The 69197-nt window shown below is 41.2% G+C and overlaps 2 protein-coding genes across 3 annotated transcripts in view; one reads left to right on the forward strand and one right to left on the reverse strand.

Moving 5' to 3' along the window:
* Window positions 1-4137: 4137 nt before the first annotated feature.
* Window positions 4138-29314, reverse strand: etsrp (ETS1-related protein). The gene is made up of 8 exons (XM_028823521.2): window positions 29275-29314; window positions 28834-28928; window positions 20940-21053; window positions 14590-14664; window positions 13913-14152; window positions 11202-11441; window positions 9167-9285; window positions 4138-5289 (listed from the first exon to the last, which is right to left on the reverse strand). The coding sequence occupies exons 2-8, from the start codon at window positions 28913-28915 to the stop codon at window positions 5059-5061; spliced, it is 1101 nt and encodes a 366-aa protein (XP_028679354.1). The 5' UTR covers window positions 28916-28928; window positions 29275-29314; the 3' UTR covers window positions 4138-5058.
* A 36516-nt stretch (window positions 29315-65830) lies between these two features.
* Window positions 65831-69197, forward strand: part of fli1rs (Fli-1 proto-oncogene, ETS transcription factor-related sequence) — a 101450-nt gene continuing 98083 nt past the window's right edge. Inside the window, exon 1 of one of the 2 annotated variants that reach the window (XM_028823728.2) lies at window positions 65831-65983. In XM_028823728.2, the coding sequence (XP_028679561.2) occupies window positions 65966-65983 (18 nt within the window). In that variant the 5' untranslated portion in view covers window positions 65831-65965. Of the gene's footprint in view, window positions 65984-66306; window positions 66494-69197 lie in introns of those variants that run through there. The other variant, XM_028823730.2, reaches the window with a different exon arrangement.

The raw sequence follows: 69197 nt of genomic DNA on the forward strand, positions 1-69197 counted from the left end.
CAGGGGTCCCCAACTCCGGTCCCGGAGGGCCCCAGTGGCTGCAGGTTTTCATTCTAACCCTTTTCTTTATTAGTGCATTGTTTTTGCTGCTAATTAACGTCTTTTGAATTCATTTTAATTGACTTGTTTTTTTAAGATTTGTTCTCCTGAATTTCTTCATCGTTCCTCTGATTTGCTTCATTTCTTTCCTTAAATGGCACCCAAACAGAAATGAAATGTGAAGTGAAGGAGCCAACAGAAGACCAACTAACTCAGGGTCTCAAACTCCAACCGGTTGCTTAATTAGGCGCCAAGTCTTGTTGTTAATTAAACTCGTTCTTTAATTCCATGGCTTGTTGCTGCTCTCATTGTGCCATAGCAGAAGTTTATTTTCAGGTATTGTGTGATGGACACCAGTTGTTTGGGCTCATTTTGTATCTCATTATTGTTTGGCTGCTAATTAAGTTAAAAGAAACAATTGAGGGGTCTGAGTCTTCAAGAGCAGGTCAAATAAAATGAATTCAAAAGAACTTAATTAGCAGCAAAAACAGGTCACTAATTAAGAAAAGGGTGAGAATGCAAACCTGCAGCCACTGCGGCCCTCCAGGACCGGAGTTGAGGACCCCTGGTATACACAACAGAGTATAAACAGGACAAAACAAGGGCATTTTTTAATATTATAAAACATTTAAGTTTAGTTTTGATCTTTGAAAGCCGGTTTCCCAATTTGTTTGGCCTGGTTCTGCCACAGCCTCAGGTAGTAGTGTGGAGGCTGGCTGGGTTAGGGTGAGGCTATTTTGGACAGGCCACTGAGGATCCTGGCCTGCTATTGTGACCGGCTGGGAGGCCTTGTATCATTTTTGCTAAAGCCCTGACTCCAAATTTTATGAAAAGGCAGCCAGTCACATGAGGCAATTGTATAGTTTTCCTCCTCCTTGTAAAATTGTGGGGGTGAGGGAGAAATACTAGAATATCTAACAGTAATCCCACTCAGATGATTGCAGAACATTTAAGCTTTACGTAGATGTAATGGGCTAGAATTCAGTATTCTAAAGAAAATGACATTTCAGTGTGTTGCTTAGTGTAATGGGCTATGAACCAGTGTTTTAAAGAAAAGGCAGAATTTCTGGAAAATTCTAGAGAAAAGCCAAGCAAAATGACACCTTTTATTGGCTAACTAAAAAGATTACAATATGCAAGCTTTCGAGGCAACTCAGGCCCCTTCTTCAGGCAAGATGTAATACAGAAACTGGAGTTCCCTATGTTTATATACACACTCTAGGACAAGAAACAACATTGGTAAATATTTAAATGAGAAATTTTAAATGTAAAAAATTAATAGATTCATTCAGGCTAGGGTTAATTTAACAAGAGAGAAAAGAACAATGTATTGTCAAGATCTCTGGATAAGATAACTGTCCAACAAAGTCTTTTGAAGTTTGTAATGAGTTTTTTCAAAACAATGTGGGTCTGTAGACAGGTTGTCTGTCATTCTGAGAGATGTAAACAATCCTCATATCTGGCCATAAAACTCTTGTCTCTATTCAAACCATGTTGTAAAGTATTAAATTTTAGCATGAGTTTAACTTCCCATTCTTTTCTCTCTTGCTGTATTTTGAAGTTGCCCATAAGCACTGTGACTTTAAAGTCCTTCTCACAGTGTCCATGGCTGTTGAAGTGGGCCGCCACAGGAACATCTGTGTTGCCATGTTTAATGTGGCACCTGTGTAAATTCATTCTCTGGCAGAGTGTTTGTCCAGTTTCTCCCACATAGAGTGCAGTGTCAGGACATTTCATGCAGACTACATTAGATGATCTGCAGGAAAATGATCCCTTTATGTGATGTTCAAGTCGGCAGTGTGGTATAACTATACGGTCTGTATCATAGATGTGGGCACATGTTTTGCATCTTTTCTGTAGGCATGGAGATGTGCCATTTTCTGTTGGTTCACTTAGGGAGCCTCGGACAATTAATTGTTGAAGGTTTGGTGATTGTCTGTATGCCAGGAGGGGAGGTTCAGGAAATACATTTTTCAGTGTTTGGTCATTGTTTAGTATTGGCTGAAGTTCTTTTATAATTTTTCGAAGTGTTTCAAGATGTGGGTTGTAGGTGACAACAAGGGGGATGTGATCCTTGTTGTCTTTGTTTTTATATTCCAGAAGGTTGTCTCTGGGTATGGCAGTAGCTCTTCTTATTTGAGTGTCTGTTGTTTTGGGGGTGTAACCTTGTCTGATGAAATCTTGTCTGAGCTCCTGCAGTTGTTGATCCCGGTCTGTAGGGTCTGAGCAAATACGATTGTACCATATTGCTTGGCTGAAAATAATAGAGCGCCTTATATGCTTGGGGTGGAAGCTATCACTTCTCAGGTAGGTCCGTCTGTCTGTCGGTTTGTGAAAAATAGAAGTTACAAGAGTGTTGTCTTTCAGTTGAACGGTGGTATCAAGGAAGCTGACTTCTGTTTTTGAGTAATTCAGCTTCAGCTTTATGTTGGGGGTGAAAACAATTATATTCATTATGAAAATGGAGGAGGTCCTTCTCACTGGCAGTCCAGATTATGAAGATGTCATCTATGTAACGGAGATACAACATTGGTTTTACGATGCACATTGACATGAAATCTTCCTCCAATTTTGCCATAAAAAGATTTGCATAGTGAGGTGCAAACCGAAAATTCTACTACAGGTTATTGCTGATGGGTTGGCACCCTGCCCGGGATTGGTTCCTGCCTTGTGCCCTGTGTTGGCTGGGATTGGCTCCAACAGACCCCCGTGACCCTGTGTTCGGATTCAGCGGGTTGGAAAATGGATGGATGGGTTATTGCTGATGGCTATCTGCAGGACATAAATATTTACCTGTCTAGCTAAAGAGTCACCTGCTTTGAATAGTCAGACTGCTTTGTTTTAGTATCTCAACTACACACAATGTGGAGATACATGAACTGTCTGCTTCCTTGGATAATTAACAAGTTCTGGGGACATTGGTTTCTAATAAAGTACTCAAAGTAAATGTGTTTACACTATTTGTTATGCAGAGGAAATTGGCTTGCACCATTGTTTTCACTGATTGCCATGTTGATCTATGCAGAAATTAAAGCCCATATACAGGTGCTGGTCATAAAATTAGAATATCATGACAAAGTTGATTTATTTCAGTAATTCCATTCAAAAAGTGAAACTTGTATATTAGATTCATTCATTACACACAGACTGATGTATTTCAAATGTTTATTTCTTTTAATGTTGATGATGATTATAACTGACAACTAATGAAAGTCCCAGGGGGGCTGTCCAAAGGCAGGGCCTGTTAAAGCCCATTGAAGAACTTCTTGAGTGATTTTGGGCTATACACAAATAAAGTGTATTGTATTGTACAGAGGAACTAGAGAAGGGCACAGCAGATTCTTTTTTCTTAGGAGACTCTCCTGCACTCCTTTAATGTCGGTTATGACATCTTCACATCTTCTACAACTCTGTGATGGAGAGTGTGGTGTGCTTGGTCGGACATTATCAATTCAAGAGAGGCCCATCGAATTAAAAAGCTGATTAACAAGGCAGGATCAGTTATGGGACGCCCTCTGGACCTGCCGGAGGTAGTAGAGAATCGAGTAAAAACTGATTGCCTTTATAACCAATGCTGCACATCCTCTGTGTGACACACCAGTATGGCGCATTTTCAGATAGCAAATCATTCAGCAGAAGTGTGTCAAGAAACTCTCCTGAGGCTTCTTTACACCAATATGACTTTGTAGTGCAATGCAACTGGGACAGCTCTTTTTTATCTTTAGCCAAGTCAGATTTTTTTTTGATATTATTGTGTGTATTTATTATAATATTTGTGTATTTACTTTATTGAACCTCTGTAAAAAAGCCAAATTTCCTCCTTTGGACAAATAAAGTGCTATCTATCTAGTGCAGGATGTGAATGCTGGATACTGTACCCATAAAGCACCAGCATTAACCTTTGTGCCATTGACACTGTTTAAAATAGAGATTTATGAAAAATATAAGTGCAAATTCATGTGAATAACAGAGAGAGAGAGAGAGAGAGAGAGACAAAAAGAACCAGTCCATCAATTAATAGTCAGTTTCAAGTGGGCAAAAAATGATGGTTAAAATTGGGAATCTCAACCCCAGTCCAAAATATTCTTCTTAATGTTTTTATTATAATATGATAGGAGTAAAAGTACAGGAGATAAATTTAAAATATTATTTACACTATTTATAGTTCAATTTTATGTATTTAGCTACACAGTTTAAAGATGGAACACCTTGATATATCCCAGCATGCACCTGGTATATGCAAATTAACACAATCGAAGCTGGTCACTCCCCTCCTGGGTTCAGCTAAGGACTGCAGTATGCCGCCATATTGAGCCGGTGTTGAAGGTGACAGCAGGAACTTGCAACAATTAGACAGGCTCACTTGGACGTCCGTTCAGACAAGTCATTTGTGATTTATTTCTGCTTAATCCATTTTAATATTATTATTATTATTATTATTATTACTATAGCCAGTATTAGGACAACATAGATTTTACCATCCATTGTGTGTTCCCCTAAAATTGAGGCCACAGCTTCCTGAATTTTCAGATGCTTTCACTAGTCAAGGAGATGTCCCAAATCAGCCTTATGCAAGACTTCAACACAAGGAGTTTTCGAACAAGGTAAATAAAACAGTGGTGCCCACCATGGAGTGAAAAAGAACAGTCCCAAGACATCATGAGATGTGAAAAATCAACCTGGGACATGGAGAAGGGGTGGCCTTTTTGTGATGAACCTGAAGAATGAGAATGCGCTGATCATCTCATCTGGATTTCGACAGCAGAGGAGCCCTTAATGTGAGCCCACCCAGCCAGATTCCTCCATCCTATTAAGATAATTTTATAATATTCTAAATTTCTGAAATCGTTCAGACTGTCATTGTTTTAGTGGAGAAATTGCAACAGCTAAGAGGATCTCAGATGAGATCAGTTGCTTTCTTCATCAAGTTCTTTCAAGTGCCAACAGAAATATGTAGTTGGAAAGGCTGTGCCACGATCAGCTGGCTGCAGGTATCTAGAGGTCCTTCGTCAGCGGCGGTCAGTAGCACTGTGGACTTGGGGTGCCCTTCACCCTCACGTTCAGGCTGGCGTGCAACTCTTCTGCCGTCTTCCCCAGCATGCTCTGCACGTCGCATACAAAGCGGTAGACGTAGCGCTTGCCACCGGTTTTGTGGATGATATTCTTGTGGTAATAATACCTCAGGCCACGGCTCAGCTTCTCATAGTTCATCTTTGGCTTGTTTTTGCACTTTCCCCAGCGTTTGGCCACCTGCAATAAAGCAGACATTAAGTTAATTCTTTTATCTGATTAAACAATCCATCCATCCATTGCCGTCAGCAGCACCTGAGCTAAGAGAGAAGTTAACATCAGAGGGGCTGCCAGTCCGTCACCGGGAATACAGAAGTCTGAAGTGTTTGGGATGTGGGAATGAAACTGAAAAGAAAAGGCACGGAGAAAACAAGCGATGTCCTCCATTGTCAATGGTTGTGCCTGAACGGTAATATTAATAGGCTTTATATCTGCATAAGTTGTTTGGTTTATCTGTTTTAATGTGCTTGATGAGAGTGTTTATCTCTGTGTTTATGTTTCACTACCAGTAATGGTGCACTGCTATAACGATAACATGCAGTGAATACACTTGACTTATAGTTTTCATCCTCTTTCTCTGTACGTTTATGATTCGTTTGCTCAGAGGTTGATGCGCTTGCTCCTTCCTGAGCAGCACTTCTTTACTCCACCCTAGCCGCCCGCTGCTTCTCTTCTTCTGTTGGCATCTTTTTGCGTTAAAACTGATTAAGTGAGTGTTTGTGTTGCAATCACTTAGCACGTTTTCTTTAATTTTTCATTTAAGTCTTCAATCTGCCTCAAGAATGATTTAAGATATGAAGAGGTAGGGGAAGTGACGGTGAAGGTGGTAGGGATGAGAACGGCACCCGTATGCATGCGCCACACGGCTGCCCTGCTACCTGCTGCCGAGAGTTGATTCTACAATAAAATAAAAAGACAAATAACCTTGGAGGTCAATCATCATTAACATTATTAGCATATTATTATTATTATTAACGTTATTCAAAGTTATTGTCTGTTTTTACCTACATTTTTATTACTCTTTAATTTAATTTTTTTTTGTATCAGTATGCTGCTGCTGGAGTATGTGAATTTCCCCTTGGGATTAATAAAGTATCTATCTATCTATCTATCACCCCAAAAGCGGACAGTAGACGTCACGTAGTATATGTGTACCACATTTCAGGTCAATAGGTCAAACGGTTTGCGAGCTACAGGTGATATAAAATCCTGGACAGACAAATGAACACCCATGGTAGTGTATTATATAAGAAGATTGCTCCTCCAAGCTTGTGATGCTGGAACTGGTATCACAAAGGAAACTCGAAACCTCAGATTCCAAGGCCCTGGAAGTGAACCAAACAGGGCCCAGTGAGATCAAGAATGGCCTGACCTCTTCCAGTCACGTGTCACTGTTGCTTCGAATTAAAGAAGAAGCCATGGGGCAAAGCCTGCAGTAAACATAGGAAGCACTTAAAAAGTCAGAAGTGACCGGGCATTGTTAAAGAAGAAGTAAGATCCATAATTAAGAGGGTGGGAATTAGGAAATGGCAGTTCATGTGGGACAAGAGTTCATACGGTGAATGATATTATGCAATTCTGTTCAAGTTAAACACATTATATGTAGACCTAGAAAGGCGGGAATATGGATGACAAGACTCAGGTTTGGACATACGGGCTTACATTCTAATTTAGCAGATCAGAAAGCAGGAGACAGAGATGGAGGTGGCAGAGGTAAAGATGCTAAGATTTGCATTGGGTGTGTCGAGGATGGACAGGATTAGAAATGAGGACATTAGAGGGTCAACTCAAGTTGGACGGTTGGGAGACAAAGTCAGTGAGGCGAGATTGCGTTGGTTTGGACATGTGCAGAGGAGAGATGCTGAGTATAATGAGAGAAGGGTGCTAAGGATAGAGCTGCCAGGGAAGAGGAGAAGAGGAAGGCCTAAGAGGAGGTTTATGGATGTGGTGAGAGAGGACATGCAGGTGATGGGTGTAACAGAACAAGATGTAGAGGACAGAAAGATATGGAAGAAGATGATCCGCTGTGGCGACCCCTAACGGGAGCAGCGGAAAGAAGAAGAAGAACAATGGAGTGTGGAAGAAATGTATGACTCCAGAAACCATGGAGCATGTGTTAATCTCTCTCTCTCTCTCTCTATTATATATATATATATATATATATATATATATATATATATATATATATATATATATATATATATATATATATATATATATATATACAGAGAGAGAGAGAGAGACAGAGAGAGAGAGAGTGAGAGTATATATATATATATATAGAGAGAGAGATTAACACATGGATATCCATCCATCCATTATCCAACTTGCTATATCCTAACTACAGGGTCACAGCCAACACAAGGCGCAAGGCAGGAAACAAACCTTGGGCAGGGCGCCAGCCCACCGCATATATATATGGACCATATATATACAATCCAACATCTGTCTGTCTGTTCATCTTTCACAAGACAACTATTAAATGGATTTAGATCGTGTCTTTTTCTATACTTTGCTTTAACATTCAGTTGCTTTAGTGACTTCTCTCATCACACTAAGTATCATAGTTCGGTTGTGGCACTGATTTATTCGGGTGAATCTGAGAGAGCAGCTGTGGGCCAAGGGGAGGGGGAGGCAGGACCTCAGGAGTTGGGAGCTGGGTGGGACCCTCCTCACTCAGCGCCAGCCTCCATTTGATTCGCTCTACCTCTCACCACATGTTGGAGCGTACCTCGCCTCCACTTAGCTAGCGATACCTGTTTTTTCAGCAGACATTATCATCTAGAGATTGTTAAAGAGTAACATTTGACATTTTTGAGAGAGATCACAGCTACGTGTGTTTTAGAGGATACGTGCTCATTGGCAGAGATATCACAGCCAAGTGATCTTCTCTCCATGTGGCAGACGCTCTCCCATCAGAGCTGAACACGATCAGATACAGTGGTAACGTGTGACATTGGAGCGCACCGACCTTCTGCTTGGCCAGAGATACTTTGCCAACTTTTTGCATTTTTGCCGAAGATATCACAGCTACATTCTCACCCTGATAGCAAAACCAAAAATATTGACGCCCTCGGATACAAAAGCTATCAATCTAAATTCTTTTCAATACAAATTATTACATTGTTTTATTGATTTTTAAAGTTTGTTCTGTTTCACTACTACGCAGGCAGAGCCATAGGGGACAGCTAGTGAAATGTATAAAAAAAATTCCGTCGAATGGGAGAGTGTGTTTCAAAGAATACAAGAAGGGACAGAGGTGGTTAGTGTGTGGGATTTTCTGGAAGGAGAAATCAAAGCCGCTCTTATGTTTGCTTCAAGGAATGAGTAAAGACCATTTAGAGGAGTGTGTGTCCCTGTAGATCAGAGAGTCTGCTGCCATAAGTGACATTTTTAAGGGGACGTGGAAGGCCTTGTATTGCCTAACTTATTGAAGAGCCTGGTGTGGCTTTTAAAGACTATGAACCATTGGATTGGATGAAGCCTCCAACAACCTTGTGGAGGTCTACTACCTCTTTACTCCATGTTGGACAGTGCCACTTTATTGTCATAAATGTTACAGCACACAGCCAGTTCCAGGAAAACGAAGAGTTGAATAAAATAGTGGGGCTGTGCTGGTTCTCCTGGCCTCCGTCCTCCATCCTTTCTTGAAAGCCATTTGAGGGTGGCCTGTCCCCGATAGGCCCTGCTTGTTCAGAAGCCTCACAAAGGTAGCATTGTGGCAGCAGGTGACGTTCTGTAACTCAGCAGAAGCAGGCAGGGCTCTTGAGCAGCTCTTGGCCTTTGCGAAAGTAGTCTGAGATTCAGCCCATGGAGTGGGGAAAACTAAGGGTGACATCTCTTTAGGTATGTCAGAGGTTTAGTGATGAATGTTTAAGAGAAAGTTGCCAGCCCTTAGTACGGGTTCCAGAGGCGAGTATTGTGAGATTTACATATTAAAAGAAGGCTAATAATGAAGGCATTTCCAAGACAAATATGTCTACCATTGCAAGTAAAAAGGACCTTTGGAGTTTAAAGTACCTTTGATGGACTTTAATGATAAAACAAGTGACCTCACCTCATTTGGATCAGACAGCTTAAACTCCCATCCGTCTCCAGTCCAGCTAATGAAGGGCTGGCAGGATTCGTCCAAGAGAAGCTCGAGCAGAAACTGCCAGAGTTGGATGGGACCTGAACCTGAAAAGAAAAAAAAAGGGGGTGATGTGAATTAGGCCAACTGTGGTAGTCAAGTCAGAGTTTTGGGGGGCTGCATATGTGGTGCATTAAATCGTTTACCACATCTTTATCAAGTTCTCTGTGGGATTTGATGTGCCTGATCAACCTTCTCCATATGCTCGGTCCTGCACCTCTTCCCCCAGTCAAAATCTTTTCCTGCAAATCTTCTGTTATTTTATCATCCACCTCACTTTCCCTTCTGCACGTCCATCACTCTTTTGCCCACATCTTCATTGTTTCTCCTCATCACATCTCCATTCCACTTCAGCCTCCTTTCCTGTACTTTCTCTCACTGTTGTTGAACCTCTAATGGGCTCATTTCTTATTCTGTCCTTTTTTGGAACTCCACACTTCTATCTCAACCTTCTCACTTCTACCACAACATAAACTGCTGGTCTAAAAAGCCTCACCTTCAAACCTTGCCTTAATCCTTCAATCACACAAGACTCCTGATAGCTTCTTCCAATCTTTCCATCCACACAGCACTCTGTGGGTTATCTTTGCATCTAATTCTCCATCTTGGGCTACCACTGATCCTCGATATTTAAACCTTTCCACTCTTTACTAAACAAACTGAAAATATGGTTGCTCTGTTAATTCCACAGATATCCATTTTCTGACCTGCTTATTCTAACTATGGATGTTGAAGGGAGCGGACAACCCATCAGCCAACTCCGTCTCCTTCCTCACATCCCCATTGGGCCTGGATAAACTCATCATGTTATTTTCCATCCAGGGTTCCTCGCAAGGCTGGGGTTCAAATGCATCTTTTCTTTATGTTAATATTGTTCATCATTTAGTTTCTATGCATCTGTCTATCATCCTTTGTGTTCATTGTATTTTGAGGGTGGTCCTCCAAGTGGTGGGGTCACCTGCCGATCACCACATGAGTCATATAAAGGCTGATGAGTACACACAGTCCTTTGCGATTCATGTAAATCTGCTCGTAGTTTTGGGGAGTTTCCCTTTTTTGAATATTCTGGGCCTTTTGTGAATTACAGGATTTTGGACCATCCTTGGATGTCGTTTTGGGAGTGTGTCTGCTATTGGGATAGAATACAGCATTTTGAAGGTATTGCCTTCTATGCCTTTTCCCATCTACTGTTTGGAGCTTATTTTGTGCCACAGGGAATTTTTTTAAATGATTCATTTTATTTATAAAGATTTCATATTTTCCTTCATTTTAACTAGCCAGGGTTTGATGATCTTTCCCCCTCTAGTGTGCACTTTGAGTATTTTTGGGACTTGTGCTTGGGAACTCTTTAGTTCATAACACAGCAAACCCTCACAACAAGAAATGGATTAAGGGGGTTTGAGAATGACCGACTGACCGATGTGCATCTTTTGGGATGTCATCATCATCTTCATCACCATCACTGTGTCATTCCTTGTGAGGAAAACCACCATGTTGAGCTGCCCTGGTAAAGCTGCCCATTCCATTGAGTTAAAATGCCGGTGTTTTGTAGGGAGGTGCTGACTTTGAAATGTTGGCTTTTCCTACTTTATATCAGACATTGTGGTTTTAGCCCCAAATCAAGGTTTATTTTATAGTGTGAAGAAAATTATTCTTTCTAATGTAATTTCCACTTCCACTTCCATGTTTTGGCTGTTCACTGAAATAGCAGCTTTTCCCATGTGAAGGCTGAGGTGGCGTGTCCTTGATTATGTTATGTTAAAATTAAATGAAGATATTTTCACACAAGTGTAAAGTCACCTGGTAAACTGTCTGTTTCTTTTGACGATTACACAGCTTAAAAAATGAAAATAAAAGCAATGAACTCGATAGTTTTCTCCAGTGACCTAATGTGGTTAAATGAGATTTTATAGAGATAAACCCTGCTGATCGTTCCATAATCTCAGTAGGATTGTGGTTTTACCTGAATAGGCCACCATTCCAGACGTCGGCTTTTCCGAGCAGTGCCTCGGTGATATAATACTTGTCGTTCTGTGTTTGGCCACACGAGGGCAGCATGGCGACACGGACTGCGCGGGCGCGGAGTAGTCGGGCAGCAGGAGGCTGCTGTCGGGTGAGTAGTTGTAGCCTTGCCAAGAGAATGAGGGGTCCACGTCTTGTTTGTAAATCCGGTTGTTTGAGAAGTCCTGCTCAGCAGCGCAGCCTAGATGAGAAGATAAAACAGGTGGGTTATGAAATATGAATATGAAAAAAAACCCAAAAACAAATAGAAATCTGCACATTCCACATTAGAACCACAGGTTGCTAAAGCCCATCTCTAGAGTTCCAGGACTGGATGCCAGGGCATTGTGAGGCTCATTCACACACGCACACACATACACACACCGATTATAGGCCAGCCTAGACATGCCCACCAAGGCCGTCTTACCAGCATTATGGGCCCCCAGGCAAAGAAGTGTGCTGTGGTCCCCAATTTCAAAACATACATAAGCATCAGAAACATCATGGGCCCCTTTGCTCCTGGGGCCACCGGGCAGTGCCCATTGTGCCCATACATTAAGATGGCCCTGATGCCCACTAACTTGCACTAAAACCAATAAATACACTGGCACAAGGAGGACATACAACCACTGCAAAAAATGGAGATTTGACTCCATTGACACCCACCAGACATGTTGTGTTTGAAATAGCAGAACATTCTCAAGCCTGTTTAATCTGATTCAGGCTGGTTGGTTCCATAGCCTATCCTGGCAGCACTTGGTACGAGGCAGAACGCAGACCTTAACAGGGTGATAGTCCATCACAGGGCCCACTTAAACACACACACACACACACACACAGTGGTCAATCTGGACATTACTTTCTAAAAAAAGTCAGAACCCTAGAATGCCCAAATTCAGGTTCATGCTCAAAACATTGCAGACAGACAGGTGGACATTCCAGCTGAGGACCCCAAAAAGTCACTTAGCTCTCGTAAGCTAGGAAATGGGTGTGGTATGAAAGGCACTCTATAATTAATAGAAGCTAAAGTTATTATATGAGAGACAGAGAGAGAGTGAGTGTGAGGAAGAGGAAGAGAAGAGTGGAAGGCACTATACAGATGGGCATGAAACACACTGTATACAACAGAGTGATAGATGAAGGCACACTTTGATAGGTAAATAGACACTACAGGCGCTACATCAGGGAGAGAGTGATAGACGACGACACAATTTAATAGACAGAAAAGGTACCATAGAATAAATAGATAGAACATTCTAGTTGAGGATCCCAAGAGGTCGTTTAGCTCACATGATGCCCCATGACATCTTTTGCATATCGCATTTGATATTTTTTATCTGTAATTTCCTCCATTTTAATGACTGGATTGTAAAGATTCCCTTTGATCCTCGGTATATTAGTGTGGTTACTAAAGATGGTGTAGTCTGTAAGGTTTTTGGACTTCAAACCCTGTAATTGTGGATTAAAAATCCCACTTCTGACACCATGAGCAAGTCACTTCACCTGCCTGTACTCCACTTTGCAATATTTGAGATACGACTGGTATACATTCCAAGTCGCTTTGGATAAAGGCATCAGCTAAATAAGTAAAAATAACATTTTCATGATAATATGGAGGCAGTGGCACCCTGTGTTCTTCTGTGCACTGCAGTGTGGAGCAGGCTGTTTAATGTGGTGCTCTTTAATTTTAGGTTAAACATACATTCCCAACTAAAGACAGCCCATCCATTTAGCCAGCCTTCTATTTTTCCCCCAAACTCCATTCATTCATTGCAGAGAGCTTGGAAGAACCAACCCTGGGTGGGATGCCAGCCGGTCGCTAGGGCACACTCCCAGGGCTAATGTTAACCTGACAGCTCATCTTAGCAGTATGAGGGGCAGTGTCCCTGCCGGAGTTTGACTGGGGTGGGGGGAGTTGGGGGTCCAAGGACTGCAGTGTGGTGACAGTTCCATATACAATAATCAGCCAAAGCCCCCCATGGAGCACTTCGAGTGACAGGTTTACAGTCTGAGCTCGTCTCCTGTTTCCCCCTCCATGGTTATCAGCCTCTGATGGCGTAACAGTACAGGTGTGAATGGTTTTTGCTCAACGTCGCATGTTATTTGACTGTTCTGGGGTCAGATACGTAGAATCAGATTAAGCAACATGTTGTTTGGCAGTCGTGATGAAGAGATCGGCAGGAACAAATCCATATGGGCATCATTATCTGCCAGGATCAGGCACTCTTAAACCCAGAAAGAATGTATTAATAATTTGAAATGGAGTGGCCTGGTGATTAGTACTGCTGTCTCACAGCTCTTGAGTCCAGGGTTCAAAACCCAGACACCATCTGCGTGGACCTGACATGTTCTCCCTGTGGGTTTTCCTTTCTGTGCTTTAATTCCACACTCCATAGATCTCTGTATTAGGTTACCTTCTGATTCTGAATGTGTGTGTGAACTGGCATGGACTGGCATCCCACTCAGGGCTGGTCCCTACCTTGTTTGTGATTGCTGCTGGTTTAAGCAGCAGCTTCTTGTGTCCCTTAGCAAGTTCTGTGCCATCAAGTCTAATTCAACAGTAACGTTTACATCAGGGCTACTTCAACTTCTGTCAAATCCCCAAACTGAAAAGAATCATTTAGCAACTTCTGTAAACTCGGTCCCATCAATTCCTACAATGCAGATCTCTACCTGCATGATCCGGGGCTCCGCCGTGCTCGGGGTTCAAGTAGGGCTCCTGCTTGACTGGCAGATACTGGTTGGGCAGCGGTGCCATTCCGCCATCCACGGTGGTGCTGCTGATGTACTCCCTGTGCAGGGCGCTGGAGTTGACGGAGTGCAGGGTCTGATAGGCTTGACTTAAGAAATCGGCTTCTTCATAGCAAGAGATGGGGACGCTCTGGTTGGGGTCGGAGGGTCTGCCAGCGGAAACTAAACAAAAAAAAAAATGAAAGAAAACGAAAGAGCAAAATGTTTAGAAGGAATCTGCCATCACGTGACAATCCGGATGTTTCAATGAATTGTTCAATAATGCTGTGAGCCAGGATGTTAATAATAATAATAATAAATTTTATTTATATAGTGCCTTTCTAAAGTATTGGGGGAGACAGGGGGGAGACCTCGAGTGATTGATAAGCAGTGACGGGGTAACCTGCACAGACACAGGAAGGACAAAACCCCCACAGACAGTGAGCAGGCTGCTCTTCTGGATCTGTAAGACAGCTGCAGCCCTAATCACTGTGCCACCTTGCCACCGTAGTGTATGCACATCTGAATTCAAGGCGTGATTAACTGGACTTACATTTGAGCTAATTCAGGCAAATTTAAGGGAGAGACAGATTGCTAAAGAAAAAGACTTTCAAACCAACCATTTGCATATTCTGTCCAGCCCTGCAGATCCAAGGTGGTGTCCGCATCAACGTGGCCGGAGTCGCTCCTGCATCCTGAGAATAAATGAATGAAGGACATGAGGTAAAGATATGAGAACTACATTAAAATACATTCATCGTGGCTGTCTGAGCAAATAACTGAAGTCTCTATCATAACAATAACTTTGTAAAGTATTCATCTTGCAAATGGCACAGTAACAGTTTTAAACACACTGGAAGAAACCAATGGCATCAAGTTTTTGGAATCTGAAATTCACTTTTTATCGTTTTGGAGGGCACCTTTGTCTAAAGCAGCAGTTCTCAAACTGTGTGGCACGCCCCGAAGTATGTTGCCATATGTGGCGTAATTTCGCTACTCGTAGGAAAATTTTAAACGTGTATCTGTGTTTCCATCTGGTTGCTATTTCTCTGTCATTCCAACAGACGGCACATCACAAACATTTTTAGTCATAAAATGCATCGCATTTGACATTCCAACAGATGGCACATCACAAACAATTACACTGCTTTTATGTATCCCATACTAAAATGCATATAACAGATACATTGGCATTGCATCTGTCATCCCAACAGATGGTGCATTACAAACATTTGTAATAATAAAATGCACTGCAGTTATCATTTCAACAACTGGCACATCACAAACATTAACTCTGTTTTAACAAGTCCCATACCAAAGGGCCTATAAAAGAGACATATACGCATTGCATTGGTCAATCCAAAAGATAGTGCATCACAAATATTTGTAATAACAAAATGCATTACAGTTGTCATTCCAACAGGTGACGCATCAAATAAATTATCACTGCTTTTATAAATCCCATACCAAAGGGCCTATAAAAGAGACATATGCATTGCATTTCACATTCCAACAGAAGGTATATTACAAATATTTGTAGTAACACATTTTATTACAAATGTCTGTGATGCACCATCTGTTGGAAAGACAAATGCAGTGCATTTTATTACTATAGGCATTGCAAAATACATTCCAATAGACAGAATGGTGAGTTCTACTTTGATTTAAATTTCAGTTTGTCTTAGATAGCATGGCTAGTATTACATCACACACACACACACATACACACACACACACACAAACACACACAGAGAAAAAGTTCATAACTTTAATAAAAGTGGTTTTTCCTCTGGGTGTTCCAGATTCCCTCCCATATCCCCACAGATATCCAAATTGACCCTGTCTGAGTGTGCATGTGTGGGGATGGGAGGGGGGGGGGGGGTCCTGCAAAGGGGTGCTAGAAGTCCACTGCAACTCGGAATTGGATTAAGCAGGTTAGAAAACCTCATGTTAAGAAAATTAAAAATAGGGGGGTCTATTCAGATTTTGGGGGTCTTTGGGTGGTACGGTGGTGCAGCACCAACCTTTGACAAGGTGCTGCTGCCTCACAGTAACGAGATCAGGGCTCACGTCCCGAGTCCTTCCTGCATGAGGTTTGCAGGTTCCCCCTGTGTCTGTGTGGGTTTCCTCCCAGTGCTTCAGTCCAAAGACATGCAGGTTTACATGAATTGCCGACATTAAACTGACCCTAGTGTGTGTTTGGCGAGTGTGTGTTTGCCCTGTTCGGGGTTTGCTCCTGCCTTTCACCCTATGCCAGCTGGGATAGGCTCCAGCCCCCAAATCCCCCCTCGACGCTGATCTGGATTAAGCAGGTTAGACAAAGGCCTGACAAATAAAGTCTTAGAGCTTAGTCAAGACGAGTGCTGTGGCAGTGAACACATTCACAGCAAATGAATCAACTAGCAGGACTTTGTGGAGGACTCATCCTGACTCATTTCTGAAGAGGATCCACCAGGTGGCGACCTAGAGGCCACACTGGCCAACATTCTAGATTTAGGTATCCGTCAACGGGACATCAAACGTATTGTTCAGGAAGAGGATGTCTGGTCTGCTCAGCTTAGCACGCTACAGACATGACACTCACTCACCCTGGAAGGTGGATCTGTAAGAACAGATGGACAGATTAGCAGTCTAAAAGACCCCCCCCCCCCCCCCCCCCAAGTATAAATAAAAGCACAAAGCACCCTGTTTCATTGGAATGGATGGACTTTGCGTTGTAAATTGAAATATAAACAAGATCTACAGACAGAAGACATTCCATTACTTGTTGAATCTAAACTGACCCAAGCAGATTCCCTCATGGTGGGATGGGCTCTGCTTTGTGTGAATCTGAAGTTTAATATTAAAGTGGACAAATCAGGTACTGATAAGAGATGGATGGAAATTGACCTGACGTGTGTGTGTGATAGACTGGCATCCATTCAGGTTTCTTTTTCGGATCAAATCCTCCTTAATAAAGTGTCTGTGTATCTATGTTTCCATCCGGTTGCTATTTCTCTGTCATTCCAACAGGTGGCGCATCACAAACATTTTTAGTCATAAAATGCATCGCATTTGACATTCCAACAGATGGCACATCACAAAACCATTACACTGCTTTTATGAATCCCATATCACAGCAGTTCTCAAACTGTGGGGCGTGCCCTCCTAGGGGGGCCTGAAGTAACAAAAAAGGGGGCACGACTGTTGCCATATGTGACGTAATTTCGCTATTCGTAGGGAAATTTTAAACTTGTAGCGGTGTATCGGCAGCAAAACATATAGGAATAAGTTTTATTAGGGTTTCAAAAAAACGTTAGGTGGGTGCGATTACAACTGTTATGAAAACTCGGGTGCAAATACTTAAGGATTGAGAAACGCTGCCATATCAAATGGCATATAACAAAGAGATATGCATTGCATGGTGCACTGCAAACGTTTACTTTGTTCAGTGCCAGTCGAAGCCCATTTGGAGCCCTAGGTGATAAGGATGGATGTCACCCCTCGTTGTCTATGGTGGGTAGTTAGTATTAATAGACTTCAACAACCTGGGGGTATATATCTTTGTGTATAAATTGCAGACTTTAAGGAGTGTGCACCCCTTGGTGTATAAAGAGTGCCCAATTTTACTTTTCAGTGGGTAACAGTGCCCACTCAGTATCCTCATAATTCGAGGACCCTCCCCACCCGGTGTCTGAAGCGCTCACCCTCTAACTTTCATAAATGGCACCCCTCAGATGATGGCACCCTATGTCACCTAATGGATTGATGAATTCTGACATTGGTTACTTAGATTTCAACCCATCTTAGATGGGTATCACAGCTGGATTTTATTATACAGAAAAAAGAAAGACATAAACCATCAGTATATTGTAAGAATTAGGATAAACAAATAAAAAATTAAAAATTAGGACCTCTTTTGTCCCCAACTTAACCCCATTCTTAGGTGTCTAATAAAAGGACAAAACAAATCATGAGTCTGCGCCTGCTTCTGTTTCGCTGTCACACATGCACATTAGGGGGTCACCTTCCAAACCCATCAGAAGTAAGCACTGCCACACCAGGACACCCTTGGGGGAGCGATCGCTGACTCTTCTATCTCTTATGTCACCCAAAGCTCTGAGAAGACACCCACAGAGGGTACCGGACTTCACCCCCTCCCGGCCCAGGAGCTATAAAATTAAGGCACTCCTAGAAGTAGGCATCTCATTCAGGAGACGAGCCCACCCACGATACGGAGTTCTGACCCTGAAACCTGACCGCTCTCCAGAGCTTTTAAAACACAGCCAGCTGTCACATTTGGCTTTTATTACTTTACCACGCCACCAAGCACTTGTTACTTTATTAATAATTATTTTGAGTAAATGGGGCGACCTGGTTGGCACTCCAACATTTCCTCTTGACTCCTGTCTTACCCTTGACCGACAACATTGCAGATTTATTAGAAATTTTAAAAAATGAAATATCACATTGACACAAATCCTCAAACCAAGCCCAGATGAAGACATCTACAAGCTCCTGGGTGACTTCATGAATGGAGCTCCTTAAGAGATAGTTGATCAGACTGTTAACAATGCAGCATTTCATTTGATTTGCCACTCGGAGATCTCATCATGCAGACTCTTCATCATTTCATCAAGCAGGGTGGGGGGTCCCCCTTGGTGATTTCAGCACGTGGGCTATCGATCATTTCATCAAGCGTCTGTGGTGAAAAGTCCTATTGCCATCACAGGCCCATGGTCAACTCAGAATAAGTCAGAATGGTAGATCTGCCCCTGACTCTGACTGAACCCTCTGCTATGACTCAAACAAGGTGTGATGGAGTCCACCTGTGGTCAATTCAAATGACTGCAGAGGATTAGGAAAGTCACACACCTGTCTATAGAAAGTCCACAGTTTAGCAAAAGCCAGGCCATTAGGTTGAAGAAATTCCCTGCAGAGCTTAGAAACTCCAACTTTCATCGAGACAGATCTGGGGAAGGCTATGAAAAATATTTCTACAGCATTGCAGGCTCCCAAGAGCACAGTGGTCCACATAATACCTAAATGGAAGAAGTTTGCAACAATCACGTCTCTTCATATAGCAATTGGGGGAGAAAGGTAGGCCTTGGTAGGCAGAGGTGACCAAGAATACGATTGGTCTTTCTGGCTGAACTTCAGAGAGCCCGCGTGGAGATGGGAGAAACTTCTAGAAGGACAACCACCACTACACCACTCTGTTAATCCAGGCTTGGTGGCAGAATGGCCAAACATTAGCCTCTCCTCAGTAAAAGAGACATGGAGTTTACAAAAATGTACCGAAAGGACTCTGGGAATGTGAGAAGCAGGATGGTCAGGTCTGACGAAATCAAAGTATCTCTAATTATTATAATCATGTCTTGAGGCACCGCTCGTCACCTTCATAATGCAACTCCAATAATGAAGGATGGTGATGGCAGCATCTGGGACTAGGAAACTAGACAGGGTCATGGAGAAAGTTTTAACGGATACCCTTAATGAAGAGCTGCTCAGAGAGCTCTGGACATCAGGTGGGGCCAAAGCTTCTCCTTCTAACAGGACAAAGCAAAAGATAACACATTAGTGTCTCAGGGACGTGTCCTTGAGTGGCCCAGTCAGAGCCCAATCGACCATCTCCAGAGAGACCCTTAAATAGCTGTCCACCGATGGCCTCCATCCAACTAAATTGCTGCAACATTCCACCATTTTGAGCTTAAAGACAGATTAAAGTTATTCAGTAGCATGGACTGGGAGTCTAGTCAGGGCAGAGGGAAAGGTGAACCGAGTGAAGTTCAGAGATATCCTTCATGAAAACCTCAGAATGCTCCAGACGTCAGACTGCGCCGAAGGTTCACAAAGCAAAGAGAACACAAGAGTGGCTCAGCGACACCTGTGGGGATGTCATGGAAAGGCCCAGTCAGTGCCCGGACTTGAACCCAATCAAAAATCTCTGGAGAGACCTGATGGTTTCTATCCCACCAGACAGAACATGAGAGGATCTGCAAAGAAAAATGGTGGACAAAACCAAATCCAGGTGTGTAAAGCCTGTCACATCAGTTACTTATAAAATGCATTGTAGCTGTCATTCCAACAGATGGCACATCACAAACATTAACACTGCTTTTTCGAATCCCATACCAAAGGGCATATAATAGATACAGCTGCATTCCATCTGTCATTCCAACAGATGGTGCACCACAAACATTTATAGTAAAAAAATGCATTGCAGTTGTCATTCCAACAGATGGCACATCACAAACATTAACACTGCTTTTATGAATCCCATACCAAAGGGCATATAGCAGATACATATGTATTGCATCTGTCATTTCAACAGATGGTGCACCACAAATATTTATAGTAATAAAATGCATTGCAGTTGTCATTCCAACAGATGGCACATCACAAACATTAACACTGCTTTTACGAATCCTATACCAAAGGGCATATAACAGATACATATGCATTGCATCTGTCATTCCAACAGATGGTGCATGACAAACATTTGTAGTTATAAAATGAAAGAAATTTTCAGAAGTTTCTAAAATCCTGTTTTCTCTTTGTCATTCTAGGGTATTGAGTGTTGTGGATGAGGGAATTTATATGAATGTTGCAAAAGGCTGCAACATAACAAAATATGAACAAGGTGAGGATTTCTGAAGACTTTCTGAAGGCCCTGGACCTCCTGAAGAAGGGTATATAAAGCAAAAAAAGGAGACATGGAGGAAGAGAAAGATCTCCAGTAGAGAAGAGACGCCAGAGGAACCCAGGATGTCCTAAGCTGAGGATAGAATTAAATAAATAATAGGAGGAAGGAGGTAAGTCCTGGAATAGCACAAGGCCAGAGGATTGAAAGAAGCCCTCAGGTGAACCCGTTCAGGTTTGTACCCCATGCTGTCTGGATACCCGTAGATTGGGTTAATTAAGCAGATTCAGTGAACAGATGGATTTTCCAAATATTTTGTCGATTTGATTTCATTGGTTAAGGTCCTACCTTTAGGATCAAAAAGTGGAATCTCCTTGGCGAATCCGTTGTAAACGTCGGCACACAGCTGAGATCCGAAGCAAAGGGCGTCGAATGAAAAAGAGGATTCTTCTCCATTGGGGACTGTGGAGATCAAAAAACAGAAAACACTAAGTCCTCCTCTAGAAGATTCTCATTGAATTCTATTTTGATGTTTAAATTGAGACTATTTACTTTTTCATCAGACAGTTTTGGATTTTACCCCCCCCTTTATTAGATAAGATGGAACCAAGAGATAAGGAACATGAAAAAAAGCGAGAAAGGGTTTGAACGTCAAAGCAAGGAAGCCGATTCTTTCTGAGTCAGCAGACAAACAAATGAAAACAGCCCGGTCTTGAAAAGTGCTTTGGAGCCCGGAGTTTCAACAAGGAAGCAACGCAACTCAACACACAAACATGAGTAGGAAAAGCTTCAAAGGATCGGAGCGAAAGGAAACACCTTGTACACTTTACACTCAGGGGTTAACGTGTCAGCTGGCCTTTCTTCACTTTTCTATTTTTGGCGTCCCTGCTGCCAGGCCATGATTACAAAAGTAATTGTTCAGTTTAAAGAAGACGACAACAAAAGAGTCTCGGTGTCTTTACGAGATGGCCGAAGTTTGAGAAAGGAATTGGCATGTAGAAGATGACGCACAAGTGCAGAAAACAAAGATATGGAATGTGGATCCATATAGAGAGAGAAGGGGCGGCCTGGCGGCACAAAGGTTAGCGCTGCTGCCTCCAGGACAGTGGGCTGACATCGCACAAAGTTTCAAAGTAATCCCGATTTGTCGTAAAAAGAACTGAGGGCAGTCAGGTGGCACAATGGTTAGGGTTTCAAGCCCTGCCCAACCACAGTCTTCATTGACTTCTCTCCAGGCACTCCAATTTCTCTCCACATCCTAAAAGATGCAGGCCTGGCTAAGTGGCAACTCTCAACTTAGGGGTGTGAGGGATGGCCCCCCTTCCAGTGTTGATTCCTAACTTGTTAACACCTTAATGCAAACATGAAGGTCTAAGAGTAAACACTCTTAAAACTCCTGGAAATGTGACAGCACTTTACTGGGTTGAGTGGTTACTTCAGGAACCATTGCTGGACAAAGAGCTGTTGCATTCTGGGAAGGGGTCTCCGCATATGAGGCTTTGAAAGGGGTCCTAACATGTGGACAAAACAGAATCTTTAATATTTGGAAGGTGAAGTAGCAGAATACAACAACCTGAACTGAACTTGCATGATTGTTTGTGGCAAGAGTCTCCTTAAAATCGGGAACCTGTTGGGATTTTTATAAACCTGTTATCTGTTCATGGCTGTTTACGCAACTTGTTACGGATTTCAATAAACATTCTTTCTGGAACCTTCATATGGATGGTTCTTCTGGGAACCTAAAATGGTTCATCTGTGGTATATCATACTGAAAACCACGATGGCTCCTTTATACCCACTTATTTAAAACGGACTTAATGGTACAATGGTAAGTCAGTTTGTTTTGACCACGCCGTGCACTTAAAAACCTCAGCTCACTGGATATGCCAGCCCTTACATCCCTCTTACTTTGTGCTTCTACTTTCCTCTGCTCAGTGGACAGTGCCACCTTTATGTGGATGCCAGACAACATTACACCTGGACAATGTTAAGTTTAATAAAAGGTTAAGTGTCTCTGTAATTTCAAATGATGTTGCATCACAAACATTTATAGTAATAAAATGCATTGCAGTTGTCATTCCAACAGATGGCACATCACAAACATTAATACTGCTTTTACAAATCCCCTACCAAAGGGCATATAACAGATACATATGCATTGCATCTGTCACTCCAACAGATGGTGCATCACAGACATTTAAAGTAATAAAATGCATTGCAGTTGTCATTCCAACAGATGGCACATCACAAACATTAACACTGCTTTTACAAATCCCCTACCAAAGGGCATAAAACAGATACATATGCACTGCATCTGTAATTCCAACAGATGGTGCATCACAAACATTTATTGTAATAAAATGCATTGCAGTTGTCATTCCAACAGATGGCACATCACAAACATTAACACTACTTTTACAAATCCCCTACCAAAGGGCATATAACAGATACATATGCACTGCATCTGTCATTCCAACAGATGATGCATCACAAACATTTATAATAATAAAATGCATCGCAGTTGTCATTCTAACAGATGGCATATCACAAACATTAACACTCCTTTTACAAATACCCTACCAAACGGCATATAACAGATACATATGCACTGCATCTGTCATCCCAAAAGATGGTGCATCACAAACATTTGTAATTATAAAATGCGCTGCAATTATCATTTCAACAACTGGCACATCACAAACATTAACGCTGTTTTAACAAGCCCCATACCAAAGGGCCTATAAAAGAGACATATGCATTGCATTTGTCAATCCAAAAGATAGTGCATCACAAATATTTGTAATAACAAAATGTATTAAAGTTGTCATTCCAACAGGTGACACATCAAAAAAATTATCACTGCTTTTATAAATCCCATACCAAAGGGAATATAAAAGAGACATATGTATTGCATTTCACATTCCAACAGAAGGCATATTACAAATATTTGTAGTAACACATTTTATTACAAATGTCTGTGATACACCATCTGTTAGAAAGACAAATGCAGTGCATTTCATTACTATAGGCATTGCAAAATACATTCCAATAGATAGAGCACTGCAAACACGAATGGTGAGTTCTACTTTGATTTAGATTTCAGTTTGTCTTAGATAGCATGGCTAGTATTATACACACACACTCACACACACACAGAAAAAGGTCATAATTTTAATAAAATTTTTTAAAAATGTCAAATAGACAATGATCTATCTCTGAACCTACATATGAAATTTACGAAATAGCTGCCAAAAATGGCTACCCTGTGGTATCATACTGATTAATTTTTAGGAGTGTACCTTACCATTGAAAAATTACACGCATGAATCCTGAGCCCCATTATTAACCGTGTCAAGTGTGCACGAACATCTGTAGAACTTCTGTGGAAATCATGAAGGACCACGTCATTCAGTCAAAAGGATTCTTTACATGTGAAATTCTTTCCACGGGCTTTGAAATGGTTTCTAATATGTGGATGAAACAGAAATGTTTCGTCTTTAAAATTCATCAGTAGGCTACCTAACAGGATAAGAACAGGTCAAGAAAACCTGAGCTTGGCCTGTGACGTTGTATGCAGGAAGAGTCCTTTTGAAACCAGGATCCCACTGGTGTTTCACAAATCTGTGATCTTAACAAATAAAAGGATCTTTCTGGAAGGTTCATGATGGGGAACCAAAAATGGTTCCTCTATGGCATCGTCCTGAAGAGCCACTTGTTAAAATTAACAAAGCCTGTTATGCCACCAGCAGTCACCCCATCTGTGAAATCGTCAGGACTTTGTGAACAGCTAGATTTAGAGGTGCTCTCCGTGTTTTTTTTTTTTTTTTTTATTTGCCAAAAACACGTCCTGTATACAAATAAGAGCCGCGCTAAAAATATAACTGAACACAAAGGAGCAAACTGAAGCCCAAGGACGAAGATTAAAAACGTGCCCTTTAGGCATTAAATCATTAAATTAACTGAATGCTGTTTTTTAATAGAGTAAACCCCCTCCACCACCATCCCACCCCCCCCCAAATAAAAACAACTAAACTGTTGATTTGAAGGAGATGAGGGCCTCAAAAATAGGAAAGGATCTGACATTATCACAAGTCCCAGAAACCAATTGACAAGATTAAGGGAGCACGAGAGAGGGGAGGACATTCCAAAATCTCCATGGAGAGGAAGTCTGGAAATGAGGATTAGGAAGTGAACACATCTTCCACTTGGGCCCCCGCAATTGACAGGGGGGATGAGTGTGGGGGGGGGGGGCGGCTTGAAAAAGCAGTTAATATTTCTTGCACCGCTTAAGTAAATCAGCTACAGTTTTGCAGTTCTGAACCAAAAAACTGTTCACAGCTCCTCAACGTTTTCAAAATTATAACCCGCACAGATTTCTTTTTTTTTTTTTGTCAAATCGGCCAAATGTAAATCTGTCCCATTTTCTTTTTAGCTCTTCTCAAACTTTCTGTCCCACTATGACTAAAAAAAAAAAATCACAGAAAGTGTTAAATAAAATCAATGCAGCCTTCAGAAAGTTAATGGCCCGGGTCACACTCTTCAAAATTAAGGTGCCAGAGCGATGCCATAGGGGAGCCATTTTGGGTTCCCGAAAGAACCATCCACACGGAATTTCCAGAGAGAGCCTTAGTTTATTGGGACAGTAACAAGTTCTACAGATTGCCATAAATTTGTCAAACGCTGGCGGCTTCCTGCTTTTAAAACGACTCTCACTGCATAAAATCGCTCAGATTCGGCTCAGGCTTTCTTGATCGGTTGTGTCCTGTTGGGTCGCCTGCCGTACGTTGAAGATTCCTGCTTCTCAAAGTCAAAAACACGCGATTTCATATGCAAAGAGCCCTTCACAGAATGAAATGGTTCTTTGTCACGTAATGTTTCCCAGCCCAGTAAACTGCCATTTTAGAAACACTTTTTTCAGATCTGCCTTCCTATCCGTCTTACCGTCTTATTGTCTTCTGCATTGTATTCTCATTAAAAATGGTCTACAAGATAAACTAACAGTAGATATTTTAAGGGGACTGAACTCACCTTTGCAGTGACGTCTCAGGTGACTCTTCCTATGAAGTCAGTAGAAGGATTGGGAGAACATGGGGATGGGGATCAGGAGGTCACCGGAAAGGGGTGTGTGGCGCCCCCGATCAGGGCTGTCTTAACAGCATTATAGGCCCCCAGGTAAAGCAGTGCACTGCGGCCCCTCACCTACACAACCACTCAGCAAGTCACAACATACATACATTACCATGGGGCCCAGCGTGCCCATGCGTTAAGATGGCCCTGCTCCCGATATCACTGCAAAAGAACTAAAGTCCGAGTCTTTAGAGCCCTGGTGCTCCCTGTCTGTGAGACATGGACGCCATCCAGTGACCTGAGACTGAGACTGGGTACCGCCGTCTTGACTTTGTGTTGCTCATGGATTCCCGAATGAGGCACGTGACCTGCACTTACGGCACAACGGCCATGTGGCGCCATTACCCGAGGGGGATCCGGCTCATTGTTGAGGACCAGGCCAAGGGGATGCCCACGTAAAACACCTGGCAGCAGATTCAGTAGATAGATGGTCATTTTTCGAAGGGTGGGACTGGACCACATGTCTGTCTTTGGGGCAAGTTGCCAATCAGAATCCCAAGCTGATTCATCGTGTGGTGGGTGTGGCAATGGGCTGTACCAGTGCCTCCTCCCCAACCTGACCTGATGATTTATCAGTGTGGCTTAGGGGTTAAAGCTTTGGACTTCAACACCTTGGGTTATGACTTCAAATCCCACTGCTGACACCACTGTCTGATCATGAGCACATTTCTTCACCTGGTTGTGACCCAATTTGAAAAACAAAACAACTGGAACCAATTGTATCTCAAATGCCGTACAATGCATTGGATAAAGATGTTAATCAAATCAGTAAATTTAAATGTGTAACTTCTAGGTTGTCTAGCTGCTATGAGATGCTGCTATTTTAAGGGTGTAGTACATACTGTACATCCGGGTGAATGGCAGGTGCATAAATCAGTTTACTTCTCTTGCTCATTGCCAGCAATGTTATAACACTTTTAATATTTTTGGTCCCTGAAAGAACCAGCCACATGGAACTTTTACTAATGTAGTCCATAAAATGTTCCATAAATTGCCACAAACAGAGGATAAAAGATTTGTCCAATACTAATGGTTTTAAAAGGACTCATAATAATATCCATCCATCCATTATCCAACCCGCTATATCCTAACTACAGGGTCACGGGGGTCTGCTGGAGCCAATCCCAGCCAACACAGGGCGCAAGGCAGGAAACAAACCCTGGACAGGGCGCCAGCCCACCACAGTCATAATAATATACTCAATATAATAATTTAGGGCAGAGTGGTGGCTTTGAGGTTAAGGATCTGTGCTGGTATCCGGTCTTTGCATCTTTGCAGTGCTCTGTCTATTGGAATGTATTTTGTATTTGCCTGTATTAAAAATGGCACTGCAGTTGTCATTCCAACAGATGGTGCTTCACAGACAATTGTAATAAAATGCATTACTACAATGTGTGTTCGCACTGTGCCCAGATTTTCTTCCTGCCTTATGCCCTGAGCTTGCTGGGATTTGGCCCCTGCAGCCCTGGGCTGGATTAAGTGGATTAGAAAATGGCACCTAACTTTAGGATCAAGCAGATGGACTGAACCAGTAACCGTTTGGTTTAAAGCTCAGGGACTAAACCAGTACACCATTCAGCCTCCTTTACTTAGTGTAGGAACAAGTAAAGAGGCAGATAACCAGGTTCAGAAGTTAGAGAGAACCCCTAAAGAGGCAATTCAAGGAGAATACGGAAGTCTAACACCAACTGTTATAATTAACCAAGCCATTACAGTAAAACCATTGTGAATATGAGGGGGAAAAAAATCCTCCATCCCCTAACTGCAATCCTGGTGGGCCGCAGCGACTACAGGTTTTCATTCTCATCCTTTTCTTAATTAGTGGCCCACTTCTGTTGTCTTCATTTGCTTTTTAAGCAAATTAATTGTTTCATTTTTTTTCCTTAATTAGCAATCAAACAAAAATGAGATAGTAAACGATCCGACTCATGACCAGCTAACCGTCATACAACATCTGAAAATAAAGAAAGTGTGAAGGCCGTGGAGATATTGATCATCTCAGGTCCTCAAAATATGTTGAGGGTACTCTTCGAAAAACGAAAGTCAACCGTTTTAGAAATGTCTGCTGTGGCCGAATAAAAGCAGCAACGGGTCCATGGAATTAAATAATGGGTTTAATTAATCAGCTTCTAATTAAGGAACTGGTTGGAATGAAATTGTTTGGAGTTTTAGGCCCTGACTTTGCTGGTCATCTCTTGGCTCATTTCACATCTCATCTTTATTTGTTTGCCATTTAAGGGGAAAAAAAGAAGCAATTAGGAAGACTGGGGGTTACAAAAACACAACCATTAAAATGAGGGGGAAACAAAGTCACTTAACAGCAGAAACTGGACACGGAAGAAGAAAGTAACAGAAAGGGAAACTAGCAGCCACCACCACCCTGTGGTCATCAGAGATGGACACCTCTGCCCTAAAACATGCAGGTGGGATTAGCCAATCCAGAGAGGCGAGTGTTGGGATGGGTGTGAGTGGGCTGGCATACCGCTGTGGACCCCCGCGGCCTTGAATTGGATTAAGAGTGTTTCATAATGTTAGCATAAGTTCTTGTTCCTCTCTTAGCTATTACTTAACATATTCATTGAATGTTGTCTTTACTTAGTGATAAACAAATCTTAATGTTTGGAAAAAAAATAATAATCTCCATCTCTCTCCACTGGGAGGGTTATGGGAAATAAACTCACATCCAATTGTATGCAAATGTGTTACGACAGCACGTTGCGCAAAACACAACCAGATGAACAAGCCACTTGCTGAGGACCGACATGGACGTCACGACGTGTGACACATTTGTGAGACATGAATCCTCAACCTGTAATTGTTTAGTGCTGGGAAACTCCTGTATGTGCTGTCCCTTAATGAATGAATTAGTAGGCAGGCCATCAAAGAACTTGGCCTTCATTGTGCCCTTGTTTACATGCGTGTGCCAAACCACTCCAATTTTTCCAGTGTTGTGAAAGTGTCTTTGTTCTTTAGCTTGTTCTGTTGGATTTCTTTGAAAAGTGAAATCATTTCTTAAAGATTCAATCGAAAGACTTGTAAAAAGATACATATAGACTATTGAATACTCAAAATCTCAATACAGTCAGATTCAAGAATTATTCAAATACTCGCTTACCCTGTGATGCCAGGTCCAGGCCAGATGGGACCTCCTGAGTCCTGAAGTCCTCGCAGTAGTAACTTGAGTGATAGATTTCCATTGCTGACTGGACCCTTGATGTAAAATGATAAGGATGGTAACTTTTAATTGCAAGACACTAGATATTCAAATGCATCAATTCTCTTTTGAAGTAAGCAATCAATGCAAGTTCAACAATTGGCCATTCAAGTTCTTATTTTTTATTGGTAAAAAAAAGTGGTAGAAAAAGATATACTTTTCAGTTAACTTTCTCGTATTCTTTTGCTTTGCTGAACTAAAAGAAAGAAAGAAAGAAAGAAAGAAAGAAAGAAAGAAAGAAAGAAAGAAAGAAAGAGCGCTGATCAGGTTAAATTGAGCCCCCCAGTTTTCCAAGACCACCATCATATATTACATTTCAAACTTCTGAGTATGAAGACTCACCGGGCTTATTATCTCTGACTCTCTGACTCTCTGACGCGCTCGCTCGCTCGCTCGCTCGCACTCCCCTCAGTTCCTCAATGCTGCTGCTCTTCTGCTCCCCGGTCAGTTATAACAGGCGGGCTTCTCTCATTGGCTGTCGCGCACTTTGGCTTCGTGACCTTTTTTTTTTTTTTTTTTTTCCCCTCCGGCGCGCCGACTTCTCGACGTCACAGCCCGCGAGTCACGAGCGCAGATTGAAAAGTCAAATTTGGGCTGAGATTGCGGGCGTGACTGCGTGAATCTTCCAGCCATTTATTTATTTGTATTTATGGATGTGAAAAACAAATAAATAAATCGAAGGAAAAATCGTATTTGTACCTATGCACGCAAAAGGTGAAATATCAAATAAATTGTATTATTCGTTTACTTTTTGTTTACTGGTTGTTGTTTGTTTTTCGATAAACAATCCAAAACAAGGCATTTCTGTTCATATACTTTCCTGCTGTGGTGGGATTTATCTTCATCTGTCTGCTATCGCCGCATCGGCTTCATGCCAGGCAACACTCATTGCCAGCCATTAATTTATTATACTAAGTTGTCAAGATTCGTTTTAGTTTAGGGGCTGCATAAAAAATGGATTGGTTTATTTGTGTTTTCAAAGGTGTTAGGGGTGTTGTAACGTACGGGGGGGGGGGGGGTAATTCTATTTTAAATTTTAACCCCCTCCGTCTGAACGTCCGAAATGTTTCCTCTAACATCATCGACTAAAATGGGGCCATGTCTGACGGTATAGTTTTATGCATTAGACTTATTTTGGATAGCTTTTATTGCTACCCCTATTACATATATACAATTAAAATTCAAACATATTTATTTTTTATCATTTGTGTACAGTAGGGAGAAAATAAACACATCGTAAATTTCAAAAAGTGTTATATTTAGTTCAAAATAAACACCTAGCACCTGATTAAAAAAAAAAAGATTTATAAAAGGAATTGTTAATAATGAAAGAAGCACATGCGTCCAAACTGTTTTAGGGTTCGCAGTTCACACAAACAGCACCTTCTTAATAATCCCCTTGGGATTAATAAAGTATCTATCTATCTATCTATCTATCTATCTATCTATCTATCTATCTATCTATCTATCTATCTATCTATCTATCTATCTATCTATCTATCTATCTATCTATCTATCTATCTATCTATCTATCCCGGTTCTTTACTGTTGGCTCGATATCATTCTGGCTAGAGTTCCTTGATTGTGAAATTTGATTGTTTGGGGTGTGAAAAGGCTCCTAATATGTGGAGAAAATAGAAAAAAGAATATAAGCGGCCGATATGCAACGAAATGAAGAAAATGTGATTTCAGCCTGTTTCTGCACATAGCAGGAGTCCAGCTTTAAAGATAAACGCGACCCCACTAACCTGGTATAATTTATTCGCGTTTTTATGGAAACTGTTACAGATTTAATTTAATAAAGGGTCTTTCTGGAAACCTCATGTGGGTCAGAATCAAAATAGTTCCCCAATATGGCATCGCGGTGAAGAATCTTTTATCATTAAGAGTTGCGGACCAATGAAGAAAGTACAAGCAGGGCATCTCTTAATATTTTTATTTATAAACCAAGATTAGTGGAGTGTCCTACTAGAAGTTTCTCCATCTCCAGACAGGTTCTCAGGAGGTCCGTCAGACTGACCACTGGGTTCTTGGTGGCCTTTCTTACACGGTTCTGTCGTGTCACTTTACTGGGTTGTGTGGCTCCATTGCTTGACAAAGAGCCACTTCATTTTGTGAAGAATTCTTTGCGTATAAAGTTGGTCCTTAGAGTATTTAATATGTGAACAAAACAGAAATCTTTAATGTAGGGTTGGCTGGCCAGCTTGATACGAATAAAGCAAAAAAAAAAAAACAGAACTGAGCCTCTGCGATTCTATGCGCAAGAGTCGCCTTAAAATCAAAAACCCCTTGGTGTTTCACACATCTGTTTTCATCTGTTCCTGGTTATTTATGAAACTTTTTACAGATCAAACTAAAAGGCTCTTTCTGAAACATTCATAATTCATGTGGGAATCAAAAAATGGTTCCACTGTGTAAGACCACCATTATAGCACCTTGATTTTTTAAGATGAGTTCTGGACAGATGAAGAAAGCGCATCTTATATTCTTCTAACATGGCAACACATTCAGAATCGTCAATTTTTCTTTTCTCATTATTCAAGTCTGAAAAGGCAAAAAAAGAAAATAAATTGACAGGATTATAAATCCCTTTTTTGCCTAAAATGGGTCAAATTTGACTCCATGAACTTATTTATTCGATAAACTATTTCGGAAATATTTCGGTAAGCCGTTTTATAATGAACTATTGAAAGGCGGATATTAAAACTTTCACTTAAATTGGAAAATGGATGGATGGATTTATTTTCAAAAATTCGGCAAAACAGCATTTTATGTATTTGGGGTCTAATTTGATCTAATTTTTAAAATTTAATAACAAATAATGTTCCCTCTAAAAATAAGGGGTGGGGTTTGATTTGTCTTCAATTTTGTTGGGTTATAAATTGATCTATTTGTATGGAATGATTACAATGAAAATTAATAAAATAAAAATAAAAATAACATTTATGATTTGCACCACACGTATACATCCATTAACATTTTTCTTCTTTTTTAAATATTTTTATTTTATTATAGTAAATCGGAACCACAGCAACGACGTACTAGTCAATCAAACAAATAATAATAACAGATAACAACAATTTACTTTAAATCCAGAAAAATCAAGGAAAAAATAAATACACGAACATTCTTCATTTATATTAAACTGAGAGAAAGCAAATCATAGTGCACAGTAACTCGACAAATTAAACAAAGTAATAAAACGCCATCGCCATATACACTCATTAATTTTTCAGGACCATTTATTTAGTCATAGCAACAGGTTTTTACAATTTTTGAGAAAACGTTCAAACAATACCAAAAGGCACGTGTTGTGAAAAATCGAAAATAATGAATAAACGATATAAAGCAATAAGGCATTTCTGCCTTGAGAAAGGCGCTATATAAATAAAATCTGCTATTGCTTTTTTTATTTGTCTGTTGTTGTTTGTTTTTCTATAAACTTTTGATCCTAAAAACAAAGCATTTCTGTACATTTACTTTCCTAGTTGGGTGGCTGTGGTGGGATTTCTCTTCCTCTGCCTGCAATCGCCGCAGCGGCTTCATGCCCGGCGCGCGCAATTTGATTGGTCGCTTACGACAGTGAAGTGGGCGTGGCTTTGCGGTCATTTTGAGCAGAAGGTTGCGCTCTGTTTTCCAAGCCAAATCAAAAAACTTGACGTGGTCTTTAAAGTTCTGCAACTCTTCAGCCTCCTTCGTGCTGAACTCCGCTTGCCGATTCAGACAGGGCTGTGGAAGTCCACACTCTCCACTTTAAAAAAAAAAAAGTTCCAAAATAATGTGGTTATTCAGAGCGATGCCAAAGTGAAAACGTTTTGGTTCCCTAAATAATTATCCTTAATACATTTTTATAAAGCAGGTTCTAATAATAACCATGAATAAATGATAAACTGATCTGTAAAACGCCACTGCTTTCTTAATTGTAAAAGGCCTTTTGCTGCATGCACCAAGCACACTGCCTCAGTTCAGGTTCTTGATTTGCTGTATCCTTCTAGGTGGCCTACTAGACATTAAAGATTTCTGTACTAAATGGTTCTTTTGACAAGAAATGGCTTGACGAGGAGCCAGTAAAGTGCCATTAAAGATTAAGAGTGTGGAACTGGATATAGCGGGGATTCCTGTACGGGACCGTAAGAAGCGGATGTTGGTAATGCTGCACCCCGGCACTCTGCCATTGCCGGCATGCTGTCTCATTTGGAAATTTATTATTTATTTATTTATTTATTTATTTATTCTTTCAGCACAAACGACGTTTTTCAGTTTTTCAATAACATTTTGGTTTGATTTAATTGAGGAATATATGCCACTACACCTCGCAGGCCGACACTTAAGAAGCTGCTGAGACACTTAACTGTTTTGTGTTCTTTCGTGTTAACCTTAATAATTAACGCGCAAAAACTAATACATAAAAAGATAAGCTGCCGGACTCTAAAGCACGTTTACTCATCTTAACACAAATTCTTAAAAAATTTAATATTATTATAATATTGCTAGTAATTAGTAAGTGAAGATAACTGATTTATTCGCCTGAAGTTATTGGGGTTAAATATGTATATTCTAACACTCTTAAAACACCAGCGCTTCACATGTTGTTACGCTAGAAAACATGGAAGTTGCTGATTCACATTTACTTATTTGATTGATGCTTTTATCCAAGGCGACTTACAACATTTCAGACACAGTTGGGTCCATTTCATTCGTCTTTTCCAACCAGGTGAAGGGACTTACTCAGGGTCACACACACGCGGTGTCATGTATGGGATCTTCAATTAGATTAACAAGAATGGTATAGGATAGATAGATAGATAGATAGATAGATAGATAGATAGATAGATAGATAGATAGATAGATAGATAGATACTTTATTAATCCCAAGGTGAAATTCACTGATTGACAGATAGATATGAAAGGCACCATATAATAAACAGACAGATATGAAAGGCAATATTTAACATAAAAAGCTAGACAGATAGGCTTGATAAAGATTCTAAATCCACTGGACTACTATGTTCTGTTTGTTTGACCGGACCTTGATTCCCAAAGCGGGTCCTATAATTAAGTCATAGAGATATAAGTAGATAGACTGATGTGAAAGGCACTATACAATATAAGGGAATATACTTGAAAGAATTTAGATAGAACGATAGATAAATAGGAGGGACGTTAAAGAAGTTTCGGCACTTTTTAAACTCTATTTATTAAGAATTTCAAAAACCAATGACATCACTTTTCTACACAGTCACCTTCGTTTGCGATGCAATTTTCCCAGCGTCGTACCAACTTTGTAATTCCCAAGTACTAATCCTCCCGCCTTTACCGTTTCGAACGAAAATATAAAAGTGCGGAAACGTTTTAAACGACCCTCGTATGTGAAAGGCACTATATAATAAATAGATTTAATCTTGGACTCCTGTGTTCCTCGTGTTTTGTGATCGGACCTTGATTGCCATGGGGCTAATTACGTCCATGGAATGGCCATTGCTTTTTTCTCGCTGTCTTATTTATTTATTTATTTATTTATCACTCTTTTCTGCTATACCATAAATTAATTTGTTTACGTGTAAACATTAACACAGCTTTGTTTGTTATGTTTCCCTATCGCTTGTGTTTTAAATGTTATTAAAAAGTGTATTTTAAAATATCCCCATAACTCAGCTATTTCAGAAGTGTGTCCGTTTTTTGACATCTCAAGAGCTGGAAAGCGCTTTTAAAGTGTAGATCCTGAACATCCCCGACTTTTATTTAGCTAAAAAATAAAACGCCAACGCTGTTCCACTGTCATAAACTCCAGACAGAGGACCGGCAAATAGCGAACCAGATGAGAAAAAGTTGAATGACAAGCGAATAGGACGAAGCGGCAAACCGAGGATGGGGACTTTTAAAGTGAAATCCGCCGTGGAGTTCGAGCGTTGGAGGTGAAGTTCGATTCCGCGTTCAAAAGACCCAACAGCCCCCTGGCACCCACTGTGACGTCAAGGCGTGAGAGTTCCAAACCAATCGGGGACTGCAGACCGAAACATGAAGGAGACAAGAAAACAAAAAACAAATAAATAAGCGGGACTCCACTGCTGCAAAATCGACACATTACAGGTAAGACTAACCGACGCCGACCACTTCGCTTTGTTTTCGCCAGAGAACTCCACTAAGCCGTCTTCACCAACCAACCACCCAGTGACCGAAGTTAACGGGGCCTGGGCTCGATTCTCGACTGGCGCGATATTTCTCGGTTTGCATCCGATGGCTGTCATTTAGAATTTTCAAAGAGGGAGTTCGCTTAGTGCGCGAGAAAGCCCGGCCACATCTTCCAACACGCGTTATGGGTTAAAGCAGAAATGACGTAACCATTGAAGAAGTACGCCGTCGACATCGAGGAGCGGAGCAACGGGTTGTGTTTGAAGTGGGCTTATAGACGGTGGTACAGCCAAAAGGGCAGGGCGATGCTCTGAAGGACTTAAACTGGATGATGATGTTGGGGGGGTCACTGTGTTAGTAAGAAGATGTTTAGACGGGGTCTGTCACCGACGAGGAAGTGTCCAAGGCCAGACTGTGTTCAGATGGAGACCATCAGGCACGTGTTCTGATAGATAGATAGATAGATAGATAGATAGATAGATAGATAGATAGATAGATAGATAGATAGATAGATAGATAGATAGATAGATAGATAGATAGATAGATAGATAGATAGATAGATAGATAGATAGATAGATAGATAGATAGATAGATAGATAGATAGATAGATAGATAGATAGATAGATAGATAGATACTTTATTAATCCCAATGGGAAATTCACATTAATTAATTAATTTCTGGGAGGGCAGCGGGACACCACGAGTGTGTGCTGATTTGCTGGGGATTATTGGAAAGGGTAGAAAATTCAGGTGGTTTGTCTTTTGATTTAATTTTGAGAGGTGAGGGTCTAGCAGGGAATGATAGGAGCTCAAAGTAAGCCTTTTTGATTTGGATGATCATTAGTCCTGCGGTGGGCTGGTGCCCTGCCCAGGGTTTATTTCCTGCCTTGCGCCCTGTGATGGCTGGGATTAGCTCCAGCAGACCCCCATGACCCTGTAGTTAGGATATAGCGGGTTGGATAATGGATGAATGGATGATCATTAGTCTGGCAAAGAAGAGGGTATGGGAGGCCAGACGCGAAATGTCACCAGAGATGTGCAGTGGGCACAAAACGAGGGGCTAAAAGGGAAAGTGAAGAGGGACATTGAGAAGTGTGGAGAGATGGGAAATGGGAGATGAGGCATTTACTGGGAGTTGTTTTTTGTATGTAAAATAAATGATGGTCCAATATTTTGGAACAATGATAATCTGAGTTATGAAAAGAGAATATGGGAATTTGGATGTTTTTCTAAAAAATGTTGTTATACATTGTAATGGATTAGGACATACTATAACAGCAATTGAAATTCATTTGAGGTTGGTGATGATGTGCCGGAGATTTGAGCAAGAAAACTGTGTCCTGTTTTGTGCTGTGTATATATTTTATATATATATATATATATATATATATATATATATATATATATATATATATATATATATATATATATAGTGACCTGTAGGGGGCACCACTGAGCCCCAAACCCCAAGCCACAATTGCACCACAACAGTCCCAGTTCAACTAAAGTGCTTTTAATTTAAACATTACCTCCACACGGACCTCTTTTGTTTACAGTACAGCACAACTCTTTCGCTTCTTTTTCTTCCTTTCCCTTTTTTATTCTCCACCTCCATTTTCTCCTTCACACCCAACTCCAACTCTCTCTGAGTCGAGTGGAGCCAGGAGTACTTCCGCTTCTTAATCTATTGCCCATCGGAAAGCAGTTACGGGTCAGGCAAGACCACCACAGTCCTTGTAACATCACCATCCAAGAGGTCCCCCTGGCAGTCCCCACAGAACCTGACAGGGCAGGCCCATAGGACCACAACTCCCATTGTGCCCTTCAAGCATCCATAATGGGGCTTCCCAGATGGGATGCTACAACTCAGTGTATGGGGTGGGGTTGGGGGGAGAGGGAAGCTTTGGTAATGCTCTGCAGTCAGCTGTGATCCTAACCTTCCAGGTTCCCAAATCCATTCTGGATGACGGTCAGTGGTTGTTAGGGCATCACTTATGTAGCTGCTGTAACATCCTTCTACCACCACATCCTGGCATGGAAAGGAGATATCGCTCCGTCACTGGCCTTCCATTTTCAAGGCCTCCTGACCAGGTAAGGCAGCTGTGTCCACACTGGCTGGGACACTGATTCATCTGCCACTAATATATATATATATATATATATATATATATAATGTATGTATGTATATATATCTGCATTGGCAATCGGAAGGTTGCCGGTTCGAATCCCGTAAATGCCAATAGGGACTCTGCTCTGTTAGGCCCTTGAGCAGAGCCCTTAACCTACAATTGCTGAGCGCTTTGAGTAGTGAGAAAAGCGTTATATAAATACAAAGAATTATTATTATTATCTATGTATGTATGTGGGGGCGGCACAGTGGCGCAGTGGCTTCCTGGGTCCTCCCTGCATGGAGTTTGCATGTTCTCCCCATGTCTGCGTGGGTTTCCTCCCACAGTCCAAAGACATGCAGGTTAGGTGCACTGGTGATCATAAATTGTCCCTAGTGCAGTGGTTCTCAAACTGTGGGGCGGGCCCCCTAGGGGGGCACGAAATAACATAAAGGGGGGTGCAAAGATGTGAAAAAAAGAAAACAAGAATCGAAAATATGAAAAATCAATCTATTGAAACCAAAACAAATTAACTTAAACTACATTCTGATACTAGAAAAATAAATTTAGAGTTAGATAAATGTCAATAAAAGTTTAGTAGGTATAATAAAATATGCATCTATGATATATCATTAATTAAAAAAGAACAAATTGGTATTAGTGGGCTCCTTTCAAAAAAACCTTAGGTGGGCGCAATTAAAACTGTTATGAAAACTCGGGTTGCAAATACTTAAAGGTTGAGAAACGCTGACGTAGTGTGTGCTTGGTGTGTGTGTGTGTGCCCTGTGGTGGGTTGGCGCCCTGCCCGGGGTTTGTTCCTGCCTTGCGCCCTGTGCTAGCTTGGATTGGCTCCAGCAGACCCCCTTGACCCTGTGTTAGGATATAGCGGGTTGGACAATGACTGACTGACTGTATGTATGTATATATATATATATATATATATATATATGTATAATATATGACTAATGTTTTAATTTCAATGTTTGTATTTTATTCCTGTTCTGAATGGGTTCTGCATACATGCATGCAATTTTTGACAGTCTTAAACCAAACTATTTTCCTTTATTTTGCAAAAATTGGGTTTATAGGTTTGCCATTTAAACCACATGTCAATCCATCCATTTCCTAGTTTGTTAACCAATTTTGGGCAGAAAAACCATAAACAGCCCTGGACGGGGCTGCTGATCCACCACAGCTCAAACTCGTAATACACAACAGAACGTGACATTTTAAAAAGACATCCTGGTGACTAGAAGTTTGAACAACTTTCAAGATATTTTGAATTCTGTTATTGTTCTGTTTATTAGAGATGGGAGGTTTCACATTCAAGATCCTCTGTGTGGAGTTTGCATGTTCTCCCCACGGTCGCTTGGGTTTGCTTCGGTTTTCTCCCCCCAGTCCATAGACATGTAGGTTAGGTGAGTTGGTGATTTTACTTTGGCCCTAGTGTGCGTGTGTGTGCGTGTGTGTGTGTGTGAGTGTGTGTGCGTGTGTGTGTGTGTGCGCTTGCCCTACGATCGACTGGTGTCCCATTTCCAGGGATTGTTCTTACATTGCACCTGATGCTTGCCTAGGATTGTCTGCAGATTCCCAGTGACCCTGCTCAGGATATGTGGGTTTGTAAAATGGATGGATGGATGGATTGATACACAGTGGTTTTAAAAAATCCCCACACCCCTGCCAAAAACAAACCCGGACCTTTACATGGCACAGGCCCATCCATAAACACGCCTAACATTCATACCAATTTGAAATCGCCAAGTGATGTCTTTGGGAAGCAACACTGATGCATACACAGGGAAAACATGCAACCTCCACACCAATAATGACAAGGTGAGGTGCTGAATAAAGGATCTGTGAGGCATCAGTGCTAAACATTACGCCATTGTGTAAAATATAAATGCGTTCTTCAAATACAGTAGTTGATACTTTGATAGGCATACAGGGATGTTAATAAGCAATTCAACAGAAAAGATGTATATATATGTTACATTTCACTTTGGCTATTCAATCAATAGTCTCAAGGTGCATCTATACAAAAATTCTTCTGTGTGTGTGTGTGTACATATATATATACAGTATATATTGAGATATCCATAGCGTATACAGCCACCCTAACCCTGACACAAACAGGCAGGGCACCAATTGCCACACAGCACAAGGTTAACAGGTGGAGTGGTGGCTCTGAGGCTTAGGGATCTGCACTGGCCATCGGAAGGTTGCCGGTTCAAATCCCGTAAATGCCAATAGGGACTCTGCTCTGTTGGGCTCTTGAGCAAGGCCCTTAACCTGCAATTGCTGAATGCTTTGAGTAGTGAGAAGAGTGCTATATAAATGCAAAGAATTATTATTATTATTTACATACAGTAGAGCATAACACAGTCCCTTCTTGCTGCCAGTCCTTCCACCTCCACTCCTCCTCAGGCTTTGTCCTCTTCCTCCTGACTCTGCAGCCCCTTTTGGCACCTGGAAGGACACCAAGTACCCAATGAGCTTCTTCCGGCAGCACTTCTAGGTGTGGCAAAAGTGCTGCCAAATAGGGCGCTGTGTAAGTCCAGATGCCCCCTAGTGGTGGCCACAAGCCCCAGCAAGTTTGTGCTACCACGCTCACAACCCATGGCCCCGCTTCAAGCCAAGGGGGCTGCCCTCTGTGAGTCCGGGGGAGAAACAGTCTTGTAAAAATACTCTCTCACCCCCGGTCCTTCCATGCTCAGGGCGTCCCAGCTGGGTAAGGGCTCCGGCTGTGCGTCACAATATAAATATATAATACACTGTATATAAGTGAAAGTCTGTGATATGGTTTGAATACTTGTAGCTAGCAATCCACAAAGGGAGAAAAAATAATAATAATAAAAATAACTATTTAAAAAACTATTAAAACCGATTTTAAGATATGTGATTCATTTTCTCCCTTTCTCACTTACTACAAAAATATATATACTGTATATAAATAAACTGTACCATACCGTTTCCTAAGTCCATTTAATTCTGGAAAGGGTCACAGGGCAGGTGGAGCCTAACCCAGCAAGAATTGGATGCAAGGCAGGAACAGACTTCAGACAGGACACCAGCTTGTCACATATATATATGTGTGTGTCTGTATTTCCTCTGATGATGATACCTGGTCGGTTGTCGAAAGCTTAGAGATAAAAAATCTGTTTTAATACACATGGTTCATTTTCTCCCTTTGTGGTTTACTAAATGGGTGGTAAAGTGGCACAATGGTAGCGATGCTGCCTTGCATGAAGAAGACCAGGGTTCATGGGGGTCGCTGCCTGTGTGAAGTTTGCATGTTCTCCCCGTGTCCAGTGGGTTGTTAACTTGGCCTATTTGTGTGCCTGTGTGTTCACCCTGTGATGGACTGGCATCCTGTCCAGGGATTATTGTTTTCCTTGTGTCCAATATTTGCTAAAGGCTTCAGCTGCCCTGCAACCCTGCTCAGTATAAGTGGGTTTGAAAATAGTTATATATATATATATATATATATATATATATATATATATATATATATATATATATATATATATATATATATATATATATATATATATATATATAGCTGGAGATCCACAAAGGGAGAAAAAATGAATCCCGTATCATAAAGTAATTTTTATTCCTGAGCTTTCAGCCCCTACCAGGAGCCTTCATCAGAGAATAATGCTTAGACTTACAAGAATCAAAGGCAATATATAGCAAAATTAGGTGGGGGGTATTGATTGTAACGTTTTATTTATTATGAATATGTTCTTCTTAAGTTTGTGTATGCTGGTTTTATGTCCAAATGTCTGTTAATGGCGTTTTTTTCTGATAGCCAAGATTCAGCCAGTTCTCTGGCACTTTTAGTACTGGCCGTAAATCTTACTTGTACATTGTCCCAGTTAAATGTACAGTATGTCCGGTTGATTTTGTATGCGTCTAGATCTGTGATCGTGAGTCCTTCCTTCTAACGGTGTTGCGATTTGCGATCCAGCTAAACCCCACTAACCCCCCCCCCCCAACCCCCCACACTATATATTGCCTTTGATTCTTGTATGTCTAAGCATTATCCTCTGATGAAGGCTCCTGGTAGGGGCTGAAAGCTCAGAAATAAAAAACTACTTTATGATACGCGATTCATTTTTCTCCCTTTGTGGATCTCCAGCTGCTAATATGCAAACCGTATCACAGACCTTCGCTCCCATATTATATAATATAATATATTATTTATATAGTGCCTTTCCCATGCTCAAGGCGCTTCACAGAGTCTCATAATGAACCGCAGGTATATGTAACTTTGGATACAGATTTTTCATATTTGGGTGATCCCTGCATGTTCTCCTTGTGTCTCACGGGTTCCCTCCCGATGCTCCGTTTAGTTCAAAGACATTCAGGTTTGGTGGATTGGCATTACTAAATTGGCCCCTGGTATGTAGATGTTCACTTTGTTATTCTAAATGTGTGGAAAAGTCAAAAGGTTTTTCACATATTAAAAAAATCAAATCTGTTTTCCCCTGCGGTGGGCCGGCGTCCTGCCCGGGGTTTGTTTCCTGCCTTGCGCCCTATGTTGGCTGGGATTGGCTCCAGCAGACCCCCGTGACCCTGTAGTTAGGATATAGCGGGTTGGATAATGGATGGATGGATGGAAGTCTGCTTTCCCATGTATTAAATAGTCCTGAAAATATAGATTTATTAAATAAATAGTTTACACTTATCAGTGCACGTAATTATCACCGCCGATGGAGTATTTCTCAGAATTTTATTATCAAGCAGCAAACCCCGGCACGTGCCTGTGGTGGTCCAGGTTTGTATACAATGGCTCTCAGTAGAAGTGGGTTATCACATTAAGCTAAGCTTTATTTAACTGAATAGGCGGCGCTGTTTTTGGATCAAAGGCTTTTCGAGTCCGCCTGTGTCTTCATCTCTGTTATCTTCTTCAGCCATCCGCCGCAGTACACAATCAACTGAGCCACAACCCCCAAAAAAAAAAAATCTGCGCGGGTTCTCTCCATTTTTCCTGCTTGTTGCCCTTTACTCTTTATTTCAATAGTACTAGGGTGTTGTACCGTGTTAGCCATTATGAATGTAGAGAAAAGCCAAGCAAAATGACACCTTTTATTGGCTAACTAGAAAGATTACAATATGCAAGTTTTCGAGGCAACTCAGGCCCCTTCTTCAGGCAAGAATTACATCTTGCCTGAAGAAGGGGCCTGAGTTGCCTCGAAAGCTTGCATATTGTAATCTTTCTAGTTAGCCAATAAAAGGTGTCATTTTGCTTGGCTTTACTCTTTATTTCAATATAATTTTGTTACGATCTGTGACGGAGTACACACTTAAAATAAAGGATTCCCTGATGCCAGGTACCGTTTTTGGTTCCCAATAGAACCATCCATGTCAAGATTCCAAAAACAGACATTATTAATTTAGATTCTTAAATTAGCATTGACAGAAGGTTTGTCAAATCCCAATGAGTTCCTGATTTTCGAAGGACACTCACTGCATACGATCCACACGGGCTACGCTCGGGTTTTCTTGACCCGTCAGTGTCCTGCCTGAAGAGTTCTGGTTGATCCACATATTATGAACTTTTTCAAAGCCCCAAAGGTCAAATTTTCAATGCAAAAAAGCCTTTGTCCTTTGTTAAGCAAATTAACCAGACTAGCCAGTGAAGAGCCATTAAGAACCAGCACTGTTAAGAGTTCGGTTCTACGTCGTAGCAAGCCATGAAAGGTGACAACCAAATGGCGACAGTCCGACCCTGTTGCGCACTCTTCACGAGCGAATTTAAACCCACTTCTTGCAATTTTAGCTTTGCGATGTGGAAATTCCAACCAGTTTAAGGATCGCCATTGCCGAGATCCGAACCCGGAGCGCAAAAGCTTCGTTTATACTTGAATGTGAATAAATTACATACACAGCCAGCTGTGATTAACCAACACAATAATGCAAAGTAATAAAACAAGTGATTTTAAAAATTACAGAGGATTTGTACCAATCATAGTGTTTGTTTCTGTGACAGGACATCGTTTTTACCGCACATTAAAATTGCACATGCGCAGTGACCACTCTCAAATTATTAATAAATATATACATGTTATGTTACAAGGGAAAAATATATAACATAATTTATTGATCATTTCATTATCGATAAAATGTGTTTCCGTTGGTTTTGATTCATATTTTTATTTTTTTCCCGGTTAAATTCAACGCGTTAATTTTTGATTTTTCAGTGCTTCCGTTAACGGCCAATTAATGTTCACTAACGCGTTAAATTCTGCAGTTATAACCCACCTTATAACCTGTGGCAAGAGCTCTATTAGTCCGCCACGGGCAATTCTGTAATCGATTAGCACGATCGACATTTTAATTTACCATTTACAGCATTCGCATCGAGTTGGTCTCATGTAGCGCTTTGCGCTCTCAAAAACGGTCTTTGACATTGTAAATACGTAAATAACATTTTAAAATTACATTTATTTAAAAATACCGAATTTTTACAGAGTATGAAAATAGCTCTGATAAAAGTGTGTCGTGCTTTCACCTTTACAACCTCAGATCATTTTAAACTTGCGAAATCAGTTCGCGTCTTTTTATACATTTGTATTTTTAATTAAGGGTCCTTCAATTTGTTTTTTCTTTTTAACAATACACACGGCATTTCTACTAAACAGTGCCCGAGACTGTAAATGAATTTGTCGAGAAATTGCATTAGTAGAAACTACACGCATGTTTTTCTAATAGGCTGCCATAGTTGTGACGAGTCATCTTGAAACTGTTTTAGATTAATGATAACAGATCATATTAAATAAAATCCGCCATTTAATAAACGAACGGGGATGCTCACTTTATGTATCAAATTTAAGTTACTATAACTTAAAATAATCATATTTGCTGATGTAGCTTTTTCTAGTTATACTGACAATCCTTTAAATGTCACATTGATACAATTAGATCATATTGAAACAAAACCGTTAAATTATTTTCTTTTAAGAGAAGAGTATGCCTCAGGGATTGTTGTCTGTACTAATTTAATTTAATCTGACTGAAAATTAACACCGTTTTTAATACTGAAAATATGGTACTCCCATTTTTATTATGCACCGTTGAATTAACTTAAAATGGGCGGGCTTTATCCGTGCGATTATCTTATATTTGCAAAAACCCCACCCCTTTTTGTTTCATTGAGGTCCGAGGAGTCGCCACACCTTTGTACGGTTCGGAACCTTTGATCTTTTTTAATACTTCTTTTAATATACTGTGACAAATTTGTTTGCCCACCCCTACTTTGCCAAGTTTGCCATGTCAAGGTCACACAGAAAGTACAACCATCCAAAAGAAAAGGAAAAATGAAGTGGCCTTCCATGTTTGTAACTGTCAGAACTGATGCAGTATAACGAACCATTTGGGTATTTTTGATTGGATGGAAATGCATGGCATGATTGAGATAACTTCATTCAATGATAAATAATAATACACTAATAAAATGTAAGTATCTAAACAATTTGTACAAATCAGAAAAAGAAATGTGTTTTAAAATTACACGCACTTTCATGGATATTTGTCATTCAATTGAAATGTTTCTATCTCTTACAAAATGGACTCAAATATTTCTTTAAATGCATTAAACAGTAATTAAATTGACATATTTAAACCTTTTAAAGAAGATTCAAACAAATCATTCATACAGCCGCCAGCACTGTCATCCTGGAGATGGGCGGGGCTTGGCAGGTGATTGACAGCCGGATGTTCACAGGTGTGCTGAGCTCGACGTTCTTTTCGCTGCACCTTAAAAGTCTGGCAAAGCTCGAGAAGGCAGGTGGAGACCCCCAAGGTGTTACAAATACAGCCCCGCAAATAATAACGGGGAGGACGGAAAGGGATAGGGCACGCGATGTAGGACCGATAGGGGACACTGCGAGAATGGAATAGCCTGTAATTGAAGGGACTGTATTTTTACGGGGCATTTGTCACGGCTTTAATAGCGAAAGGTGACTCTGCTAGGATTGCGACTGTGAATCGTCTGTCGTGAAATAAACGCGCCCCTTAGCGGACTTAACTCCCAATCGGTGTGCGTGTCGGTCTTTCTTTCCATCTTGGTGCTCGTTACGCTTTATGTGACTACTTTTTTTTTATTTCCCTATCTAAATAATTTCAGTTGTATAAATCATAGGGAAAAAACTTGGTTTAAGATTACTTCATTCCGTTTGATGGAAAATTGTCATACAATTGAAATGTGAAAAGTCTTAATTTCATTTTATACAGGAACGATCAAATAAAATGTCCACGTTCAAAGACGACGAGTGACATTACATTCACAAAGACGTATCAGCTTTCCTAATTGATAAGGGAAAGAGCAGCCGCTTGTTTCACTTCTGGACGGTTTTATTGCTCTTGTATATACTAAGGGTCCCCTTTAAAAGAGTGAACATGTTGCCTTTATTTTCAGATGCGGTTTGATATTCAGCAGTTTCTTACAGTACCCCGAACTAAAATAATTTTGCCATAAAAACCATAAACCTGGAAAGCAAAAGCGCATTATTATTTTTCTTTTGTTCGCGTTACTTCGAGATCATTATTCAATAATTTTACATTGTACTTAGTGTAATTGTTGGTAATAATGTGTTAGTTAAAATAATGATGATATATGCTAGATCATAAGTTTTAGAAGATTCCTGAATATTTGACCCATTAATAAGCATTTCATCTTTTTTTGATGTGCTATGATGTGAGCTCCGGCTAATAAAGTCCCTGTAACTAGAGGGGAATTATTTTCTTTTCTTTTTGGCCTTGGGAAAATATTAAGAAAATGAAGCAGATGTGCACTAGACAATAATCGATAAAACAAACTCTTTTTTTGCCAAGTTTGTAAATGCCGCGCCGAAGTTACACCCACATTTAGTGTCACAAAAATAAAAAATGGGCACTACATTGTGTTCAGGGGTCAAACGTAACAAATCTTGTCTTGTAGGGTGCCCCATTTTCTCCCTTTGAGTGAGTGCCCACCAAAAGGTCGGTGATCGTGCCTGCTGAGCCTCAATATAATAAAAACAATATTCTATAATTTGGAAAATTGTTTTCCATCCATCCACCCATTTCAGTCCCGCTTATCCTGAGCAGGGCCGCGGGGAAGCTGGAGTCTATGCCAACAATCATCAATTACAAGTCAGAAGTAAATTTAATCATTATTATTATTATTATGATTATTATTCCGAAAGCCGGCGCAACAGCAGTACAATGCTAGGGATTGGTGAGGACCGACCCTGATTTTCGCGTGTTACTCTGCTCGCTCTTTCTCTGGTCTCTCCGAACTGCAATCTCTCCCTGGAGGTCATTAAAGTAGAAGAAAACAATGGAGCGCTAATTCCTCCAATCTCGGCGTGAGTGGCGGCCTGAGATAAGGAGCGCAGCAGAGCGCAGTGTAAACAATCAGCGCACAGGGCGCATCTGGTAAACTCCTTCGGGGGTCAGCGCGGGGGCTACCGGTATGCGTCGTGATACCCATCTCTCTCAGGAGCGTGTCCAGTTACTTACAGGCGGACATCGCACTCAAGAGATCGATGCAGCGGCTTGTTTTCTTTTAGGATGTCCACTGCGCCTGGTGTGTTCCTTTTTCTTCGCAATCTGCTCGGTTTTCCTGAACGCGCAAGCTAGCAATGGCATCTCATGTTATGGATTTTACACTGAAGTTTAATGTGTGTGATGCACGAGTACAGCTGCTTATAAGAGAACATCTTTACTGCAATAAGGGCACCTAGAATTCCGTTTCAGTACATAGCATGTCAGACGCCACATGTAGTAAATGCCGAGTTTGTAGGCAGCGTTTGGTCTTTGATGGTCTCCTTGTATTTTTTTGGCAGCGTCTATATGATATTCTGGTAAAGGAAATGCGTTTTAAAGGCGTTCCGCCGTTCTGAATGATTTTAAAGTATTCGTCAATGGAAGTTTACAGCTCACTGGAGCTGTATTGAGCAAAATGACTCAGCTGAATGAGGAAGGACTAACACTGCGGCTGAGGGGTCTACACTACTCCAAACTGTTCCTTAGTCAGAGGCAAATATTCCTGATTTTAGATACGGATTACACCCTGAAATTGGCCCCTTTGTATATTTAACGTCCATAGGTAATCATACTGAAAGAAAGAAAGAAAGAAAGAAAGAAAGAAAGAAAGAAAGAAAGAAAGAAAGAAAGAAAGAAAGAGGACTACATAGAATCAAGACACATAGTCAGATAGCTATGAAACCTGCTTTATAATTAATAGATAGGAAAGGCACTATATAAAATCATGACACAAAGATACATAGATAGATAGGCACTATATAAAATGAAGACACATAGATAGATAGGAAAGGCACTATATAAAATCAAGATACAAAGCCAGATAGATAGGAAATGCTTTATGAGGGACAGATGGACCTATTTTTGTCCCCAGGGGAAATTTGCCTTTTTACAGAAGTTCATTAAAAATAAATATACAAATACATAAATAAATAAATACGCACTCACAAAGTCTGAATATACACCAGAATATCTAAAAAGAAAGAAAGAAAACTTCCGACTTTGCAGTTACACTTATCTAATATTTAGTCCCCTTTTCATCTGTCCTTCATATTGTGTGTTTCACATCTATACGTTCCTATTGTAAAAAGATCCTTAACACGAAAATTGCTCCGGGGCACTGAATAATTGCTGACCCTGCACTTTGACCCTCAAAGGTTAAGCAAAAAGGTCATTTCCCCACTAGGGTTAACAAAGTATATCAAATTAAATCAAATCAAAACATAATCAAACTCTCAAATTCACTCAATCCAGTAAAGGGATGCAGGGAGCCAAAGCCAACGCTGGTAGCACTGGACACATGGCAGGAAGCAGCCCTGGACAGGGTGGGTGCCAGTCTATCACAGTGACTCACACACTCAGACTGGGACTATTTAGAGCCACCAATCACCGTGTCACAGACGTCTTTGAAGATGGGGGGGTTGGGGGGGGGGGGTTTAGACTGCACACCAACACAGGGCTCATGTACAAAGAGGACAACGGCCACACTCGGGTGCAGACAAGAGTTGGCGGGTTTGTGTTCTTATTAGGAGGTTCAGTTCCCTCAGTTACGGGACGATAAATGAGTGGTCACTTCCTGTTGCAAGTCAGTTTATACTGAGCACCGCTGGTGTTCCAAATAACTGCGGAGGAAAGTCAAGAAAGCATTCGCAAGAGCGCCCCCTATCTGCATAGAGTGAAGGAACCCTCCAGGTGTACCCTAAGCAATCATTTAGGACCGGGAAGAAAAACAAGAGCACCTGCAGAAAACAGACTCACTCAGACAAATGGAGAATGGCCAGACTTTGCCAGTATAGTGCAAGCTGTGAATGGGCAGTGACTGTAACCACAGGGCCAGAGCAGGCTCTTCTATCTTAGGAGAGTGCGCTCTTTAAAAGTGGGCAGTAACATGTTTTTAATGTTCTAGAATTCAGAGATAGCCAGTATGGCGGGGGAGACTGTAACATCATCTCAAGAGAGGCCCACGAAATCAACAAGCTGATTAAGGAGGCAGATTCAGTTATGGACCAGCCTCTGGGCACCCCTGGAGGTCACAGTGGAGCGGAGAGTCAAGTGATCACTGACGTCTTCTCTGAGCCGCACCTACACTGAGGACTTTCAGACATCAAAGTATTCAATACAAGTGTGTCAAGAAAAGCTACTGGGGGGGCCGGGGGGGCTTCATATCTACAGCAATATGCCGTTATAGTGCCTCACTGTGACTGCCCTCTTACCATTAGCCAAATGAGAATTTTTTTTTCCTTTTTTGTACTTCTTGTGTACGTTGGAGGGGTTTGTTGTTATAATATTTATCTATTAATTATTTAGTGCCTTTCCTATCTATCTATTTGTCTATCATATAGTGCCTTTCACATCTATCTATCTATCTCTTATATAGTGCCTTTCACATCTATCTAACTATCTATCTATCTTACATATAGTGCCTTTCCTATCTATCTATCTCTTATATTGTGCCTTTCATATTATCTATCTATCTTACAGTGCCTTTCACATCTATCTCTCTCTTATATAGTGCCTTTCATATTATCTATCTATCTTACATATATTGCTTTTCCTATCTATATATCTATCTATCTATTATACAGTGCCTTTCACATCTATCTATTTATCTATCTTACATATAGTGCCTTTCCTATCTATATATCTATCTTACAGTGCCTTTCACATCTATCTATCTCTTATATAGTGCCTTTCATATTATCTATCTATCTATCTTACATATAGTGCATTTCCTATCTATCTATCTATGTTGGGGCGGAGTGGTGGCTCTGAGGCTAAGGATCTGCACTGGCATCCCGAAGGTTGCCAGTTTGAATCCCCGTCACTGCCAAAAGAGATGCCACTCTGCTGGGCCCTTGAGCAATGTCCTTAACCTTCAATTGCTCCAGGGGCGCTGTACAATGGCTGACCCTGCGCTCTGACCCCAAGGAGTATGCGAAAAGATGCATTTCACTGCGTGTTGTCCTGTATAACTATGTATGTGACAAATAAATAAAGAATTAAGAATAATTAATTATCTATCTATCAATCATATAGTGCCTTTCCTAACTTATTGAATGTTGTTTTTTTTAATAGTTTGATTTATTGTCTCACATCAGCTGTAGGTATTATTATTTATTCACATCGTTCCTATGAATTTGACCTGTAGAGGGCAGTGTATACTGCGTTATTATAGTTAAAGTGCTAAAGTTGAGCTGTTAAAAAGAAGACAAAGCACGTGTCTGTTCAAACTTCAATTTCTAACATAATTAAGTTTTAAACAGTATATAGCTGAACTGAACTTTTATATCGTTATATTTTGCTCTTCACATTGTTCTAGCTCCTTTCATATTAGAGCATATTAGAGCAACAGAACATCCTTATCGTACCATCTTTCTATGTATTGTTGAGTGCCTTTTATATTGGTCTCTCTGTAATATAGCGCCTTTCTATCCATCAGTCCTACAGTTGCATCCCACCTGTCTACCTGAGTTGTCCATCTCATAGCCCCCCTTTTTTGGTGCCCACGTGTTATTGTAAACCACAAGGCTGCCAGTTCATTTCCTGCCTCTGCTTCGCTGTGTGACCCTGAGTGAGTCACTTCACCTGCTTGTGCTCCAGTGTTTAAAAATACCCCTCGTAAACGCACCCTGGTCGTTTCATTTGCCTCATATAGAGGTGTCGGCTAAATAGGTTTGGTTTGGGTCTTTATTTTTTGTCATCTTTCACCTCCAAACTGCCATCAGATTTGAAGCCCAAGCTGTTTTAAGCTTTTGGTGGTTTGTCGGTTTAGCTGGGATTTTGTGAACACCCACATGTGAATAAACGAGAAGCACCAGCACAACTCGGTATTTTCACTATTTATGCTTGAACGATTCTTTCACTTTAATTAAAGAAGTGAAAATAGTTCCTGAGAAGTGTCATACATTACAATGAACTTTGATAGCTGAAGAGCTTTGCAACGGTTGGCAGGATCTCTCGGGTGGCATTGCTGTTCTTGTAATGTTTAACACACAAGTGAAACTCTTAAATGTTTTGCTCTCTTTTCTCCTAACCTGTAACTGTAAATGTTTAAAACTTTAACATTCCTTAATAAAATCCCATTGAATCTGCCCTTTTTATTTACTATCTGTTGGAAGTGCCTCAAGTCTCCTTTTTCCATATGCTCATTGATGGACATCATGGATGGACTGATATCCTGGCCGGGGTGGACAGTGCTCCCTGGCCCAGCTGGGAGGCACTAATGGGTGGGCGCTGTGTCTGGGTGGATATCCTTCACGAGTCCTGGCAGAACTCTTTCAGCTTAAGGGTGAATTGCATAGTCGAGGACATTGGTGGACATGAAGTGGAAGTGCATTTAGGACTGAGGCTGGGAAACACTTCTTCATGCAAAGGGTTGTGGGAATCTGAAACAAACCACCGATCCACGGAGTTGAAGCAGAAACCTTCGCCTTGAAACTTGAAGGAGATTTTAGGATGGCTGAGCTATTAGCAAAACAAATGAGTGACAAATGGAAGGATTGGGCTCCTCTCGTTTCTCAGGTTCCTTATGTTCTTATGCACCTTCTTGGGGTCCCCTATGCAAAGTGAAGCATGCTCGACGTACCCCCTATTTGTGCCCCTGGGTGAAAGCGGCTTCTTTTAGGCTTGACTAGGAAGCCACAGCATTGACCCCAGGAGGCAGGCCGAGCTTCCATAAAACAACTAAGTCTTCCCCTGGCAGTGCCCCCTGGTGGTACCCAGGGACACCATGCAGCCCTGTCCATACCAGAGGAGCACTGGCACTGAGCACACAGGGGGGGGGGGGCGGGGGGGGAGACACCTGTTCCACCATCTCCCAAATGAGACCGGGAACAGCACCCATCCCAGCTGGGGTGCCCATCCATCCATGGTGGCTTGTTGTTCAGTGTGCAGTGGGGACACCACATCCACCCTTGTTGTTTCCATCCATTATGATGGCCTCCTGCCCAGGTGAGGGAAAGGCATGCCAGTCCATCCGTGTCTTTCATCACGACAGTAATAAAAGAAACCGGTTAAAGAAGTGCTGACTTAATATGGAGGGCAATCTCGCGACTTGGTGGCAGACCACAACCTCTGCCCTGATGCACTTCAAGCTAAAATGAAGATAAGTCAAGCCCTGAACATGAAGCCATTATAAAGGCAGAGGCTTTCAAGCATCTTCATGTGGCCCCCTTAGTGGTTGCGGACTCCCTATGCAACACACACTTTACATAACACCGTATTTGCACCCCTGGGTGGATTTTGGACTGAGAAGATCTCCTCAGTTAGATTCAGCATGTAAACCGAATATTTTTAAAAGTGCAGTTGACACCATTGGCTTTGAAACGCCTCATTTACAGCGTCCTAAAAATACGAAGTAAGCTCCGTCTAAGCTCTAAGCAGGGACATTTTTCTGATAAGTGACACCATCTTTGTGACAGAGCTCATTTTGCTTTTTTTATGTTTGCATAAATAAATTTGAAGCAAGAAAAAAAAAACAACATTTAGCTTAGCATGTTTAGCTTTAAACAACAGGATGTGGCTAGCAGATCAAACAGATCAGGACGACTTGACATTTGTTTTATGTGTCCTTGGCTTTCACCTCGGGGCAGAAATGCGGTCCTGCCAGCCATCAAGGGCTAAATATCAGCTCAGGATTTGTGAACTTAATAAAACTTGTGCTGATAAATATCATTAAATTAGATAGATAGATAGATAGATAGATAGATAGATAGATAGATAGATAGATAGATAGATAGATAGATAGATAGATACTTTATTAATCCCAGGGGGAAATTCACATACTCCAGCAGCAAAAATATTAAATTAAAGAGTAATTAAAAAATGCAGGTGAAAAACAGACATATAGTGCCTTTCAATCTATCTATCATATAGTGCCTTTCATATCTATCTATCTATCTATCTGATAGATAGATATGAAAGGCACTATATGATAGATAGATATGAAAGGCACTATATCATAAATAGATATAGTGGTACATGTGGCTCTTTATGGAAGCTCTTTAAATAGTTAAATACAGATAAAGAAGTAAATAAATAAATATACACATACACTTTTGTCTGAACACACACCAGAATGACTATAAAGCATGAAAATTAACAGCAGTCCCAGTCTCGCTCAGGTGCTATTCAGGTATATTGCTGTTGGTATAAAGGAGCCCCCCCCCCCATCATGTTTCTTGACACACTTCTACTGGATAAGTCATCGTCTGAAGATCCTCAGTGTTGGTGTGTCAAAAGCTGGATGTGCAGCGTTGTTCATAATGGCACTCAGCTTTGTTTTAACTCTCTCCTTCACTACTACATTGATGGGGTCCAGAGCGCATCTCATAACTGAGCCTGCCTTCTTAATCAGCTTGTTGATTCGGTGGTCCTCTCTAGAATTGATGTAACCAGCCCAGCACACCACACTGACCATCACAGAGTTGTAGAAGATGTTAAGGACGTCACTACGCATACAGTGGTGTGAAAAACTATTTGCCCCCTTCCTGATTTCTTATTCTTTTGCATGTTTGTCACACAAAATGTTTCTGATCATCAAACACATTTAACCATTAGTCAAATATAACACAAGTAAACACAAAATGCAGTTTGTAAATGGTGGTTTTTATTATTTAGGGAGAAAAAAAAAATCCAAACCTACATGGCCCTGTGTGAAAAAGTAATTGCCCCCTGAACCTAATAACTGGTTGGGCCACCCTTAGCAGCAATAACTGCAATCAAGCGTTTGCGATAACTTGCAATGAGTCTTTTACAGTGCTCTGGAGGAATTTTGGCCCACTCATCTTTGCAAAATTGTTGTAATTCAGCTTTATTTGAGGGTTTTCTAGCATGAACCGCCTTTTTAAGGTCATGCCATAGCATCTCAATTGGATTCAGGTCAGGACTTTGACTAGGCCACTCCAAAGTCTTCATTTTGTTTTTCTTCAGCCATTCAGAGGTGGATTTACTGGTGTGTTTTGGGTCATTGTCCTTTTGCAGCACCCAAGATCGCTTCAGCTTGAGTTGACGAACAGATGGCCGGACATTCTCCTTCAGGATTTTTTGGTAGACAGTAGAATTCATGGTTCCATCTATCACAGCAAGCCTTCCAGGCCCTGAAGCAGCAAAACAACCCCAGACCATCACACTACCACCACCATATTTTACTGTTGGTATGATGTTCTTTTTCTGAAATGCTGTGTTCCTTTTACGCCAGATGTAACGGGACATTTGCCTTCCAAAAAGTTCAACTTTTGACTCATCAGTCCACAAGGTATTTTCCCAAAAGTCTTGGCAATCATTGAGATGTTTCTTAGCAAAATTGAGACGAGCCCTAATGTTCTTTTTGCTTAACAGTGGTTTGCGTCTTGGAAATCTGCCATGCAGGCCGTTTTTGCCCAGTCTCTTTCTTATGGTGGAGTCATGAACACTGACCTTAATTGAGGCAAGTGAGGCCTGCAGTTCTTTAGACGTTGTCCTGGGGTCTTTTGTGACCTCTCGGATGAGTCGTCTCTGCGCTCTTGGGGTAATTTTGGTCGGCCGGCCACTCCTGGGAAGGTTCACCACTGTTCCATGTTTTTGCCATTTGTGGATAATGGCTCTCACTGTGGTTCGCTGGAGTCCCAAAGCTTTAGAAATGGCTTTATAACCTTTACCAGACTGATAGATCTCAATTACTTCTGTTCTCATTTGTTCCTGAATTTCTTTGGATCTTGGCATGATGTCTAGCTTTTGAGGTGCTTTTGGTCTACTTCTCTGTGTCAGGCAGCTCCTATTTAAGTGATTTCTTGATTGAAACAGGTGTGTGGCAGTAATCAGGCCTGGGGGTGGCTACGGAAATTGAACTCAGGTGTGATACACCACAGTTAGGTTATTTTTTAACAAGGGGGCAATTACTTTTTCACACAGGGCCATGTAGGTTTGGATTTTTTTTCTCCCTAAATAATAAAAACCATCATTTAAAAACTGCATTTTGTGTTTACTTGTGTTATATTTGACTAATGGTTAAATGTGTTTGATGATCAGAAACATTTTGTGTGACAAACATGCAAAAGAATAAGAAATCAGGAAGGGGGGCAAATAGTTTTTCACACCACTGTATTAAAGCATTGCAGTCTCCCAAGAAAAAAAGACTCTGCCATTCTTTTCTTCTGTACTTCCTTTGTGTTCCGAGACCAGTCCAACCTGTCATTAATGTGGACCCCCAAGTAACTGTAGCAGTACACCCCCTCCACATCCACTCTCTTATTAGTTGAAAGTCAAAGAGGCTCTTTGGTACAGTGAATGATAATGACCACTTCCTTGGTTTTGCTGATGTTAATATTCAGACCAAGAACCCAAGTTCTCCCCCTGACTCACCTCCTCTGTCTCACCCTCCTGATCAGTTCACCCCATAAGTGCAGAATTGGAATCAAAGCTGTGAGGTGTCACAAGGTGAAGAAGAAGAAGAAACTAGGTTCAGATAGAAAAGACAAAATGTCTAACAGCACACAAATTCTGCAAAATGTTGTGAACAGCACAAAATAAAATCAGGTTGGTTGAATCCTGAATGGCTTTATTTTAGTATTAGAATAAACTGATACAAAAACGTGAATAATAATAATAATAATGTGCATGTTCACCTTGTGTCCTGCGGTGGGTTGGCACCCTGCCCAGGATTGTTTCCTGCCTTGTGCTCTGTGTTGGCTCCAGCAGACCCCCGTGACCCTGTGTTCGGATTCAGCGGGTTGGAAAATGGACGGATGGATGTTCACCTTGTGGTGGGCTGGGCTCTGTCCAGGTGTTGTTCCCACCTTGCGCCCACATGATTGCTGGTAGTCCAGCTGGCCTATGACCCAATCTTGAATAAAGCAGGTTAGAAAGTGGGTTGGATTGGCTATTAACAGTATTATTATTATTATATTATTATTATTATTATTGATAATAATAATAAATCAAAATACACATCTAAATAATTTTCAAATTAGATTCATAATAAGACCAATGTTAAACATCCATCCATCCATCCATTTTCCAACCCGCTGAATCCGAACACAGGGTCACGGGGGTCAGCCGGAGCCAAACCCAGCCAACACAGGGCACAAGGCAGGGAACCAATCCTGGGCAGGGTGCCAACCCACCACAGAATGTTAAACATCTTAACACTAAAGGTGTGGCGCCCCGTCCAGGGATTGTCCCTGCCTTGCGTCCGATGGCTACCGAGACAAGACTCCAACCTCCCTGCAGCCCTGCTCTGGATAAGCAGGTTTGGATGGAATGAAATATTCACGTGAAACACCAGTTACCAGTTGGTAACAAGAAAGCACAATTCGACTTTCTGAACGCGCAGAGTCGCAGCTCATCCCGGCCACATCAGTCCCGAAGCAGACGCTAACCGTCGCGGCACTCATTCACACTCGAGCAGTTCTCGCTCGACAGTTAACCGAATGTGCGTTTCTGTGAGAGCGCGACCTGCCCAGATAGATGGAAAACTCGCACCTTTGGCATCTCAAAGATTTGCTGCGCTAACCGCTGCGCCACCGCCCACCATATTACTTTCGGTCATTAGTTGAACTCTCAGGGAGAGCCGACAGCGATAAGAATTGCAGTTGTTTAAACTGTTTGACTCAGCGAATTCTAAGGACCAAAGGAAGTTCAAAAAATGAAGAGATTTCATTATTAAACAAACACCAAACTCACTAACAATGATAGAAGAGAGCTACTGTACATCTATGAATTCATAAGGATCAACTGGCGCACGTATGACACTTCATTGCGAGTAATACAAGTTAGTAAAGTGTACAAATAGTAAAAAGAAAACACAACTAATATCTGTGTTTTCGACACGGCTGAGGTAAGAGTTTCATTTTGGTTAGTATTGGTCAATGTCCTCTCTGATTAACCTTTTGATTGTGAAATGCCATTTTTGGGAAAGGGCAGCACTACATTTGTTTTAGTTATCCACTCGCCGTGAATGCAGAATAAGAATAAAAAGAGACGGATGAATAGTTCACTGTGCTCTGTACAAGTGCAAGTAAACTGAATTTTGAGGTTTTATGTTTGGTCTTAATTTTAAATGCAATGACGTTTTAGCTGTTAATGCTTAGCTTTATTTATTTATTTATGTGGTGAGAAGTCAGTCGAAATGACACCTTTTCATTGGCTTACTAAAAAGATTACAATATGCGAGCTTTCGAAGCAACTCATGCCCCTTCTTTTGGCAAGATGTAATCATTTTATATGTTTATTTATTTTCGAAAACCCGAATATTACAGTAACATTCTACAAACACCAATAACATAACAGATACAATCATTTACTTCAAAGTTAAGTGTCTTGAGCATGGGAAAGGCGCTATATAAATAAAATGTATAATTATTCTTATTATCAAAATCAGCTTCAATCCCTGCCCAAAGCATGGTTACTTTTTATACATAATACCAAACTGTTGAGTGGCATGGTCGTCACCTCAAGGGTCTAGCATCCAAAGTAATTTGCTTGCAGCTCCTGCTCATTTTTGTGCTGGGTTTACATGTTCTCCCCGTGTTTTTGTGCTGTTCCTTCAAACTTTTAATTGGGTTACTTGCGAATTAGAAAGGGACCCCTCACACTCTTAAAAATAAAAGAAGGTTCTTCAGAGCCATATCATGGAGGAACATTTTTTGGTTATGAAGATTCTAGAAAGAACTTGTATTTGTTTAACAGGCTCCATAAATAAGATGATAAGAGATTTGTGTAATACAAGTTCTTGATTTTTAAATGGCCTCGTACAGTCGCGCAGGTTTACTTCAGGATTTTTTGATCTGTTGTCTCTTGCCAGGTGCCTATAGACACTAAAGATTCCCGTTTTGTCCAAATAGTTGGAGTCTTTTTTAAATCCCAACAACTTTTGATGCAAAAAGCCCTTCACAGAATGAGACGCTTCTTTGTCAAGCAATGAAACCACCCAACCCAGTAAAGTATCAGAGAATTCTTATTTTTAAGAGTGGAGGGCCCCTGTGATCCTTAATCAAATAAAACATTGTTATTAATTATTATTATTATGTATATTGTAAAACAAAGGAAACTTTCTCGTATGCTGAGAGAGAGGAAAACGTCACCAGGACCACTTCTAGTTGCGCGATATTTCTCAGATATCCTCTCTCTTTGTTTATCATCATAACTAATTGATAATATTGATACACAATCATTTCTCTATTTTTAATCAAAACTGTATACAGTATTAAAATTATATTTTTGCAATTAGGGAGGTCGAAAACGGTGGTGGAATTTTTTCACGATTACATTTGCATTACCATGATTACGTGCAAAGTAAAAAGAGTTATATAGTCACCTAAAAAATAGAGAAAAAGTATATTATTATTAGTATGCTAGGGATCTGCACTGGCAATCGGAAGGTTGCCGGTTCGACTCCCATAAATGCCAATAGGGACTCTGCTCTGTTGTGCCCTTGAACCAAGGCCCTTAACTTGCAATTGCTGAGCGCTTTGAGTAGTGAGAAAAGCGCTATATAAATGCAAATAATAATAATTATTATTATTATCATGTAATATTTGTTGCAATAAATTGCTGTAGGCAAAACTGCATTTCGCTACATTATCATAATCCATCCATCCATCCATTTTCCAACCCGCTGAATCTGAACACAGGGTCACGGGGGTCTGCTGGAGCCAATCCCAGCCAACACAGGGCACAAGGTAGGAACCAATCACGGGCAGGGTGCCAACCCACCGCAGGACACACACAAACACACTCACACACCAAGCACACACTAGGGCCAATTTAGAATCACCAATCCACCTAACCTGCATGTCTTTGGACTGTGGGAGGAAACCCACGCAGACACGGGGAGAACATGCAAACTCCACGCAGGGAGGACCCGGGAATCGAACCCAGGTCCCCAGATCTCCCAACTGCGAGGCAGCAGCGCTACCCACTGCGCCACCGTGCCGCCATTATCATAATGATGGCGGAAATAGATAGATAGATAGATAGATAGATAGATACTTTATTAATCCCAAGGGGAAATTCACATAAAGACAAAATGTATCATAAAATTAAATGTATTACCAGGAACATGACGCGGACGTAGCAGCTTATTGTTCCCATTACATCTTTATATTTACATGTCATGTTCAATGTTGCCTTGCGCCCTGTGTTGGCTGGGATTGGCTCCAGCAGACCCCCGTGACCCTGTAGTTAGGATATAGCGGGTTGGATAATGGATGGATGGATGGATGGATGTTCAATGTTTACACGTTATTGTTAAACTGATGAAGTATAAATTAAAATAAAACTAATAATAGTTATTGAAGGAATATGCATTACATTGAATGCAGTTTTTTTTTTAATATCGGGTACACATTTATATTTCTACCAGTAACGGCGCACTGCTATAACGATAACGTGCAGTGAATCCACTTGACATTCCTAGTTTTCCTCTTTCTCTGTACGTTTAGCATGTAGTGTTTTCTAGATTGAAGTAGCGACACACTCAGAATAACGTTTCGAATGCTGTTTATTGTTAACCTTGTTTAACCAACTCTCCATACAGCGTACCTCTAATCCACACCCCTCCTTCCGGCCGTCATACGTCTCAAAAGACGCAGACCATAGCAATCAACACCCAAACATAAAGCAATGGACAAAAGCATCATTAAGCAATCATATGCAACATAGCATTCGTTAGCTCAGAGGTTGCTGCGCTTGCTGCTTCCTGAGCAACTCTTCTTCTTTTCTCCACCCTAGCGGCCCGCTTCTTCTCTTCATCAGTTTTAATGGGAAAAGATGCCGACGGAAGAATTCAGCGCTTGTTGCAATTACTTAGTACGCATGCGCAACATAGCCGCCTTGTTGGCCGCTGCCGAGAGTGGATTCTACAATAAAATAAAAAGAGTAATAACTTTGGAGGTCAATCATCACCTGGAAAGCGAATAGTAGACGTCACGTAGTATATGTATATCAAATTTCAGGTCTATAGGTCAAACTGTTTGCGAGCTACAGATGATTTAAAATCCTGGACAGACAAACGGACAGCCACGGTAGCGTATTATACTATACCAGTAACGGCGTACACTTGACTTGAGCATTCATAATATTCATCCTCTTTATTAGTACGTTTATCATTCGTTTGCTCAGAGGTTGATGTGCTTGCTGTTTCCGGAGCTGCTCTTCTTTTCTCCGCCCTAGCGGCCCGCTGCTTCTCTTCTTTCGTCGGCATCTTTTCGCGTTAAAACTGATTAAGTTAGTTTTTGTGTTGCAATTACTTAGTACGTTTTCTTTAATTTTTCACTTAATCTGGCACTTCATTCTTGAGGCAGATTGAAAGGCTTATTAGCGAAAGTGGTAGGGAATGAGAACGGCCCCCGTACGCATGCGCTGCCGAGAGTTGATTCTACAATACAATAAAATAAACATAAAAATAGTAATAAAATCATCACCCCGCAAGCGGATAGTAGACGTCATGTAGTATATGTGTACCAAATTTCAAGTCAATAGGTGAAACGGTTTGCGAGCTACAGGTGATTTAAAATCCTGGACAGACAAACGAACAGCCACTGTAGCGTATTAGATAAGAAGACCAGTAACGGCGTAGCGTGCAGTGAATACACTTGACTTGATCATTCCTAGTTTTCCTCCTCTTTCTCTGGACGTTTATCATTTGTTTGCTTAGAGGTTGATGCACTTGCTGTTTCCTGAGCTGCTCTTCTGTTCTCCACCCTAGCGGCCTGCTGCTTCTCTTCTTTCGTCGGCATCTTTTCGCGTTAAAACTGATTAAGTTAGTTTTTGTGTTGCAATTACTTAGTACGTTTTCTTTAATTATTCACTTAAGCTGGCACTTAAGTATTCAATCTGCCTTAAGAATGATTAGCGAAGGTGGTAGGAAATGAGAACGGCGCCCATACGCATGCGCCGCACATCCGCCCTGCTGCGCGGTGCCAAGAGTTGATTCAACAATAAAATAAAATAAAAGTAAAAAGAGGAATACAAATCATCACCGGATGATCAGAGGATAGTAGATGTCACGTAGTATATGTGTACCAAATTTCAAGTCAATAGGTGAAACGGTTTGCGAGCTACAGGTGATTTAAAATCCTGGACAGACAAAACGAACAGCCACGGTAGCGGATTATAGAAGAAGATGATACAAAACATTCAGATGGTTGCTTAAATAAAGTAGAACTTCTGGTTGAGTAATCTTTCTCAAATTTCATATCTGTTTGTTTTTTTATCATTATAAATATCTATACAACATTTGAATCTTCTCTCTGTAATTATAACCATAATTTACTTGAAAATTCACGAAAGTATTCAGTTCAAATTCCGGTTGCAGTAAAGTGGCCCAAAAGTTGATAGGATTCCTGATTTTTGGTATAAAGCAGGTGTGCAAAATCTCACTGACCGAGGAGGTCAAAGCTTTTTCGAGTTATGGTGTTTACAGACAGACATCATTTCAAAAAGGATATTTCTGGACTCAGAAAGGTCTAAATTATCAAGATTGATGAAACTCTCAAGGTTCAATTTTTTGACGATTCCAATACTTTCTCTGTACTTGTATATGAGAAAGTAATAAAAAGGACAAACATCAAGTGGCACATTTTATATTAATTTTCCGCTGTGGGTTGGCGCCCTGCCCGAGATTTGTTTCCTGCCTTGTGCCCTGTGTTGGCTGGGATTGACTCCAGCAGACCCCCGTGACCCTGTTTTCGGATTCAGTGGGTTGGAAAATGGATGGATGGATGGATTTTATATTAATTTTAAGGAAAAGTTGTAGATTAAGATAAAAAAAACATCCATCCATTTTTCTAACCCACTTATCCAAACTTTAATTCATAAACCTGCTCAATTGAAGAGTCCATCACAGCAGCACTGGGTTCAAGGAAGCAGATAGATCTGGACTGGGGGTCACTCCAATTCAGGGTTCATTCCCAAATTTCAAACAGTCAGTCAACCTCACGTGCAGGTATTTACATCGGGTGGGCGTGAAATGCAGTAGAGGGCCAACTTAGAACCGTTCATGTTACAGATAACAGATAACAGTAACAGGTTTGCAGTTATGATGGAGTTATATGAGGACTCATCAGGTAAGCCCACATCTCCTAACTCTAGTTATGGATGTTAATGCTAGGGGAACAGTAGACCAGGCCTCTCACGCTCCATGCTACTTACAGATAACGTTATGCAATGTCCCACCACTGAGAATACAGTGGAAAGGAAACTGGAGGAGTGCAGAAGAGCTATGGAGGATAGAGGTCTTCAGATTACTAGCGAAAAGTCTGAATATCTAAGATTTAATGGACAAGAACAAGATGGAGAAATTAACTGATGGAGAGAAAGGCTTAAAAGGGTGGAAGAGTTCAGATGTCTTGGATCAATGATAACAGAGGAATGGAGAGTTAGATCTAGAAACAAACTGCGGAATGCAATCAGGATGGAAAAAAAACCTAAAGATGTCAGGAGTGCCGTGTGACCGAAAAATTATCTGCGGGAGGGAAGGGCGAAGTGTATAAAACGGTGAGTGGTCAGACCACCATTGTAGTGTGGACCAGAAACCTGGGCAGTTAGAAAGGTGCATGAACGGAAACTGGATGGGTGTAGAAATGAGGATATTGAGATGGATGAGTGGAAGAACAAAGCTTGATAAGATCAGGAATGAGAGAATCAGAGGTACAGTTCAAGTTGAGGAATCTCAAAGAAAGAACATTCAAGACATACGGACACCTTGTGAGAAGAGAGGTGGACAATGTGGAGAGAAGAATCACAGATATGGAGGTGGAAGACGGTGATGACAAGAGAACGTGGGTGGAATTTGTGTGAAGGGGGAATCAGAAAGAACAAAAAAGGCAAGGAAGTGGACAACAGGTGAGAGGGAGGAAGGCTGATCCTGCATAATGACGCCACAAGAAGAACAATGCTGGGTGACTCTGTAGTGGCACCTTACAGGGCTGTGCAGTTCCTCGTAGACCCAGGGCTTGATTGAGAACCAGCAAAGGGAACTCTTCATATGCTGTTGGTTCTTTGGGCTTTAAAAATGTTCAGAATAGGTAGAGAAACGAGAAATTTGACATGTATCGTAGACTAGCGGGACATTAACACATCGAGATAAACTGGACTGATCTTGGCCTGTGTTGTTGTAGGCGGCAAGATACCCATAAACCCATTGATACTAGTCAAGTTTTATTTATTTATTTATTGTTATTATATTACTGTGGTGGGTTGGCGCCCTGCCCAGGATTGGTTCCTGCCTTGTGCCCTGTGTTGGCTGGGATTGGCTCCAGCAGACCCCCGTGACCCTGTGTTCAGATTCAGCGGGTTGGAAAATGGATGGAATGGATGGATGGATGTTATTATATTATTATTACTATTATTATTGCAGTGTTACAGTTCTAAACACGAAAGCATTATAAATGACATATAAAAGAAAATCAAAAAATATGCAATTTTAGCAAATACTGTATAAAAGGATACTTTTGAAATTGATCAAGTCAAGTCAAGTCAATTTGGGGAGCATGTACTGGTACAGTGCGTTGCCGCACCCACTACTCGACGAAACAACTCGGGATCCCGTTTGGCAACCCCCCAGGCAGACACGTGGTCCAGTCCCACCCTCCGGAAATGACCATCTATCTGCTGCAGCCAGGTGTTACGTGAGAGAACCCTTGGCCTGGTCCATGAGCAACCACTCATTCAACACAAAGTCAAACCAGCGGTACCCAAGGATTCTCCAGAGACACAGTACTGAAAGATTCCAGTCTTCGTCTCAGGCCATTGGATAGCATCCATGTCTGTCTCGCAACCATATAGCAAGACAGGAAGCATCAGGACTCTAAAGACTTGGAAATTACCTTCTATCTGCCGAAGCCAGGTGTTATGTGGGCGACCCCTTGGTCTGGTCCAGTCACTCAGGTCCCCAACAATGAGGATCTTACAAGGCAGATCACCCTCGGGGAAACGTGACACATGGATGTAGTGCAGTAACTGATGCTCCCTCACAATGCAGGTCATGTGCCTCATTCGTAACACCATGAGCACCACAAAGTCAAACCAACGGTACCCAAGGATTTTCTGGAGAGACACACATGAAGGAGTCCAGTCTTCATCTCAGGTCACTGGATAGCGTCCATGTCTGACAAACAGTGAGCACCAGGACTCTAAGGACTTGAACCTTCATCCTTTTGCAGAGATATCGGGGAGCACCACACACCCCTTTATGACTTCATGACCCCCCCATGCTCTCCCAATCTGTCTACTGACTTCATAGGAAGAGTCACCAGAGTCACATGAATGTCACTGCCGTGGTCGACATTCTCTCCGCAGACATACACACTGCTGATGGCCGTGCCCAAGAGGTCATTAAAGGCCTGGATGTTGGTTTTTATCGGGACCCTCACAAGCTCAGACATTCAGACCTCTCGTTTCTCGTGACCCCCGATCAAAGCCTCCATTGACTCTGCGAAGATCACAGCATCGTCAGCAAAGTCAAGATCCGTGAATCTTTCTTCACCGTTGAAATTGTTCACATTGTTATTTATACTTCTACAAACAAAATCAAAAGTCCACCAAAAATATGAATTCACAGCATTACCTACTGGGCAACGACATGAAAAAGTGGGAAACTAATGGGGTACAAACCATCACTGGGCCAATGAGGGGCTTACTCTACTTTAGAGGTTAACCCATGTTGGACCACTAGGGCAGTGGTTCTCAAACTGTGGGGTAGGCCCCCCTAGCGGGGCGCGAAGATGTGAAAAAAAGAAAACAAGAATCGAAAATATGAAAAATACTTCTATTGAAACCAAAGCAAATTAACTTAAACTACATTCTGATACTAGAAAAATAAATATAGAGTTAGATAAATGTCGATAAAAGTTAAGTAGGTGTAATAAAATATGTATCTATTATATACTGTATCATTAATTAAAAATTAACAAATTGGTATTAGTGGGCTCATTTCAAAAAAACGTTAAGGAGGCGCCATTAAAACTGTTATGAAAACTCGGGTCGCAAATACTTAAAGGTTGAGAAACACTGCACTAGGGGACCCTCACTCAGGGGCCCTAATGTAGCGGCCCCCACATTTGACCAGCAGGGTAGTACTGATTTGGGTTTTCCCAAGCCCACCAATGCCCATGTTGGGGGGGGGGTAGGATTAGGGGGCACTGTGACTGTGCTCCAGGGCCATCTTAACAACAGTATAGGCCCCCGGGCAAAGCAGTGCACTGGGACCCCTACCTACAGAACCACTCACAGGAATAAACATGTAACTGGTGGATAAAATCAAACATATATTTATTGTATTGGTACTTCCAGCAAAATCAGTGTTTAGACATTAAAAAAAACATGCTGTACTACAAAGATTAATAACAATATAACATGAGCCTTGAAAAACACACAAACTTTTCAACATATAAATGCTACTCAATTGGTAAACCATACAGCATGGGGCCCCTATGCTTGTGGGGACCCCAGGCAACTACCCAGCGTGCCCATGCGTTAAGTCGGCCCTGCTGTGCTCATGTTTGCTGGGACACATGGGGCCAATGTAGTGTCACCAGTTCACCTAACCTGCACATCTTTAAACAGACATGGGGAGAACAGGCAGACTGGAGACACAAATCCTGGGGGTCCACACTGTAGGGCAGATGCACCACTCTTGTCCTAATTATTCATTTTTTTTATCATTTCTGTTTGGGATTCCCCCAAAACATGTGGGCCCCCTTTTTTGATTCTGCATAAAAAACACAATAATAATAACCCCTTTTATTTCAGAAGCATCACAATTCTTGAAATTATTGTAACAATGAAAATGTTGGGCTAAATTACCTGTTCTCGTCTAAATTGTTCTAATGTTGTAAAGTGTAAAACCAGGAATTGATCGAATTATTACCACCTTGTATAGAATTAAGCGGACGGCGTTTACCCCCGAGAGTAAAATCCACAAGAAACTTCATGGTCACCATAAGGTCGGGTGTAAAGCACGAAAAAAAAAACGAAAGCCGGTAAAGATGACTGTTTAGGTGTCACCAGCGGTTAGAATGTTGACAATCTGCTTACAAAATCTTACTAAAACGAAAAGACACACGCCTCTACTTTTTATAAGATAAAAATTACTTCTGGTCTCACCAATAGGAAACCAGCATTTGATGGTTTGTGACTTCACTTCCCAAATTTAGAAAAACAGTTCTCATCCGGCCATGGTAGCAGCTTAATTGTAATGTACGAACCAACATTAAGCGCGCATGTTTGTGACGGTTGCAATTGCTTAATTTTTTAAAGCATTACGCTTAAGGCTACAACCTACAATGGACTGCACGATTAAGGTAGGGTAATTCCTTTTCTTTTCCATCCTTCTAATTTTGGTCGACGGGTTCCTAAAATGAAGTGAAAGCCACCCACTGAAGCGCTTCACACGAAAGTAGCAGAGACGGGGCGGTAATCCGAGGTCCCCCACTCTTTCCTTCTGGTACAAAATTTCCTCTTCCTTCCCGTTAGTGGTTGTATGTCTACGCTTTAATAACACAAGAAACCACCACTATAGACTCAGATAAAAACTAAATGGTGTCCAGAGGGTGACAAAGAAAGCGTCTGTTCTCTCTCGGGCTTTTTTTTTTTTTTTTTTGGTTTTGCTTTATTGTGCAATGAAACAAAAATGGTAGCGCATGCAAACAGCGGCAGTCCCGTTGCGAACAGGTGGAGTCCTCCTGCTTGCCCGACTTACTTGTGGTGTAAAAGAAGGTAAAGCTTGAAGGTCTTGGACTGTGAAGCTCAAGAAATAAAATGATTTGCCTGGAGATTTCGGGGGAAAATGTTTGCTTCTGACCGGCAGAACGGTTAGTTTTAATTTACAGTTATTAAAAAAATTTTAAAAGGCAAATAACGGTCTGTGTATTTAATAAGACCGCAATTCTGTTTTAATTGGAGCAATCGAGTTAATTGTCAAGTCCTTAAAAGTTAACTTCATGTTATTGCTTATATGTTTCAGTCTCGGGATGTCTTGTCCTTTTTTATGTCCAACCCTGTATAATTTTTTAAATATCCTGTCATTTATTTGACACGGCGCTCTTTTTGAACGTTGATGCTGAAAAAAGTTGCACCTTAAAAATTGCTCGCATTCAGTTTTCAGTCGTTGAGATACTTTATATATTATTAGGTAAACTCCTGAATGTTTTAGTATAACCTGTGCAATTTATTTTACACATATTTTATATAATTTTATATTACTTTACACACACGCACACGCACACGCACACCCACACGCACACGCACACGCACACACACACACACACACACACACACACACACACACACACATATATATATATATATATATATATATATATATATATATATATATATGTAATTTCATTTATATAGTGCTCAATTTGCGCGTTCTTTCTGTCCGCTTGTCTTCTCCACTTTACACACACACACACACACACACACACACACACACACACACACACATATATATATATATATATATATATATATATATATATATATATATATATATATATAATTTCATTTATATAGTGCTCAATTTGCGAGTTCTTTGTGTCCGCTTGTCTTCTCCACTTTACACAGACACACACACACACACACACACACACATATATATATATATATATATATATATATATATATAATTCATTTATATAGTGCTTAAATTGCGAGTTCTTTCTGTCCGCTTGTCTTCTCCACTTTACACACACACACACACGCACACACACACACACACACACACACACACACACACACACACACACACACACACACATATATATATATATATATATATATATATATATATATATATATATATATATATATATATATATATATATATATATATATATATATATATATAATTACATTTATATAGTGCTCAATTTGCGAGTTCTTTGTGTCCGCTTGTCGTCTCCACCGGGCACTCCGTTGCCGTCCCACACGCCAAAGACGCGCAGGTTGAGGTGAAATTGCCACCCGAAATCAATCCTTTGTGAGGGGCTCCCTGCTAAGGATTGGCGTCCCACCCGAGGTCGCTTCTTGAAGTGCGGGGTCGCCTCTGGTCTGAATTGGGCTAAACGGACCCGAGTGGGTTCTGCTGCTTCTCGTGCGCGTGTTATAATAACTATCAGACGGCTGTCTTTGCTGTTGCATGTTTATACGCCCACCCTTATCTGTCATTTTTCTTTATCCAAGGAGACTTACAACGTTTGAGGGATGCCACTGGTTCACATTTCTTTTTCTGTTTCCAGTTGGAGCGCAGGCAGGTGAAGTGACCTGCTCAGGGTCACACAGTATCAGTAGTGGGATCTGAGCACACAGCCTTGGGGTTTGCTTAGTTCAAAGTCTTGACCAGTACGACTTACATCCTGCGATGCTCCTCGTCCCCGTCGGCGCGGTTATGGTGTCCAGGTGGACATATTCCGTACGTGACAGCAGCAGTGCGCTAAAACGACCCAGCCATCCATTTTACAAACCGCTCATTGAGCGAGAACACTCTCAGAACGGGTCGTCCAAAACCAACAAACAAACCTCCTCGTGCAGTTAAGCATCTCCGAACTTTGCGGGGTGAGATCGCGTAGACCCCATTACGCCTGAAAGCAAACCCGAGTCTTATTGCCAGCTAACTTGCCAGCGCTCCTTCATTTTTTGTTTTTGCTTTTTCAGTTTGTTTAGCCCGGCGGCGGTGGCGCAGAGGTTCACGGATCTCTTAAAAGTAGCCGGTAACTTTAACGGCGCTTCACTGGGTTGTCTGGTACCGCGTAGGACCAGTGTTTGACAAAGAGTCGTTACATTCTGGGAAAGGTCCTTTGCATTTGGGTTTTGAAAAAATCCTGAACACGTTGACAAAACAGAAATGTTCAATGTACAAGAGACGACCTAACACTTTTTTTAAATCCTGGCTCTCTAACGGCACTTTACTCGGCTGTCCGGTTATTCCTCGAGTCTCTGCTTGACAGAGCGCCATGTCATGAACTGTTCTTTAAAACTGACGTTTGTTCTTTGGGCTTTGAAAAGGTGGACAAGACAGAAATGTCTACAAGCAGTGGGCGACCCAACGGTCTTCAACAGAGAACCAGCGTGATGGAATGTGCAGTAAGAGTCCATTAAAACCAGGAACTCATTGCTATTTGACGGATCTCTCATCACCTCCTCAATTCTGATTTATGGAAATAAACAAGAGGTCCTTTCTGGAACCTTCATGTGGATGGTCCTTTTTGGGAACCAAATGGTTCTCCTATATGGCATCACTCTGAAGAACAACTGTGGAACCTTTCAGTTTTAAAAATGTGGGTTTGAGTCCCACGCCCACTCGACCGTAACTGCAAACCTGTTGTTGTTGTTGTTATTTGTCATCTGTAACGTCAACGGCTCTAAACTGGCACTCTACCGCATCTCAGGCCGCATGTGATCTGAAGACCTGCAGGTGGGGTGGATTGGGAATGGAGGTCCAGGGCTGTTTGCTGCCTTGAAACCAGTGGCACGGGACCCCCTGATTCTACGTTGGACTAAGCGGGTTTATGAATG

The sequence above is a fragment of the Erpetoichthys calabaricus genome, chromosome 17 (assembly GCF_900747795.2).
Source record: "Erpetoichthys calabaricus chromosome 17, fErpCal1.3, whole genome shotgun sequence".
Classification (NCBI taxonomy): Eukaryota; Metazoa; Chordata; class Cladistia; order Polypteriformes; family Polypteridae; genus Erpetoichthys; species Erpetoichthys calabaricus.

Coding starts and splice junctions, on each gene's coding strand:
- etsrp (XM_028823521.2), bottom strand. CDS start 28,915: ATGGAAATCTATCACTCAAGTTACTACTGCGAGGACTTCAGGACTCAG. Junction 21,054..28,833: donor CCTGGACCTGGCATCACAGG/GTAAGCGAGTAT, acceptor TGATCTCCACAG/TCCCCAATGGAGAAGAATCC. Junction 11,442..13,912: donor CGGAGCCCCGGATCATGCAG/GTAGAGATCTGC, acceptor CTTCTCATCTAG/GCTGCGCTGCTGAGCAGGAC.